At 39.4% G+C, this 72089-nt stretch overlaps 1 protein-coding gene and 1 long non-coding RNA gene across 2 annotated transcripts in view; both read left to right on the top strand.

Annotated features, from left to right (window-relative positions):
* Positions 1–30757, top strand: part of LOC132110296 (ADP-ribose glycohydrolase MACROD2-like) — a 577997-nt gene extending 547240 nt beyond the window's left edge. Inside the window, exons 10-16 of the mRNA XM_059516865.1 lie at positions 11454–11498; positions 14068–14121; positions 20455–20490; positions 21169–21213; positions 25951–26016; positions 28682–28774; positions 30735–30757. Coding sequence (XP_059372848.1) covers positions 11454–11498; positions 14068–14121; positions 20455–20490; positions 21169–21213; positions 25951–26016; positions 28682–28774; positions 30735–30757 — 362 coding nt within the window. The remainder of the gene's footprint in view (positions 1–11453; positions 11499–14067; positions 14122–20454; positions 20491–21168; positions 21214–25950; positions 26017–28681; positions 28775–30734) is intronic.
* Positions 30758–45907: 15150 nt separating this feature from the next.
* LOC132110572 (uncharacterized) lies at positions 45908–57823 on the top strand. Its single transcript, XR_009424661.1, has 4 exons — positions 45908–45978; positions 52853–52909; positions 53669–53743; positions 57208–57823. It is a non-coding gene; the product is annotated as an uncharacterized LOC132110572 (long non-coding RNA).
* Positions 57824–72089: the final 14266 nt, after the last annotated feature.

Below are 72089 nucleotides of genomic sequence, written 5' to 3'. Positions count from 1 at the left end.
GGGGCATCCTCTCATAGCCGTTCTCATGCAAGCCCTCGATATTAGCATAGCTCGTATGCTGAAACCGGTGGATGCGAGAGGAAAACGGCCTCTTCCATTCCTTTTCGACTTCTGCATGTAAGTCAGGCAAGAATGGAAGGCTCACCTGGGCTGGAGGGCTATGGTCAGACAAGTACCGCTCAGCGAGGCGACCTCGTGGCGCCACCTTGCTGGCACCCTTCCATGGCAAATCTAATTTTGCCGTGGCGCGATCCATAACCTCTAACAGCTCCTCATACGCGGGACAGGAGGATCGAGAAGGCTCAGCCTCAGCTTCTTCACCACTCTCAGACATCTCCTGCTCTTCCTGGGTAGAACCCAGCAGAGCACTAACTTCAGTGTCAGAATGGGTTAATGATACCACATCTGCCTCCCGAAGTTCGCTCTCGTTCGCCGCCGGAGAGTGTGAAAAGGAAGGTCCCTCTCTACACTCCTCAGCGAGATCCATTTGTGATCCCCACGAGCTCATTCTCCTCCGTGCCTCGGCAACGGCGGGACCTGAGCCGCGGGATCCAGATGGCTGTCCCTCTTTCCTCGAAAAGAGAGACAAACGAGAGTGGAGCTTTCTCAGAGAGAAACGCTCGCAGTGCACGCAGACCGCCCCCTCAAGGACATCGCGCGCGTGCTCTTCGCCCAAACAAGAGACGCAAAGAGTGTGTGTGTCATCGGGTGTCAGATAACGCTGACACGGATGCACACACTGTCTAAACGCCTTGCTAGTGGAAGCCATGATGAAAACAGTAATAGATCGCTCTTACCGTCTTGGTTTTTCGTTTCTCAGATGCACGCTTCAAACAAAACAGTCAACTGAAGACGAAGAAGATAGTGACGGGTCCTACGGGCGCGTATTTATAGTCGTGCTGGTAGTGACGTCAGAGGCTGTCGCCGGCCAACACGTTGGCATTTTTCAAAGTATGCTTCAGACACGGGTCACGACGAGGTGTTCCCCATAGTGTCCCCTCAGAGGACGCAGTTCGAAGTTCCCTTGAAAGGGAAACAATGTTTTTTGTGTAATTGCTAAAATAATTTCAGAAAGTTTCCCAGAATCAATATTGCAACCTACAAATGGCCTACTTATAGCACATTAAACCAGGTTAGGAGAAAGCATTTTAACATTGAAAAAAAACATAGACACCATGTTTAAAGAATACATAAAATATTGCATATATAAAAGACCCACAATATTTATACTGAGAGGAAAGGGGAGAAATAGGATAAGCTTTGTGCATTGGGATGTGTTTTTGCTGTCTGCATCTCACGGCTCATTGCATTTGTGTCTCATTTTGTAACCATCCGCCTTTGAGTGATTTTTTGTTTATTGTTTGTTTCCACAAACTCAATTCGTAACTAAACTCTTAGGCTTCTATAACATCTCGTTTTCCTTGCTGCCTGAGAATCCCAGGAAATGCTCTAGTGCAGGGGTTGGCAACCTACGGCACGCGTGCCAACAGTGGCACGCAGAGGGATAATCGCTGGCACGCAAGCAATAAGGAAAACTGTATAATGACGTACAGTTTGATGTAATAACTTCTCATAGTCACACAGCCTGTTAGGAGCTACAAATACTATTAAAGTGTGAGAATTAACTTGCATGGATGCACGTGCAAACACTACACATACTAGGTGCTTCAGATCAAAGCCTCGGTCTAACAGCACTCGTCAATGTCAAAATGACTGAGATGGCCAATCAGATCAAAGTAGGCGGGGTTTACTGTTCACAGAAGCAGAGCGCGAAGTGTCAGTTTAACGTTAAAGAGAGTGAGGTAAGATGAAGCTGCAAATCAATTAACATTAGTCAACTTTGAATAATACGTTTTACCATAGAAATGTTAAATGACCTAAAGCTATATCCAGTGATGAAAAATTTTCTGAAATATGGCCATTTTGAGAGAAAGAAAGTGGGGTAAATTGTCTCTCTCTGCAGACAATGAAGCGATTTTGCCCCTTTGTTGTTGAGAAATATAATGTAGCGATTCAGTATCGATTAATAAAAGTAGCGTGACAACACTCATAGGTTTATGAGCTTCTGAATGCTACTTTTTGCACAGCACGATCTCAGATCTCTGTGTGCGAGTGGTGTGTGTTGTGTGTGTGTCTGTGTGTGCACGTTCATCAATTAAAGCAGTGCATTAACGTTGATTAAACGTTAAAAAAACGTTTTTTTTATCGTATAATAAAAAATTCTGTATGTACCGTTTAAATACAGAATTATATCGGGGTGTGGGGGGGGGAAGGCTGTGTTGGCACAGTGGTTAACCATAAAAATAAAAAATGGCACGTCATGCCGAAAAGGTTGCTGATCCCTGCTCTAGCGTATGAGTTTAACAGGTGTGGTGCATTTTGACTTCTAGTATTTCACAGTACAGATTGCTTGTTTCTGAAGCTCAATCGTTGTAGCCCGGAGGTCCATATGTAGAGCATGACTCAAAGGGGCTTTACTTCTGTCAACACCCTCAGTGATCCTGAGCCTCAACGGCAAACCCCAGATGTCGGAGGCACGCAGGACGGCACCTCCTCAGTGACATTCCACCTCACACTTTTGCTTGTCTGTTTCTGGTTGGATCGTGTGGTCTCTGGTGCTGGCATTGGTTTATGTAAAGATGAACTGTTGTGTGATGGAACTTTAGAAGTCGGTTCCTCGGTTTTCACTTTCTTTGTCTTGCACTTTGGCTTTCTGTCAATGTCAATATGACTGTTTTGCTTTCACCCAATCCCTCATTTTGCCTCTCTTTTAGTTTTTTTACTCCCTCGCCCACCTTATGAGACGTGGCACTAGCTAATTCCATGGGAACTTGTCTATTGTGAGCCCATGTAGCAGTTCTCTCTCTTTAAAGGCCAAGACTCTCTCAGGAACCCTGTTTTCAATCTCCCTAAGCACTAAATAAACATACGATGTGAGTGCAGGCCGCACCAGAGCCCTTTTGGACCCTCCCAAGTGTTCTGCTGTCTCGCTCCGCCTGAAGCTCGCTGCACTTCCATGACAAGACCCCCGGAGGTTTCCAAATGAGCCACTGCCTGGAGGTTCATCATTTGTATGGACACGCACACACACACAAACAGTCAGAGGAATGGTGAATGCACAGTACCGAGAGAATAATATAATTCACCATTTCCTCCCCTCAAACACACACTAGGACTCGTGGACCGGGTGGAATAATAAGTGCCAAGACACTCACTTTTCCCCTACTTGCTGAATGTTTTCTTTCTGTCATGTTCCTGTCACACACACACATGCACACTCTTTTCCTCTTCCAGGTATTGCTGAAAGATAGAATTCACCGGAGAATTTGTAATTATATCAGCCAGGTCCTTGTTCCCCAGGCGTGTCTCTTTGTATTAGTATTTAGAAATGAGATGGCGGAGACGCTTTTATCATATCAAGAAAAAATATAAATAAAAAAATAAAAAAATTTATATATATATACACTCACCTAAAGGATTATTAGGAACACCTGTTCAATTTCTCATTAATGCAATTATCTAATCAACCAATCACATGGCAGTTGCTTCAATGCATTTAGGGGTGTGGTCCTGGTCAAAACAATCTCCTGAACTCCAAACTGAATGTCAGAATGGGAAAGACAGGTGATTTAAGCAGTTTTGAGTGTGGCATGGTTGTTGGTGCCAGACAGGCCGGTCTGAGTATTTCACAATCTGCTCAGTTACTGAGATTTTCACACACAACCATTTCTAGGGTTTACAAAGAATTGTGTGAAAAGGGAAAAATATCCAGTATGCAGCAGTCCTGTGGGCGAAAATGCCTTGTTGATGCTAGAGGTCAGAGGAGAATGGGCCGACTGATTCAAGCTGATAGAAGAGCAACTTTGACTGAAATAACCACTCGTTACAACCGAGGTATGCAGCAAAGCATTTGTGAAGCCACAACACGCACAACTTTGAGGCGGATGGGCTACAACAGCAGTAGACCCCACCGTGTATCACTCATCTCCACTACAAAAAGGAAAAAGAGGCTACAATTTGCACGAGCTCAACAAAATTGGACAGTTGAAGACTGGAAAAATGTTGCCTGGTCTGATGAGTCTCGATTTCTGTTGAGACATTCAGATGGTAGAGTCAGAATTTGGCATAAACAGAATGAGAACATGGATCCATCATGCCTTGTTACCACTGTGCAGGCTGGGGGTGGTGGTGTAATGGTGTGGGGGATGTTTTCTTGGCACACTTTAGGCCCCTTAGTGCCAATTGGGCATCGTTTAAATGCCACGGCCTACCTGAGCATTGTTTCTGACCATGTCCATCCCTTTATAACCACCATGTACCCATCCTCTGATGGCTACTTCCAGCAGGATAATGCACCATGTCACAAAGCTCAAATCATTTCAAATTGGTTTCTTGAACATGACAATGAGTTCACTTTACTAAAATGGTCCCCACAGTCACCAGATCTCAACCCAATAGAGCATCTTTGGGATGTCGTGGAACGGAAGCTTCGTGCCCTGGATGTGCATCCCACAAATCTCCATCAACTGCAAGATGCTATCCTATCAAAATGGGCCAACATTTCTAAAGAATGCTTTCAGCACCTTGTTGAATCAATGCCATGTAGAATTAAGGCAGTTCTGAAGGCGAAAGGGGGTCAAACACAGTATTAGTATGGTGTTCCTAATAATCCTTTAGGTGAGTATATATATATAAATAAATATATATATATATATATATATATATATATATATATATATATATATATATATATATATATATATAGTATTTATTTTTTTTGCAGTTAAAGTATATTTTAATATAATATTTATGGCAGTCTTAATTTATTAATTTTCAAAACACTGAACCATTAAGCTTGTATTTTGGTAGTCAAAAACCACAGAGAGCACTAAAAGCTTCTGTTTGGTTAACAACAGCTGATTTATGAGCACTACTGATTACAGGTTTAAAAAGATGATTGCCACATTATTTGTTCCCAAATTAACGTTATAAGCGACCTGAACTCACAACATGTGCAGAGATGAGTTTCATGCCGGTACAGAACACAATGCTGTGCTTCACTTTTGATTAATCATGCAGTTCAACATCCCCAACCAATGTTTCTTATTTTGAACAAATGGTGTGGTTAGAAAACTTTTCCTTTTCCATGCTTTTTTGACTTTCATGTACTGTTTTCTATTATAGGACCTCTTTAAAAGGAATCTCAAAAGTAATGCTACAAAGTAAAGTGAAATTCTGAGCTTTTAAAGAGTTTTAGAGGTCAAGTTAATAGTGCCAAGGTCACGCAAATGGTTTCATTATTAAAATACGGGTCGAGGAGGCAGAGACAAGCACTGATTAATAAACAGAGAGAGTGGTCTGACAGGGTCGGAGGTCAGCGATGCAGAGAAGGGGTCATCTGCGGAAATTGCAAACATTTAGCGTGTTTCATGATCATGTGTCTTGAATTTTATTTCAACGTTGTTCTTTTCAGCATTAAGCTCTCTAATCCACCACAGAAATAGTTTTTTCTCATTTTCAATCAAACTTTAATGTAATTAAAGTAGTTGTTCGTCTCATTCTGTATTTACATAGCTTGTTCCACAATGGTATCTGTTTTTGATGTGAGAATCGTAATGAGTGACATATGGAGTTATTATCTGTAGTGAAGCATGCTCGTCTTTCTCACTGTTCAACAAGCAACATCATTTGTGTTTTCTTAGCTACATCATTAGCATGTTTCTCTGACTGCATATTAGATATTGATTGACGCAGGAGGAGCGTGTACGAATAGAACATTCCAGAAGAGCGAAATTATCACGAGGATGTTATATTGGGGCGAATCATTGTGGAGTGAGGTTTGAAGTGCTTTTTAGATGGAAAGACAAAGACAATAGTGAATTAGCTTTGCTTGTGTCCCTGATAGTGCTGGTTGTAAAATGTGCAAAAATAACAAGAGCCTGACAGCTCGATCCCAACACCTCATCATCTTCATCATCATCACTATGGGAACCAGCGTGCCGAGAGCTGCGGAAGAGACGTGCTCATTTTAACTGAGCTTTAAAGCTGCATTCGTATCTTGCAGTGCGGCTACTCTCTGGCACGCCTAACTGCACTCTGGCACGCCTCTCTCTTAATCTCTTCCTATGCAGCCTTAAAAGTGTCTGACAACTGGCAAATAGAAAGGAATAGTGCCAGGACAAGCAAACAGGACATTTGCATATCGCAAATTGTCTCATCAGTGTATGCCTCCCAACCAGCTGTCAGTCCCCCCCCCAAAAAAAATTAAAATAAAAAGCTGCAGCTGCAGAAATTCTAATTTTTTTTCTAGGTGATAGCAAATAACAGATTTTGGAAACTTTGGAAAATTTGGAACTGGAAAATTTTCTGAATATCCTTGCAGAAACAAAAGGTTGTGTTGTTGCAAATAGCAATTAGAGCAGAAAATGACAATATACTGCTGCCAGCCACTTTGAGTTTTGAGGGGTTTCTGCAAATAGGCCATTGTTTGTCAACTGTTGTGGGCAGTGTCTGTACACATTGACGTCACTTTGTATAGAATCTCTGAACACTATAGACACTATACTATACACTTTGTATAGAATCTCTGAAGCAGCAGCTAAATGCATTGAAGCTATTTAAGGGGTTATTCTTGTAAATGACGCCTTTACGCTTCTGTACTTCTTCCTCAAACACACTCGCATCTCCAATAGCCCCAATAGCCCACTCCTTCCACCGCAGACACCCTTCAAAACATACTTCTGCTTAGAAGAGAAATGTCTTTGAAGTCCTGTCAGTTTCCAAGACAGCGCAGTCGCCCTGTCAACTCTGCTTAGCTGCGATCCTATCCCTAGCATCTAGCTGTTATCCTCCCTCAAGAACTTCAACGCCCAAGAGAGCAGTCTGAGGTCTATTATGTGGGAGTTAGTGGGTTTGGGCCTGCGAGATGATTCTGAAGAATATCCGACACTTATGTAAGCGAGTACAGCGCACATCACAAGATTGGTTATGATTGTGTTTGTCAAGCAGGTTACATCTCCGGAAAAAAATTATTTAATGTCCTCTGTCTGTCTTTCACAGTGTTTCAATGTCCTGTACTGATATGATAAATAATTAGATACAGTATAAAGAATTGTGAGAAATGTATGATGATAGAATGGCTTTAAAAAAGTGAGTTATAAAAGCAGAAGGATTTCATTATAAACATATATACATATATGTGCGTGTGTGTGTTTGTACTGGTATATATGGTTTATGAGGACACACATGTGTAAAATGACATGGGTACTACAACTTGAATATGGTTTATGAGGACACTTCCTGTGTCCCCATAAAACTAAAGGCTTAAAAAACATACAAAACAGTGTTTTCTAAAAATTGCTATTAGTTTTTTGTAAGGGGTAAGTTTGGTGTAGGACGATAGAAAATAAAGTTTGTATAGTATAAAAACCATTATGTCTTTGCAGAGTCCCCATAAACCACAAATGCAAGTGTGTGTGTACATAAAAATGATAATTTTATGAGTGTGTTGTTTATCATTTTATCAATGTTTTGTCAGATCTCATTTGATTTTATACTTTCGGTCAGGAAATGAAGCTCTGTTTCTCTCTATTTGTCTCTCAATCTCATCGTCATGCTCTCACTCACTCACTCTTGGCCCACCAACCACATCCATATTTACATGGTGTTTCTATGCTGTGTTCTCAAGCGACAGCTCCCCCCTGCTATCTTTAATGGAGGCTTTCCTCTCCCAGTGTTAGTGTCAGAAAGCCTATCATTTGTAAAGCCGGGTGTTTGCAGTGAGACGATGGTCGTCTGCTGCAAGTCGACGGGGCCTCCTGGACCCCCGAAAGAGTTGAAAATGAAGGCTGCGCACGCAACATCCTCAGTCTCCAGGGAACAAACGTTGAGTGTGTTACGGTGCATTAATATCATCAAACACACCATGGGAATTTTTGAAGTGCCACCAAGTGTGGGGCTTTACACAGCAAGGAATACAGCCATTATGCTAGTGGTGAGGAGCTAGCAGCGATTTAGCTGTGTGTTACTTTCAAAAGAGAGAATCATTAACGTACGCAGCTTTTCTAACACCATACTGTAAAATAAAGTATTTCCATGCAGCAGTTGAATATTTGCTGTTTCTGAGGAAATTTGATCATAAGAAAAGCTTTGACATGTTTCTTGTGCGTTGTATTTTCCTTTTTTTCATGGCTTTGTAGCATTACATCCTCTCAATAATTATTATTATTATTCTTTAGCTTTTTCTTCAGCCTGGAATTTTTATCTATTTGGAGAAAATGGTGGGTAGTGCACTGGATTTCGTCACACACCAATGCTCTAATTGATTGATTAAAGTAATTGATTGGTTTGGGAGGCCCAGCAACTGATTAAAATGCTTTCGGACATGAGCAGATTGAAATGCAGCATGTTCCAGCACACTCTCTGGCCCTCAGGGGCCCATGTCTGGCTCTCCTCGAGGAGCAGAGACAGTGGATCTATGTCAGTGTCTGTGTGCTTGCCGTCCATCTGGTCAGTGGAATTAGAATAGTCTCTGGTTAGTTGTTCATTATTTAGACATATATTGTTTTAGCTCACATAATCATTGCATATTTGTTTGATTTAAAAATGATTTAAAAAACTGTCTGTCCATCGATTCATCCATCTGTCTGTATGTCAATCTGTCCATCCATCCGTCTCTCCAACTATCTGTCTATTTGTCTCTGTCTGTCTCTGTCCATCCATCCATCCATCTGTCCATCTGTTTATCTGTCTGTCCATCTATGCATCTATCAGTCTGCCCATTTATCTCTGTCTGTCTATTTTTTTAATTAGTAATCATTATTACAGCGATAGAATGATAATTAGTAATCAGCATTACAGTGGAGGAATGATACAGCAAGCACAATGTTTTGCTTTTTGTATTTAGAAGTACAAAAAATAAAAAAATATTCATACAACAGCATAGCAGTTTACAGCACTTTCATTTTTAGTTATGTTGCATAATTAACTGGCACATGCACAGAGGGCACTTGCTCTTTGCTGAAGGTTGTCCGAAGGGTTTTGCTCCCTATGCACTGTGACTCAGCATGTTATGATGTCACTGTTTTTCTCCTCTTTTCCCCAGATAAATGCATTTTTGCTTATATTCTGTGTTAAACAAAAGGAGAAACATGCCCCCACCATCCTAAGGGAGCTTTGACAGTCGTTTCTTCATGAACAGATGACAGGAGTGTTTTATCAAAGCAGGAGCTTGTGCTAGAGGCTGGATGTATGTGTGAACGTGTTTTTCTGTGTGTGACCATGTGCCTGTTTGAGGATGACAGGCTGATGAGGCCTGAAAGAGGCTTAGAAAATGAAATAATAAAGCTTTTTTTTAAGTCACTGTGATTTGCCATTCACAACCCTATTCACATGCACTTCTGAGTGTATGGTGGAAAAACATGTATGGTGGACTTGATTTCATCTATTAGGAGTTTACAAGATTATAAAAGTGGCGGTTATGTACCAAAATTATGCTAAAAGAATCAAAAAATTTCACAAAGGAAGAGCTTTTTTTTTTTTTTTCAGAATAAGATGCACTGATGGAATTGTTACTGCTTGTTCCTTGTCTTATTGAGAACAAATTAAATCATTTTGATTTTATGTTGACTTGATGAAGTTTCTATAGAGTTTCTTTTAAACATTTAGTTTTTAGAAGTCTGGGAGAAAAGATCTAATTATGAGTTAGTGGTGTATGAATTGGAACCTGTTTGGTTTGTGGTAATAGCTAACAGTTGTCAGGGATGGCTAACGAGCTGCAACCAGGCAGGAAACAGCCTTGGCTGCAGACGCCAGGCTTCAGGTCCAGTAGGTTTGGCATCATACGAGAAGAGAAAAGAGACTCAAGCATAAAAAGAGAGAGTCAAAATTCAGGGGACATATTGACTTGTTTGGCAAGAACTCTGACCTGAGAGTGAGAAAAAAAATAGACAAAAAGAAAAAGAAGCCACCAGCGTCCAGTGGACCTGTTCAGGAGGGAATCAGAGCAAAAAAGAAACAGAGAGTAGACAATAAAAGCGAGCTGAGCGCTGGAGGAATGCTGATCCCTGCATATTTAGCTGGCAGATGGCTGAAATACAGGTATTTTTACTCTACAGTCAGGTCAAGATTCTATAGATCAGTGGTTCTCAACAGTTGGGTCGAGACCAAAAAATGAGTTTCAGGACTTTTTGGATTAGAGATATATAAAATTCTGTCTTTGAAATGAGTTAGACAGACTACAACTGATTGCAAAGGTTTGATAGTCTACTATTTAAAAATTTTAGAAAAAAAAAAGAGAGCGATTTATGAGAATATATTTATAGAGTATGTAACATATATACAGTACATAAGAAAAAATCTTTAAAAACTTTAACTGTTTGGAAAAATAGTTCCATGACCATCATGACCCATACCTTAAGATCCAAAAATGGATCTCTGGTCTGTTTTGTGCACTTGCAGGAAAGAAACTGTTAATTTTTTGTTGTCATCAGAGGCTTCTCTGTATATCTTGTATGCAAACTTATTTGTGACTTGGTTGAAGCTAGTCAGATCCTTTAAGATTATTCTAAAACTGAGCAACATAAAGCCACATCCACAACTGTACCATTTAATTTGCACAGGATATGATTTTAGTTTACTGAAATGCCATATTTATCTGGTGTGCGTTTCCCAAAACCATAGTTGCTAACCTGTTAGCAACTTAGTTAGTTGGCAATGGGAAATTGCATTGCAACCAACAAAGTTGCTAACTTAGCTAACTTAGTTAGCAACTATGGTTTTGGGAAATGCACCCCTGTTTGGCCCAGATTTTGGAGAATAAAACTTTTGGTACATTTACAAAATTGTCAGTGTTTTTCTATTAATGTCATGTAAATATGTGTGCATATTATTGGGTGTATGCAGTTCATTGTAGCATTGCAATATTATATTTTGAGGAGTTTTCTAGTATATAAACATTGTGACTACAACATCAGCTGAAACAATTTCGGCACTCCTCCAAATGCTGTACTTAATTGCTGCTTGGATCTTACCAAATAGAACAATTGTCTTTCCACAGATGAGCATTTGATGGCAGCCTTAACTCAAATAATACATCAATCCAGATCAAACAGACTGCGAGCTCTTGGCTTGTCTCAGCTCAGCTTTCATTAGAACTAACTGCCTGGGGGACTCAACAAACCACGTATTTTCAATCCTTAGAGAAACCTTGGATTTAATGTAAAAATCAATGCTTGTTCTGCCTCTTGTTTCCTGTTCAGCCCTGTTCTGAGGTCTTGCAAAAGGGGGTGTCTCCGTAAATAGATGTGTCGTTTTCCTGCTTTGCTAAATTCTTGTTACACTACTAATAGGAATGAGCCCACGGAAATCAGCACTCGCCGGCCCGCTTTTTTGATTTTGTCAGGCTTGCCGTCATAGCTTTTGATCTCTCTGATTTCTTTTCCTGTCCCTTGCAGATAATGATGACCATAAGAATGAAAAAGATGCCAGTATGGACCAAGGTGAGTGACAGGGTTTACATTTGCAAACAAGACAGGGAATTATCACATCCAATATCCTGGAGCCCAACAAAGTTTAATCCACGACATCTGAATAGGTCTCTCCATGATTAATCAAGCCTTTTGCTGTGGATGGCAGCTCTACAATTGCCTATAAACAAGAAAACAAGAATCTGCATTTTCTCTCCGAACGTCTGAAATGGTTTCAATGGTGTTACCAAGTGCAGCTATGATCTTTTGGCAAGTTAATTGAGATGAAGGTTGCCAGGTGTTGTGCTCTTACAGGCCTGAATTGGTTTGGACCATAGTCAGATTTATTGAAAGCTAATCAGACTCGCTCGCCTTCTTGTTGGCAATGACACAATCAAACATTATCAAATGGGAATGCAATTTGCTTGGCATGTCTTCTTTTAATAGTGGTCCATTCAGATGCAAATCACCTTACCTTCTTTATTGACTTTCAGAAAAGCAGTAAAGATTACAAGGCCTTCCTCTGGAAGCTTCTTTAACTGTACAATCACAGTGACAAAAAGACATAGAAAATAAAGGTGTTTCATTGTGACTAATATGCATTTGCTACAGGAGCTAAATAGATGGCGGCAGGTACAGCATTACAAATGATTCAGTGCAAAGCTAATTCCCAGCGCTAGGCCCTTAAATCCGGCTTACATACCCACAATGGTCCCAAACCTGCTTAAGCGACTGTCAAAAAGACAACTGAGCATCTTACAATGGTAATCTAATCTGGGTTTATCTCTAGGTTTAGGCTGGACTACAAAACCAGTACAGGTTAGATGATACCAGTCTCTGAGAAGGCTACACAAGAGTTTCAGGCAGTTCATAATAAAAGTGTTGTTATTGTTAACTAAAGCTATTAAAATTGTTTGTGTTAATTTAAATAAACTTGAATAAGACTTCAAAAACTAAGAAATGTCGCCTTGCCAACCAGATGAAATAAAACAAGTTGAAGTAGAACCTATAACAAAAAAAAGTTATATAGAATCATTTAATTAAATATTAATTAAAATCACAAAAACACAACATAATTGCTAGAGCTATATATATATAATATATAAAAGATAATTTAAAATATGAATGCATACTATAATAGATGAGCTAAACCCAGGTCAAACATGTCTCTGGCAGTCATTTAAACTTCATGGAATTATGAGATGGACGTTTTCTGGCAGGGTAACAAGGCCAGCATTGATAGTTTCCACAAAAGTTAGATGATTGAAAACACAGAGGGTGAAAGAGAAGGAGTGCTAAATGAAGCATCTTAAAGGAGGAGAACATTTACATACCTCAACGACATGAAGCGAAAAAAGTAGCATGCTGTGATTTTTACTAAAAATGTGAGAAGCTATTCACAGGACTATGGCTTTGGATCCAATCCAGAAAAAGTGTTTTTTCAGCACCCAACTTTGACTTTTTTTATGGGCGCACTGTAAACAGAAGCAGTCCAACAAGTGTCTAATAGCCCTCTGAACTACTGTAAGTTCTTGTGTTAGGGCTTTGTCTGGTTGTGTTTACTTCTGCACAAAACCAGAGAGACCAATCACTTATTTTGTGGACACTGTTAAACCGCATTGTAAACACTGCACCGAGATGACCTGACATGGCAACACCTATCAGGATTTCATCTTGTTCACAACATAGCAAGTATCACGTTTGCACACACACACACACACACACACACACACACTGTACTGTAGCTCCCAGCACCCTGCTTTTCCTGCCCCAGCAGTTTCGGCTAGCTTAGCCTTAGCCTCAGTTTCATTCAGTGAATGTCTGACTGGCAGCCAAGCCCTGGCCTTTTGCAGCGCTTCACTTAGCCGGGGCTCTGATTCTCTCTCTCTTTCTCTGGAACCAATTCAAAGGCTTTTTCCCCCTTATCCTGTATCAGCTCTCTCTTGCTCTCTGCCAATCAGTCCTTTTCTTTCCCTCTCTCTGTTTCACCTTCCTGCTGTCTTTTACTGAAATCCCTTACGCTAAACTTTTACAAATCACATTTTTTATCAGCTGGGTTTTGCCGAGGCTCACAAAAGCCTGTTTATGTAGAATCACCCGGTGCATGTATATGCACTCCAGCAGGGCCTACAACACAATAGCAGGATATTCCTCCACTCATTTCACCCTTATCAGAGCTGTTTAGTATGGGCAATCTTTGCCTTGTAACCTTAGATTGTTAGTGTGCTGTCAGTTGCCCTTCTTCGGTTCTGAGATTAATAGAGAGCTTTTTTATTTTATTTTTTATGCATATATATAAAGGAAAACAAATATTTGTAATTATATTTCTTTTTTTATTGAATTTAATGCTGTTGAAAACAAGGTTATGAGGGATAGACATCCACCCATAACTGTTTTTCTTACTTTTTCTTTACTTATTTTAATTTAATTACATTTTAATAATTTAAGTTTTATGATTTGAGTTATTGAGATTACTGTAAAATCATAATTACTTTATTTTTGTTTTATTTAGTTTAAACCATCCAGAACACTTTTTTTCATAAAATGTAAAAATGTGGTTTTCTGATGAAAGTTCTCATGAGTGGTATGATTTTATTGGCAGATGACACGCAGCCCGTGGGAGAAGAGGAAAAAAATGATGCTGCTGATAAAAAAGGTACAAGAAAATTTGTTCTTGTGAGTGCAAGTTCAACTGTCAAAGTCAGTATCACCCATCTTCCAAGCATTGTTGAGGGAATATCAAACTAAGATGGAGTCTCTTTGGGACATTCTGTCAGGGTGAGGAAACCGATTTAAGGAGCCATTAGCTTTTGAATTCTGCCATCTCAACCTCTTCGGTTGTATAGCACTGAGACAATTACTTGCTTCTCAATAAGATGGACTAAAGATAATTAAATTCGTACACTGAAGGGCAGAAGCAGGCTACTAACGCCACAATTTCTCCTTTTGTCTTAAAGCCAGAGGGTTGAATTGGATTTTTTTTCTTTCTTTCTTTAATACTAAAGCAGACAGCACTGATGTCTTTGGGGAAATCTCCCCAGGCTGGTATCTCTCTTCAGTATGCAGCACAAAGTACAAAGTCATTTTTTTTTCTTCAGTAAACTGATACTTTAGCAAACGACAACCTACCAGATTTTGCCTTTCTAAACAACAAACGTATTCCAGGACTACCATTACAAACATTTACCAAATTCTGCCAAATGTTGATACTGCTATAAAATCAATTCAATATTTAACAATATATATATATTTTAATCTACAATTTTTCTGGAAACTATATGGTTAACATTGTGTATTTTTGTTGGGGTACACTGTAAAAAAAAAAAAAAAAATCTATGAAAATTTACAGTAAAAATAACATAATAAACTCCAGCTGTGGTTAGCAGAATTTTCTTTAAAAAAATATGGTAGCAACATTTTATATTATTTTTTACATTTTGTCTAAAGTACGGAATTACTCAAATCTGTTTTGTACCTTTATAATACACCGACAGCCATCACAAAACACAGGTGGTAATGGGAATGTCACATGATGAAAAACAGTTCATTACAAATAGCTTTTCCATAAGCTGAGGTAAATCCTATACATATAAAGAAGGTGCACACACACCAAGCAATTTTCACTCAGAAATTGCTAGTAACATTTACAAAGAAATGGCAAATTACATTGAATTAAACTTGACATTTTGAAGTAGAAAATTTGAAATAGTATTTTCATGTAAAACACTTAAAATGTTTTATTTATTTATTTGTTCAGTTTCATGCACACAAAGACAAAACACCAGCATGGTAATACACATATCGCTAAAATAATATACAGTAAACATTGATTTAACAACATAGTATGTAATATGGAACCCTAATGCATATAACTCATACGTATGAAAAAAAGAAAAACATTTCAATGAAAAGCCATCAAATGAAAATGCCACAGGGAAATTTTATGGTTTTTAACTGTTAATTATAAGATGTATTGTTCTTTTTCACTTTAAAGTCCAAAAACCATACATTTAAGAGTATTTAACTGTAAAATTACATGGAAATTATAAAATAAAAAAATACAGTGTTTCTAAACGAAGTTCACAAATTCAGATTGTATTTTGTGTCACTGAGCTCCATAACTTCTTGCATATCTAAAATCTTAATGGGAACCAATTACCAACCCCGCATTTAACCTTCACAGGACAGTGTAAACATTAAAGATAGCTCTGCAGAAGTTGAGCTCTTCCAAGAAACCACAGTGTTTCTTACGAGGCAGCGAGGAGAAGAACAAAGGGCGTTAAAGCAGTGCAGTGTATGATTTATCCACAGGTGTTAGCCACAGCCGTCTTCCTCTAGTGTTGTCGCCAACATCAAATGCATTTGCTCTAATGCAGTGTCACTCAGAGAACAAGGTACAGTGGCACATTAAATATGTTTTTGAATTCACCTTTTTGATTCATTGGAAATGAGCTTTGCACGCACATTACCCTTGAGCCAGAGCTTGCAACTAAGGCTTGCCTATTGGATTCCTGCCGGCCACAACTTTGTTTTTCATGAACAGAGGAAGTTGATATACAGCCATGGCGGGATATTGCTTTGTATTACACATTCACTACTCTCCCTGAGGGGATGCTCTCTAACTGAGGTTAGAGCAAGAGGGCCTTTTAGACAGCCTGCTAATGACAGAGAAGCATTAGTTCTGTTCTCCCTAAAGCAGCACTTCATACATTCACATGCTCAGGGGACAGCTGGCACCGAAAGCACTGATCTGGAACTCTCTCTGTGTTCCTCAATGGGTTACCTGTGAGGAGCGTAAAGGAAAACAATATCTTATTCCAGATAAGCTCCCACTTGCCTTCCTTCACAGCAAAAGAATGTGTGAATCTCAGAGGCTCCACTTTTCGGTCAGATCATGAGACAAACAGACAGAAAGGGTTTCAGAGGGCATTAGTTGCAGCTAGCGGGTTTAGTCTCAGTTAGCGCAGACATGTTGAAGCCAGGCCGCGGCGATCCGTTCAATCCGACCCATCAGTATCAGGTTGTGTGGCCTTAGAGAGCCGACGAGCTGCTTGGCTGGAGAAACTGGACTTCTTGACAGAGTTCTTGGGGGATAAAGTGATTTGTGATGTAATCCACATGAAATCCATGTGTGTGTGTGTGTGTGTGTGGGGGGGGGGGGGGTCAGTGTGTGGAGAAATGAGAAGGATTGTTCACAGAACTGGACTGAGCATTTTAGCGCCCCCCGGGTAGCTTTTCAAATGGCCTGTTGGGTGAGTGTGTGTTTAGCGTGTGTGACATGCTGCATTTTAGAGATTAGGAGGTGACATGTTAGATGGGTGAATCAGGATGCGGAGCGGCAGGTCGAGCTGTTAACTGTGTACTCAGCAGATGTAGAAGGCAAAGGGGCCATGTTTGGACAGGGAGAGAAAAAGAGAGCAGGTCCGTGTGGGGAGGAAAGAGACAGGAGGCATATCTATATCACTAAACGTATGCTCATAGTGCATTTAGTCTAATTTTCCTTTAGTTTAACCTTCTAAATTATGTATTTAAAGGTGCTATCAGTATTATTCCCTTATAAAAAAAAAGAGATTTACCCCTGAAGAAATAAATAACACTTTTTTATTAAAATGTTTAATATAATATTCTCTCATGTGAGATAAAAAATCCAGCATATCAGTAGCCTAATAAAATCTGTTTAAAATCGGCACAATATTTTTTTTTTACTTTATTCTTTTGTTTACTTAATTTTATATAAAATAATATTATACATTACATATATATAATTTATAATTAATTTAAATTTAATTTTACTCTACTGTAATTTTTATTAAAATTAATTGTTGCTTCCTTCTTTCTTTTTTTATTCATTTTATTTTCTTTTTTGCTTTTTACCCAGTTTGCACTATTATTATCATGTTATCATATTTTAACACATTTCTTATTGCACACACGTTGCAAATGTTTCGGCAATAAATGGTTTTTCATGGCATTTATACTCACAAAATAGAAATATATATATAAGAGGATAGAAAGAAAAACAGAGCAGGAGGGGTCAAGCGACAGGAAGCTTCAGTGACGCATTTATACCGAGGGTGTGCAGTTTTACAGTTGTATATTATACATAGAGGCTCAAGAGTCTCCAAGTCCAGGGTTTTGCACAGCTGGGAACAGGGCTGTTAAGCTCCGACCCTGGCAGAGAGCGAGACACTGAATCAAAAGATTCTACACCGCATGAGCTTCGTGCAAGTGGTAGCCAACACACACACACACACACACACAGAGAGAGAGAGAGGACGATTCAAGGCTGCTGAGCAGCATCTGTTGATTGTGACACTCTCATTCACCTTTCTCTCTCATGTCTCATACATTTTTCATGCTGCCGGTTTTCTTCCCCAAGAACTGTGTTCAGAGATCCTAACTGACAGGAAAGAGAATTCCCCACCGTGTGATGGGAGGAAGTGCTCAGACTCAGACTAGCGTGCTGTTTGATCCTGTCCGATTACAGAGTCATAGTAATGTGACTGTAAATGTATGGAATTAAAAAAAAATTGTAGATAGCTCACAGAAGCGTTTCTGCGTGGATGCAAGTGAGCATCCTCCTCCTGAATGTGTATGTGTATGCAAGTGTTCGGATTGGAAGCATCTATCATCTGAACTCTGTTACACTACTGCCATCAGCTGGTAGAACAACTCACTGCTGGGTCACTGCATTGAGCTTCACATCCTTATTCAAGAATATTGGTTTTATAAAATCATAAAATAATGAAGCAGTACACCAAATGCTTGTTTCCATGGACTCAGATGTCCTTTATCTTTCTTCAGAATCAATACTCTGTCTTTATGTCTTTGCTTGAACTAGCTTTTGTTGTTTTGATGTGTAATAGACAAGAAGTCTTTTTTGATGGATATTATTACTCCATACTGGTTTATTTTAATGTTTCTCTTGCTAATAAAACTGCCGGTGTAATTGTAAAATCAAGAAAATAGCTTACATTTTGAAACTTCAAAAATTTCCAACATTAACTATTTTAACTTTGTGTTGGTTGCTTTTTACTGCTTCCCATGTGAAAGAGGCCATCCCAAAAGCATGCATGACTCATTCCAGCTCTCATCTCTCAGAATAATTAGCTTTTGTCTCCAGGTTTTAAACAACTTCCCTCAGTGGTGTACATGGTGATCATATGACCTTACATTGAAACTGAGGGGATTTATATTCTTAGGATTTACGAATCCAATTTATCTTCAGGTTCCTCACAAGAATCCAATCAAAGACGAGGGCCTTTTTAGCAAAAAGATGCTATGACTGTGCCTCAGTCAGTGCTTTATCACCACACACAGAATCCTGGGTTAAAATGCATCTGAATATGCCTTAACACATTCCTTCTTCCTGTGAATGCAGCATTTTTAAAGTTACATTCTCGAAGTCCACAGAATGACTAGCCTTCTCCTACATAATAATTAATCTAGTGAGCAAAACATTGAGCTTCAGTCACTGGAGAAATGACCTCTGCCCTCTAAATGAATACATTTACATTTACATTTACATTTAATCATTTAGCAGACGCTTTTATCCAAAGCGACTTACAAATGAGAACAATAGAAGCAGTCAGGTCAACAAGAGAACAACAACAGTATACAAGTGCCATGAAAAGTCTCAGTCAGTCTAGTATAGAACGCATAGGTAGGTGTTTTTGTTTTTTGTTTTTTTTATAAATTAAAAAGACAAGAAAAGGAAAAGTGCTAGTGTTAGTTGGTTAAGTGCAGGCGAAAAAGATGAGTCTTTAACTCTTTCTTGAAAATGAGTAAAGACTCAGCTGTACGAATTGAGATTGGGAGGTCATTCCACCAGCTGGGCACAGTCCAGGAAAAGGTCCGTGAGAGTGATTTTGAACTTCTTTGGGATGGTATCCTAAAAGTCACTATATCATAATCTGCTGTTATTGGTTTATCGATATTTTAGGAAGAAGTCTAGAGTCTAGAGTGGGTGTGCAGCAGCATTTGATTGACAGGAATACTAGAGGCAAGGCTAACGATCAAACACAGTGGATGTCATTTGGCATATTGTGTTTGTTTTTATTTTTTTATTTTTATTATTTTAAGAGTATGTAGTGAGAAAATAAATTGCTCAGACACTGGAAAATTGCTTCTCACAGCAGCTTGTTAGAAAAGACAATTATGTCAGCAGCGTAATGGCTATTGTTAAGCACAGTGGATTGTTTGTCTCAGGGTCTTCATTGTCCAATTCATCCCAAACCCCATCTGGGTTAAAGAGAGAGAGTCCGACTGAGCATCATGATATAATTGAGGAGAGGAGAGAGGTAGAAGGAGATGTCGCGTTTAGAGGACTAAAGTGACTGAGAGGGACAAAATTAAACCCACTTGGGATAAACACATTCATGTAAGCCTGTGGGATGCTCGGCTGCAGGCTCATGGGAGTTCTGTGTGGGGTTTACTCATATGTATTTAGCTGTCCGTTGGGACAGCACTCTAGAGATATCGAGAGAGCGCCAAATTAGTGCAGCATTGAAACATCCAGTATGCCAGAGCTATTAAAAATATTTGATGTAAAACATGACCAAAGTAGTAGAGCATTCCTCCTGACAAATGTGTTGGACTACTTTATCAAGGATCTTGAAGGAAGATAAATCTCCCAAACATGTTTTTTAACATAACCATCAATGTGCTGGGGTTGTATGTGTATGTGTGTGTTTTTTTTTTTTTTTAGGGATTTGTTTGTTTTCTGGTTATGGTTTGTCCTGTTTGCTTTTGTTTGTTTTAGTTTTTTTCTTCTTCTGTTTCGTTTATCTTAGATTATTGCTTTTTTTTTTTTTGCCTTTTCATGTTTTGGTTTGGTTAGCTTAGTTTCCCCTTTGCTTTGTTTCCCTCCCTCTCCCTCTCTCTCTCTCTCTCTCTCTCTCTCTCTCTCTCTCAGTGATATAAGTATTTCAGTATATTGTTTACTCTTAATACTCTTAATCTGTTTTTGTTTTGTTTGTTTTTTTTTTAGGTGAAAAGCAGGATGAAGAAATTATGAGCCAGCAAGGTAGGCCTTTTGTGTATGATTGTTCAAAGCTAAAATAATTTTGTTTTTCCTGTTTCACCTTCTCATGCAAAACCCTGAGACAGAGTCATTTCCAAGTAGATATATTTTACAAGCAAGAAGAGCAGGCCTGCAGATTTACTTCAGTGTCTCTTCTGAAAGACACATCATTAAAATGTTCAGATGTCTTGTTATTCTAGTTATTTTAGCTTGTGTTATCATCTTGTCACCACAATTTAGGAACAAAAGCAATTTGTCAGTACTTAATTTATCTACTACGATTTACTGATTGGCTTGTTCTACTCAGAACAAATTCAACTGCAGAACAAGAACCAAACAACATCCTGGGTGTAAATAGTAAAAACTTAGCTAACTTTAATGAAGATGGGATTAAATAATCTGTGTGATGCTGTAATTTCAAATTATAATATCAAAATCACTGATAGTTTCCTCAGTGAGCCATTAAGAAAAAGTCTTGATGGCTAATCAAACATCAGCTGGAGTCTTTCCTGTTTAGGAATTAATACATAACAATCACCATCTCTTCTTTAATATGGGATTAGCCACTACAGACTGATGAAAGTACCCAACCTTTTTTTTTTTTGAGGAGGAGGAGGAGGAGGGGCTTTAAGAAGAAAGACATAAATCTTGTTATTAAGCTTTTCTCTTGTTTAATTTCAGAGGAATCCCATAAGGATGTGACGATGGATAGCCAGGAACCACAAGGTTTGTCATCATTCTGTTTTTCTTTTTAAATTTTAGTCTAGATTACTACAAGCACCAACGGGATGATGCTTACCAACACATACAGTGGCCTCTAAAATTTTATGAAATATAGCATGCTTTTCTTACAAATCGTTTAACAAAAATAAGTTTCTAAGGTTTTAAGTAATAAAACAAGATATATATTATTAAAAAAATTAATATATATTTTTTTATATTTTTAAAAATTAGTATTTGAACACTTTGTGGTTCACTTGACACCTCCAGCACTATTTGTTGGCAGACGTCATTTGGTTCACTAGCTGACATTTATACATATTAAAGTATTACTTTAGTCTTTAAAAGTTTACCAATACTTTTTCAGACTCCTACATACTTCCTGATTTGTCATCATATCCTGTAGCCAAGTCAAGAACAATAGGAATCAGAGGACATTCAAAATGGTTCAGTATGCATAGATCTCACCCAGACACATGGAGTCTACATGCTAGTGAGCAATATAATTCACTGGGTACGGTGTACATTTTAGGACATCGTCAGACCTCAATCATCAAATGAAAAGGCGTCATGCCTCAGACTAAAAGGCTTCAGTCATCGGACAAAACGGCATCGTGCCTCTGACTGAAAAGCTTCAGGTCTCAGGAAAAACGACATCAGGTGTCAGGTCTCATACAATTAACGTTAGGCATCAGACGAAACGGACTTGGACAAAAAGTCATCAGACGAAACAGACTCAGGCAAAAAGTCATCAGACGAAACGGACTCACGCAAAAAGTCATCAGACGAAACGGACTCATGTGGATTATCGCGTTGCCCCGCCCCATGTGACGTCACACGCACGCCGTTCACAGGAAGTAGTATATAATGGTTGATTGATGGCAAAAGGAGGTAAGCAGCGTCTGATATTTTATATTTTAACAGTTTTATTCAAATGTTACACTAATTAAGTTACATGCTTTTAGAGAGTCTTGTGTGCACGTTTAAAAAGTTAACTAGCCATATTGCAACTAGCGAGCTTTTATTTTGGCCAAGTAGTAAAATCACCCTTACGAAAAATAACCATGGTTTTACTATCAAAAACCAAAAACAAATGGTCGATATAGTTAAATCATGGTATCCACAGATTAACCATGGTTTTGCTACTAACCATAGTTTAACCATGGTGTTTGTAGTAAAACTGTGGTTATACAAATTGTACGTTAATCATTACACTAAAGAAAACATGTTACTACACTTTTACTATAATAAAACCTCAATGCATTATATATAGAAAAACTTTATTTCATTTAATAAATAATCATAACAATTATACGTATAAAACTTACTTATTTGTGGATGTAACTTTTATGAGTATGATTATGTATAACACGCAATAAACACCATGCTAAATCCACATGATTTATGATGGTTTATAAGTCTTATATCTTGACATTATTTTTTTTTAAAATATATACAGTATCTTACTATCTTATTGATATTGCAATAAATATAGTTAAAATCAAAAGTGCCATATTACACATTCATCTGATCAGATATTTGATATGATGGCTGTTTAAGGAAAAATAATATTTTTATTTTCATTATTATTGTTGTAGTTATTTATAGTGGTTTTTTCCTGCTTTGAGTAAAGTGACAAAACAACAATGCCAAGATATGAGACTTATATTATATCTAAGGGAAACATTCTATTGATGCATTATATTCATTGTGTATTATAAATCATAATCTTAAATGCTATAACCACAAATAAGTAAACATTATAACACATTAAAACTTGTTATGATTACTCATGAGATGATATGACATATCACAAAGTTTTTTTTCTAATACATTATGCATTCATTATAATGCCATAAAAATACTCTTATAATTTGTTTTATATACGGGCTTCATAGGAAGTGTTACCGTTAAGTTTAATCGATAATGTACTGATGTTATACAATATCCTTATACAAATGAAAAAAAAATGTTTACAGCATCTAATGCTTTTATCTTGCAGTGAAACGCATCTAAGAAGATGAATAAAATCAAGTGAGCCACATCTTGGCATCGTCCAAGAGCACAGGCATGTATTTTTCTTTTCTGCATTGGTAAGAACACTATTAACTCAAAGAAAGTATATGTAAACATTAAAACATCATAGACTAATAATGAACAAGAGTGCAGATTAAGTAACAAATATATAATGAAAACCACCCAAGATCAGTAAACGATCTTTAACTATTACTGTATTCGTTTTATATTAAGGGAGTTCATCCAGAGGCAGTAAGTGAACTTTGTGTCCTGAAACCAGAATCAGTTGGGAAGAATGGAATCAATTCTACCCCATAAAAGGCTTACACAGGTAATTCACAACTCTGTTTGTTTGTGTGTGTGCGCACACCTATAGCTTAATGTCTTCACGACTCATAATTTGTGTTCATTTCTTTAGGTGCCCTTCCAGATGCTGATGTCTTGGCTTCTGATGCAAAACTAAGTCAGATTAATCCTAAGCCTTTGCTGCCACACATACTTGAGGGCATGTCAAAAGTAGAATTGTACCTCTTGGCAGTCCACTTTCATACCAATGTCCCTCTATAGCTGCAGGTGTTCCTGATGTTAATTTCCCCCCAATACCTGTGCTTGGTTTTCAGTTTGGCTGTAATTTTAAAACAGTCCAGACGGACGAGTGCATGATCCATCTGAAACATTCCAGTTTGGACTAGTGGACGTAAAAAGCACCTCTGCTGAAAACATTGCTCAGGTTCCATTTATGAAAATTCGAAGAGGACTGGCCAAACTTGGACTAGTGGAGGTAAAAAGCACCTCTGCTGAAAACATTGCTCAGGTTCCATTTATGAAAATTCAAAGAGGACTGGCCAAACTTGGACTAGTGGAGGTAAAAAGCACCTCTGCTGAAAACATTGCTCAGGTTCCATTTATGAAAATTCAAAGAGGACTAGCCAAACTTAAAGAGACCCCTAAGTACTACTGGCAGGTACAAGGTCAGACTGCAGTCACTGGTCTACACTGGTGTGACTTTGTGACTGACACAAAATCAGATCTCACAATATAGATGATCTGGCGAGATGATGCCTTCATAGCATCAATGAAAGTACTATTATAATGTTTACCTGGATGTGTATCTTTCAGTGGTATGAATGGACCGATTCTGTTCATATTATAGTATGAACCTAAGATTTATTTTTACATTCATAGTAAATATATACTTTATGTAGTTGAGTATAGTATGTAGCATATTTTGTAGTAGATCTTTTGTAACATATTAGATACATCACAAATTATAACCATAAATATATTGTACTTGCTATTAATTAGAAATATGTACATACCAAGGTGAATACTTTGTTTTGTATTAAATCTTCTGTAATGTATATGCATATGTATATGCATCTTTTACTAGTTGTGTATATTTACATTTGATACATTGTATGATATAACGAAGAAGATTTTTTCATGAGTTATTATAAAAATACTTTTCATTGTCAACTATTTCATTGTGTCTGTCAAATTATTTTCAGGGACATTTTATTTAAATAATTTAATTATACAAAATATAAAATTTTACATTACAAAAAGTAAAAACATTTAATGATGGTATGTATTAAAGGTATGCACTGCAACTAACTGAAAAGGTAAAAAATGATGACAACATCTGCATCTGTTTAATGAGACACCTCGCTCCAATCCACACGAACATACACAGACAGACATCAGAAAATGTGCATCGACAGGCACACACCACTGCACACGCTGAAATGATTGCTTGTACACACACACACATACGCTCAGAGGAGCATGGCCAGACTCCCCCTGGGTATTCATGTAGCGCGATTTTGCGTTCAAACCCTGAGGAAAAAAACCAGCCACAGTCTGTACCTGCTCGGCTAGCATTGAGCGTGCACTTAATGTCACTTTGACTGCAGAGCTCTGAATCACATTTGCACACTCATAGGCCGTAGTTTTGTTTTGGGTTTAGATTATCAGCTTGGTACCAAAATACCAGTGCTTTTTGACATCCTTATCGCCAGCTTTTTATTTACTTTTCCTCTACCGGCACTGACGGATGCAGCTATGAGCATTATTAATAGTAGTTTCCCCAGGCAGAGGAGGCAAAGCAAATGTTCTGCTTGGACTGAACCCAAGAGCCATAGATACTTGCAATTATGTTCCCAGGAGAAAAGCAAAACAGAGAGTTTTTTAAGACCAGGTGAGGCAGAGCTGGAGATTGTGCAGAGACAGAGGCTAAATCTGAATTTACCTGAGTGCTGAGCACCTGCGACTCATGAATCACGAGTGCCGACAAGCACATAAAGATGTATCTCCATTGTTTTGTTTATTCATTCGTTTTTCTATGATATTTCTGTGTGTTCTTTTAATTTGCATGTGTGTGTAAACATTGTTTATATATTTTCAAAATATATGGCCATATATCTGTGTGCAAACAGCATAAAATCCTACTGATTAAGAGTTTGCACAAATTTGACCTCCTCCATACACAAGCTGTATAGCTCATAGCCACTGGAGTAAAATTCATACTCTGGCTGAATACTTCTCATTTCAGCAGGAAAAACAAACCAAGCTTGACAAAAATAAGCAATTTATCTTCAAAATGAACGACACCCATATTGTTGTCTCTGCCTTGGTGTCTGTCATTTAAAGGTGCATGTGGGTATTTAGGGTGTCTGGATATTTTTTGAGACGACTATAATAGTTTTTCTGTCTGTTTGTTTTCCAAAGGCAAGAGCCCTGATGCTGAATCCAAGGACGAGGAGATCAAACCTCCTGAAAAGGGAGACCATACAGGTAACATCTCCAGTGTGCCTGCTTCCATATTTTGCTCTAGCTTTTGGTTGTAATTCAAGCAAAGACTGTAAGCACACACTCAAGATATGATAATATTTTTGAATAACACTTTATAATTTATTGTTAAATGTATAATTTAATGTATACACTCTTAAAAATACTGATTCTTTATTGGCATCTTTAACATACAAGGAGTCTTTCCATGCTACAAAATATTCTATAGAGAAAAAAGTTTATTTAGATTATACAAATGGAGAAACCAGAATAGTTTTTCTATGGCATCACTGCAGAAACACCTTTTTGGAACATTTATTTTTAAGTTAAGATATCATAAACTAATAGTGAACAACCATTTTTACAATTGCTAATTTTGATTTGTTCAGTTATTTTAATTTGCACTGTCTCTTATCGTCACCAAGGCTATATTTATGATCAAAAATACAGTAAAAACAATTGGTGTTCAAAGCTGACGAAACTTAGCAGTTTTTCACCCACAACTAGAGCTGCACAATATGATTAACAAATGCAATATATGATGCAATAAAGAAAATGAAGGTGTTTAAGGTGAATATTTTGTGTATTTAAAAACAGAAAATGACATATCCAGCATTCACATTCTACGATATGCATATGTGCAATATTTCACTAAGCATTATATATTATGCAGACCTACCCACAATGTTTGTTACCACCTGTGATTTGAAATGAGGTAAAAAACTGTTTTAATATTCAAATAAAACCTGCACCACTGACAGTAAGTGATAAAACCGTCTAGACATCCTGGATTTAATATTTGAAATCAGCTTTCCCACACCGCAGAAATACATTTACTTAAAAAATTTGCAATAAAGTGAGCAATCTGGGCTCCTCTTGAGATGCAGTGAGATCAAGTGTCCTCTGGCAGCTGCTATGAGTGTGTGTGGGTGATATAAATCGTACTTTCCTGCGGGACACTACATGAGTCTCTGTATCTATACTGTAGGTGAGGGACGGAGGCCTCCAGGGCTTCATATTGCCCAGGTGGTGTGATAGGAGCCTCGCACAAACAGCCAAACTACCCCGCACACTTCCTACTCCTCCATTGATTATGTGAATGCGTGTCTGTGTCCTTCTGAACTGCGACTTCAAACGCTTTCCATGCAGATGGAGTCAGGGTGGACACGTACTGTATGCATTCAAATCCTGTTTTGTGTCTTTCATCTGATGTAGTGTGTATCTATGTGTGGGCGAGGGCAAGGGCAAAATTGATGTCTTCTGCGGCCTTGTATCCCACTCCAGAGCAGACACAGGTGCTAGCTGGAACCACACAGATGGACACTCTGACTCTCCATCCCTTTAAAAGAGAGAGAGGGATGAGATGGGGAGGGACAGAGACCCAAACACAAATTAAAGGCATTAGGCTGAAACAGCTGCTCCATTTCATCCCAAAGAAGCAATGGGTCGCCTATTTTCTCTCCATTAAAACCACCATCTAAAACTCATCAAGTTCATCTGAGTGCTCGTCCACCAATATTTCATCTCACAATATATAGCACACTCCTTTGATTTATACCCGTTTTCAGTGAATATAGTGATTTGCTGTGGGGCCTGGTCACCTTTTTTTTTTCTTGACATGTTGGCTATTTACACAATAAAAATAAAGTATAGTATATAATTATTTGTATTGTCTTAAAAAAGTTTTTATGTGACAGCATTTTTAAAGTTCTACAATAATAATAATAATAATAATAACCATTCATAATAACAAGCACATTTTTCACATTTCACATGTTTCTTAATCACTCTTACTTATTGCAATCCTGGCCACTAAAAGCCAACTACAGCCCACTAAAGTGACAGGTTAAATTCACTGAAGGCTGAGTAATGTAAATTCTGGTGAAGTTTCTCATCATTTTCAAATTAATGGAATCTTCAGCAATTTCAACAAGTTCCACAAATGTCAGCAAGCTAGCCAAACTGGATTAGTTCTCCACAGCATCCAACTGTAAGACATCAGCTAAGGCTTAGTCTTTATTGCTTAAGTAATTCTCACATAGATTGAGGTCATAGACTCACATTCTAATATTTATACCCTGAGTGCACCTGAAAGGACATGATTCATCAGAGGCTTAAACCATGATCAATGCCATACATACAAATCCACAACACACACACACACACAGAAGAACATCTGCTGCATCCAATCGAGTACCAGAGAAAGGTTCTCTGTCTCCCATATGCTGCAAGCTTTACCAGCCGACTCTGATCAATTAAACGCCTACAGCAATTCCTTCAGTGTGTGAGAGAGAGAGAGAGAGAGAGAGAAAGAGAGAGAGTGAAGGACTGAAAATTTTCATTCACTTTCCACATTTACTTGGTTTCTCACTGTAAAGATGTCAATCAAGTCTTAAACTCTGCAGTAAGGAGGCAGTTTGTCATGGTAGAATGCTAATAACAGCAATTCAGCAAATATTGTAGTCTGTTAATAGTTAATAAAACATGATTATTCTACTTCTGTGTTTGTTAGTATTAACCCATGATACATTACCCAATACAGAGAGCTCAATAATCTGTGATATTGTTCTTTTTTTTTGCAGATTATGTAATGTTTTTAATTGATATTGGCATTTTCGCACATATCTCTCAGTTGCGTGTTATTTATGTGTGTTTCTTTGGCTTTTATCAGAGGCGATTTCAAAAGCAGAGAAAAAAGTTGAACAGGAGAGCGCACAAGAGATGGAGAAGAAGGAAGGAAAGGGAGAAGACTCGCAAGCTGCAGGTGAGATTTACACATCATTCACACACACTGGGTGTAGAAGAAACATGTCAATGCTGACAGATCACCGAAAATAAGAACTTAGGTTTATAAGATAAAAAAGACATATAAAACAGTGTTAAAGGTGATTTGTATATTTTATAAATAACAGGAGATTTGTAGATCCTTTTCCTCCAAAAAGTGTAAACACAGGCTTAAAAGTGAATCATCTAAATATCTATATATAATTATTAGCATGACTGGTATAATCTGATAATACTGGCTCCAACATTGTATCTCTAACACTTCTACCGCATTGCGGTTTTTATATTATGGATCTGGTTATTCCTCTCTCTGATAAGGCCAGTAATGATGTATAGATAGTTACAAGTCAAATTGCTCTAAATTCAATAAAAGTTTAATTAGATGCGGAAAGTTGTCTGGCATGTGTGCCTTGATAACTATAACTCCAATCAAAGGAGAGCTGAGAAGCTGGTATAAGAAATTAATTCATAACAAAAGACAAAAGTCTGTCAGTGAATGTTTAATGGATTAAGTGAAATTTGTTCACCTTATGAGGAATTACGTTAAGGAGAATGTCCTAAAAATGCATTTTCACACAAATGAATGGGATTACATACAAATTATTACATTTTGTGTGGCATCTGCAAACAAATGATTAACCTTTTCTCAGAATTTATTTCCTTAGCCCCTTTTTTCATGTTCTTTAACCAGCGGGTTAAAGAGCAGCCCCCCCCCCCATTACTGGAGAGGAAGTCGGCCACAGCCATCTGCGCCCCCGGCCTGTGAATCACCTTGAACTTAAATGGCTGTAAAGTTAGATACCAACGGGTGATTCGCGCGTTGGTATCCTTCATGCGGTGGAGCCACTGGAGGGGCACGTGGTCCGAGCAGATGGTGAACTCCCGTCCCAGGAGGTAATAGCGAAGGGTGAAAACCGCCCACCTGATAGCCAAACACTCCTTCTCTATGGTGCTGTACTTAGTCTCTCTATTCGAGAGCTTTCGACTAATGTACAGCACCGGGCGGTCCTCCCCCTCCACCTCCTGGGACAGGACCACGCCCAGCCCCCTGTCCGACGCGTCCGTCTGCAAGAAAAAGGGGTGAGAAATATTAGGAGAGTGCAGGAGCGGCCCGCCACACAGGGCAGCCTTAACTCGGGTAAAGGCCTGTTGGCACTGCTCCGTCCACTGGACCGTATCCGGTACCTCCTTTTTAGTGAGGTCAGTCAACGGGCTGGTGAGGTCCGAATAACGAGGAATAAACCTCCTGTAATATCCCGCCAGCCCCAAAAACTGCCTTACCTCCTTTTTGGTCTTGGGCCTGGGGCAGGTCGCAATTGCTGCCGTCTTATCGAGTTGGGGACGCACCTGCCCGTGGCCCAAGTGGAATCCCAGATACTTTTCCTCCACCCGCCCAACTGCACACTTCTTCGGGTTGGCCGTCAGCCCCGCCCGTCTCAGCGCCCTGAGGACCGCCCTCACATGCTCCATATGCCGCGGCCAGTCCCCACTATAGATGATAATTTCATCCAGGTAGGCCGCGGCATATGCAGCATGGAGCCGCAGCACTCGATCCATGAGGCACTGAAACGTAGCCGGGGCCCCGAACAAGCCAAAAGGAAGCATAACAAATTGGTGCAATCCGAACGACGTGGTGAAGGCTGTCTTTTCTTTGGACATGGGAGATAAGGGAATCTGCCAATATCCCTTTGTTAAGTCCAATGTCAAGAAAAAGCGAGCCATGCCTAACCGATCGAGCAACTCGTCAATTCGCGGCATTGGATAAGCATCAAATTTAGATACTGCATTCACCCTGCGATAGTCTACACAAAACTGCACCGAGCTGTCCGTTTTAGGTACCAAAACTATCGGGCTCGCCCAATCACTGTGTGACTCCTCGATTACTCCCATCCCCAGCCTGGCCTCTAATTCAGTCTGAACTACTTTTTTCTTGTGTTCAGGCAACCTATATGGCTGGCTGTGAACTACGACACCCGGCTCTGTCTCAATGTGGTGCTGAATCAGGTCAGTACGACCAGGTAGGGGTGAAAACACGTCCGCAAATTCCACCTGCAAACGCGCAATGTCAGTGAGCTGCGAGGGCGAGAGGTGATCTCCCCCTAGGGCCAGTGCGAGGGATTTCTCTTTAGTAACCGCCTCTGGCCCGAGATCCTCATCCTCACTCACCGCCGTCGCTAGCAGCACTGACTCCTCCCCACTCCATTTTTTAAGGAGGTTGAGGTGGTAGATTTGCCGTGAGTCGCCTCTATCTGTTCATACTGCCTCATAATTGAGATCTCCTATCCGCCGTGTGACCTCAAAGGGTCCTAGCCACTTGGCTAGTAATTTGGAGCTAGAGGTTGGGGGTAACACGAGCACTTTATCTCCCGTTGCAAATTCTCGTAGCTTAGTCACCCAGTTATACAGCTGGCTTTGTCTGTCCTGGGCCTGAAGCAAATTCTCCATAGAGAGCCGCCCCAGTGTATGGAGTTTTGCTCGCAGGTCCAGGACATATTGAATTTCATTTTTGCTATCCGAGCGTCCATCCTCCCAAGTTTCTTTCAGGACATCTAACACCCCCCGCGGCTGACGTCCATAAAGAAGCTTGAAGGGGGAAAACCCTGTGGAGGCTTCGGGGACCTCGCGCACAGCAAATAAGAGGGGTTCTAGCCAACGGTCCCAATTTTTCGCGTCTTCCTGTACGAACTTCCGGAACATGGTTTTCAATGTGTGATTAAACCGTTCGACCAGGCCTTCTGTTTGTGGGTGATAGACGCTGGTACGCACCGCTTTAATGCCCAACAATCCGTACAATTCGTTTAACGTGCGTGACATAAACGCGGTGACCTGATCCGTGAGAATCTCCTTCGGGATTCCCACGCAGGAGATTAAACGAAACAGGGCATCCACCACACTCTTTGCCGAGATGTTGCGGAGCGCCACTGCTTCAGGATATCGTGTCGCGTAATCCACTAAGACCAATGCAAAACGATGTCCCGTCCATACCAATTCACTCGAAGGGGACCTGCACTAGGGGAATAGGGCGCAATGGCGCTTTTAGGGTGGCCGGTGGGTTTACCTACTGACATTCCTGACAAGACGCGCACCACCTGCGCACGTTCTCGTGAATGCCCGGCCAAAAGAATCGGGTCGTTAGTCGATTTAGTGTTGCCGTTACTCCTAAGTGTCCCGCCATAGGATTACAGTGCGCCATCTGGAAAAGCATTTCCCGACGGCTCCGAGGTACTAACAATTGGGTTGTATTTTCTTTTGTCTGAGCGTTGCGGGTCACTCGATACAACCGATCCTTGATAATGGCAAAATACGGATGGGCTAGCGGGCGCTCAGGGTGGAGGACCTGCCCATCGATAGATCGGACCTGCTCGAAAGCATGTTTGAGTGTCTTGTCTTGGGATTGTTCCAGGGGAAAGTCATCGCGACTGTAAAGGTTTATCCTCGCCACGCCGCTCGGATCCCCTGAGACCGCCCGCTAGGTCCTGGTACAGATTCTCCCACCTGCGCACTCGCCCCGCCCCCCGGCCGGTTCTTTCCCCCGACGGCATCCACTGTTAAACACCCCAATAATTGCTGAAACGCTGGCCAATTAGTTCCCAAGATTAGCGGATGCCGGAGGCGCGGACTAACGGCCACCTCCACATTATGCTTTTGGCCCCTAAATTTAATGGCTATGGCCTTTATAGGGTATTCCACTATATCCCCGTGCACACAACTCACCTTAACCATGCGGCCCGTATCCAATGCCCCGGATTGTATCAGGCTTTGATGGATGGAGATCTGGTTACAACCTGAATCCACCAAAGCCTGATAGGTACCCCCCTTAATACTCACGGGTATTTGGTACAGCCCGGCTTGATCGGGGGCTGCCTGCGGGTCGTCCGGGATCCGGACCAGTGTCCCCACCTCCATGACCGGGCACCTATCCACAAAGTGGCCCGGATCCCCGCAACGCCAGCAGGCCGGCCCAGGCCTCCCCGCCGCCCTAGTGGCAGGAAGTGGGTCAGGGGATTGGCGTGGGGAAGCAGCAGAGGGCTCCTCAGTCCCCCCTCGTTGGGGTGCGGCCATTCCCCGCGCAGGGCCTCGCGCCCCGGCTGCAGGCTCCATCCTCATCCTCCAGCGGGGGCCGGGCCTCGGTGGCCCCACCCAACGGGACCTAGGGAGAGGGACAGATTTCCATCGGCCACCCACATGCCTCTGCCGTCCTTTCAAAAAGGTCCAGGAACGCCTCTGGGTCATCTGTGGGCCCCATCTTCGCTAGCGGCATGTGGGGGGCGGGGCCGGCGCTGGGGGAGGCCGCACCCATCCGACCCTCCCGGTCCAGCAAGCTCCGGAACAGCTCACGGTCCTCCTGTTGGACCTGCATCATGGCCTGGAACTGGTTTCATGGTCGGCCCGCAGATCCAGCTGGGCCTTGTGGTGTTCCTGGTGCAGGCCCGCGAGCGATGTTATAATGTCTGGAAATGGCGAAGGCGATGGTCCTGACAGAGACTGCATGGCGGAAGTGTTCTCCTTCCTCCCGGGTTTCGGCACCAGTGTAGTTAAGTTCAAACGATCAAAGAGGAAGGAGACCAGGGTCGGCGTTCTGAGGCTCGTGGGTATTTATTGACAAAATAAAATAAAACAGAAAAATAAAGTTGCGCCACATGCGTACACATTCAAACATCTTCGATACAATGCACTGCTCTCGGGTTTACGATCTCTCCGTGCACGTCGGCTGCTCTTTCTCCCCACGATTCCTCAGCTCTCTCTCCTTCTCCGGATGTCGTGCGGCTTAAATACCGGTTCCCCACGCCAATTACTGCAATGAGATCCAGGTGTTAATTGTTTCTCACCTGAACCACTTACCACCGCTCGTCTCTTCATTCACTCTCCCGTTGCAGACGCTAAACCATGCCTCCCCCGCCACAGAAATAAAGGGACGGTAATTCTGAACTGGATGAATTATGAATGGAGCTTTCTGAGAAGTGAGCAAATCGGAAAGGACAATGTTATTGGATTAACACTGTTGTTTTTTTTTATCCATTAATATGTTAATCTGTCTCGTTCTGTCAAGGGAAAGTGAAAGGGGGTAGCCCAGAAAAGCAGATGCAGACAGGCCACCTGATGAAGCGGGAAAACAGATGGAAGACTAGTATGATCACACTTAATTAAAGAAAGAGAAAGATGTACATGACACATTACATTGTATACTTTGGTGTCCAATTTCTTTCTTTAAAAGGATAGTCTGCCCAAAAATGATTTTTATTTAATCATAATTAATGATATAATTAATCCTCATGTCATTCTTCTGTGTGAAGATATTTTTTCGATTCCCGTTTTGTAGACAAAAAAATTAATAATAAATATGAGCCGAAACAGTGTATTACCAACATTCTTCAAAATATCTTCTCTCAAACATATAATTTTATTATATGTATTATTTATAACTTGCATAAAAGTTTATAAAACAAATATATATTGAATGTATATTGTAAGTTTATTAATACCTGTAAACTAATATTTGGGCAAAACCACAACAAGCTAAATTTGCAACTATTTTACCCATTCTACAGTATTTTATTTTTTTTTTTTTTATTAATGTTATAATTTTTATTATAATTTATTTTATTATATGTTATTATGTTTAATTTATTTAGTTTTTATTGTATTCGTTTAGTTTTATTCATTTATTATATTTATTTATGTATTAAACATAATATATAACATTATATATATATATATATATATATATATATATACAGGTGCATCTCAATAAATAAGAATGTTGTGGAAAAGTTTATGTCAGTAATTCAACTCAAATTGTGAAACTCGTGTATTAAATAAATTCAATAAAGTATTTAGTTATTTTAATTGTGATGATTTTGGCTCACATTTAACAAAAACCCACCAATTCACTACCTCAACAAATTAGAATACTTCTTAAACATTTTTAGTGAATTGTTGGCCTTCTGGAAAGAATGTTCATTTACCGTACATGTACTCAATACTTGGTAGGGGCTCCTTTTGCTTTTAATTATTGCCTCAATTCTGCATGGCATGGAGGTGATCAGATTCTCTCTGGGGTTCAGGTCTGGTGAGTTCACTGGCCAGTCAAGCACACCAACACCATGGTCATTTAACCAGCTTTTGGTGCTTTTGGCAGTGTGGGCATGTGCCAAATCCTGCTGGAAAATGAAATTAGCATCTTCAAAAAGCTGGTCAGCAGAAAGAAGCATGAAGTGGTCCAAAATTTCTTGGTAAACGGGTGCAGTGACTTTTGTTTTCAAAAAACACAATGGACCAACACCAGCAGATGACATTGCACCCCAGATCATCACAGACTTTGGAAACTTAACACTGGACTTTAAGCAACTTGGGCTTTGAGCTTCTCCACCCTTCCTCCAGACTCTAGGACCTTGGTTTCCAAATGAAATACAAAACTTGCTCTTATCTGAAAAGAGGACTTTGGACCACTGGGCAGCAGTCCAGTTTTTCTTCTGGTTAGCCCAGGTAAGACACCTCTGATGTTGTCTGTGGTTCAGCAAATTCCTCTACACGTCTGTGTGTGGTGGCTCTTGATGCCTTGACCCCAGCCTCAGTCCATTCCTTGTGAAGTTCACTCACATTTTTTTTATCGATTTTGCTTGACAATCCTTATAAGGCTGCAGTTCTCTCGGTTGGTCGTGCATCTTTTTTCTTCCAAACTTTTTCCTTCCACTCAACTTTCTGTTAACATGCTTGGATACAGCACTCTGTAAACAGCCAGCTTCTTTGGCAATGAATGTTTGTGGCTTACCCTCCTTGTGAAGGGTGTCAATGATTGTCTTCTGGACAACTGTCAGATCAGCAGTCTTCCCCATGATTGTGTAGCCTAGTGAACCAAACTGAAAGACCATTTTGAAGGCTTAGGAAACCTTTTCAGGTGTTTTGAGTTGATTTGCTGATTGGCATGTCACCATATTCTAATTTGTTTAGGTTTTTGTTAAATGTGAGCCAAAATCATCACAATTAAAAGAACCAAAGACTTAAACTACTTCTGTGTACACTGAATTTATTTAATACACAAGTTTCACAGTTTGAGTTGAATTGCTGAAATGAACTTTTCCATGACATTCTAATTTATTGAGAAGCACCTGTGTATAATAAAATATTATTATTATTATTATTATTATTATTAATGTTTACTTTAGGATTTTTATCTACAATTTATTTATTTATTTTAAATTTATTTTTAAATGGTAAACTTTTTGGTATAAAGTTGGCAAAAAAATCTCACATAAAATTAATGGAATATAAAAACCTGTTTTCTAAATGTTAAGCATTTCTTTCACTGGCCATGTGTAAAAGAAAAAAAATCCATCCCTAGTTTATACCCTATTTAAAGTAAATGAAAGTGCCACATTTAGTCTTAATATAAAGCAAGGTTAAACATAACCAGACACACATACAATAGTATAGACACACAGAGGCATGTCTTGAACGTGTTCACACATTCATTCAATTATGCCCATTATTTGTGTACACAAAACTTGATAAAAGTGTCATGTACACAGATAATGGATAACAATCCCCATTTAGACACAAGCGACAGACTAATACACACACACAAATGTGGCAGTACCAGATGTTAAACACAGAGAATGTGAGATCAATACAACAGAGGGATCAAAATGAAGAGGATAAAGCCAAGCTCAGCATCTCACCATACGGTGCTTTTAGCAAAAACACGCTCACATTCACACACAAACAGCCTTCCATAACACCTCAGCCGAGTATTTCTGAATGCTGTTGGCACATGGTCATTAGGGCACTGCTGCCAGTTTTAAGCAGGTGTGTCGGCTTGTGTAACTTATTAAGTCTTATAATGATTGTGCATGTGTTAGCATGGGTTTGGCTTTTGAATAAAAGCATCTACTAAATGACTGACTAGCATGGAAGTGAGTTACACAAATAAGGAGCCCTCTGCTCGAGAAACTAGATTCGAAAGTCTGCATCGATATTAAAAACATAAAATTGTTTGCTCTGTAAAGTGCCTTGACCTGTTTACTTTTTGAAATTGTGTTTGAAGTCAATCTCACATTTGACTTGCTCACATGCTTTTCCCCTCTGCACGGTTGACTCGATAAGTTTGTGAAAGATTGATAAATTAAAAAAAAGTTATCTTAGCCTGAAGGTACCTATGAATAACTCTGGCTTTGCTAATGGAGGGCGTTTGTGTCTGTGGTGTATTGCGGCTCCTGGTTTGGGAGTCGATATCGCCTCTTCGCCTGCATGCAGGTGAGATTTACTGCGACGGCAGCTGAGGCTCAGTGGCTCTGAATCCAATCAGAGTTTCTCTCCTCATCTCTCACTGTCTGACTGATGAAGGTGGGGGGGGGGGGTCACTCTGTCACACCAACTGAGGTTCAGCCTGTTCCTGCATGTCGTTTTTTGATTACATATTACAAATTGCAAGACTTATTTTGCCTGATTAAATCTGATGTTGCAGTGTTCAAGCGAATCAACTACAGACTATTTCAAATGATGGCTGGAGAACAGGTAGATCTTTAGACTGGTGTAAAATATCTTAGGAAAAGTTAAGGATCCCTTGTGCTGTGTCAGTCGCTTCAGTCGGTTTAGAAGTGGTTTAGGAGAATGAGAATTGGTGGGTGTAAAGAAAGCTGTAAGCCCAGAAATATGCTCCGCAAGAACACAAACGAGATGTAATGATGTATCGGTCGATAAAGTGGGTGGAAGTTGTGATATGTTGCATTTTAAACAAAAATGGTATTCAAATTTTTATATAATATTGATTATTTATATAATGGCTTGTTTGTAGGGCTGCATAATTTGACCCAAATTTTGTGATTATATATCAATATGGCTATAAATGTTAAATAACAAAAAAAAAATATTTTTTTAAATAAAAAAAATAACTCAATTTTAAAATTACAATACTAATATTTATGGATTAATTTCTTCATTTTGAAACATTAAACCATTAAATGGGGGGCATGAGCCCCTCCCCATTTAATCGGCAATGCTAAATTTTTCCCCTCCCCGTTCTGAGATCTGAACATGCCACTGTTAATCATGTATCCCTATAATATAAAATATGCACAATAAGTCTCTAATATGTATTATACTATATGTTGCTTTTGTTTCAGTGTTTTCTGTTTGTAATTGGAGATCCTCATTTTGGGGAGTCCATTGATTGTTGGCTGTTATATACGAATAATTTTTCATATCTCAGTCTTATTTCAGTTCTAGATATTTCATATTGAGAAAATTGTTTTGAATTTGTTTTTTAAAAATGCTTGGCAAATGCATTGCAAGTTTTTATATACTTGATATAATTAACCTTTATATGTCTGCTACAGTAAATTAATAGATATGATATTATCTATGGAGCTAATTATAAACATTTGACAGTTTTAAGTAGTTATATGTTTTTGCAGATTTTGCAGATTTTCTATTGTGCTAGAGTAACATGAAATTGAGCTTGTGTAGTTAGAAACATTTGCCTGTGCATATTTGTATTGCATAAAGTTAGCTCAGGTCTTAGAATTATTAAAGCCAAGGTTATGTGAGGATAAACTTGAGAGAAGACAAAACTGAAAGAACACACACTTTCATTCCCATTGTCTTCTGTTCTCAAGCACAGTGGGCAATCAGTGTTTCTCAGCGAGAGGAAGACAGCTCTGAGTTATTTCATTTTGGACTTTTATGTTTTCTTTTACTCACTCCAACCCTTTGTTTTCTGTCTGATGACATGGTGAGGCTAAAATGGAGTAGTTTGCCAGCTTAACTCTTGGACATCAGTCAATATTCATAATTTTCTGTCTTACATCCACTGTAGTGAGATCACACGGCAGCCATCTCATAGCCATACTTTTGTCTCTCCGATAAGAATTTATATTCACTCAGGAAATCATCAGAATAAATCATTGTTTATTTAAGGGCTATGCTCACTTATTTATTTGTTTACTTCTTGAAGTTACACCCTCAGGACTCTCCATGTAAAGTTGCCCGGGTTTGGATCTCCTGGGTTTTTGTTCCTTGTGTATTAACTATTGATTGCGGCCAAGTTTTCGAGGCTGTGATAGTGACGCCATCCCAGTCGCTCGCTGCCTCCTGGAGAATGTGGCACTGAGGCAGATACCCAACAGTATCCGCTTTGGCCATCTGTTGCTTGAGTTGAAGCCCTGCGCATTTCTAGCTTCTCAGTTCTAGCTTCCCCGAACAGCAAAGGAAGTTTTTTGTTTGTTTGTTTATCATTCACATAATTTGATTTGTTGGCCTATTCTCAGTTTTTTCCCCAGTGATGGGGAGTAGCTATATTCATTTTTCAGCAGTGTGACACAGCTGGTTTTATAAAAGTAAAGTTTTTCCAGTAATGACCTGCATTTTCCACTGAGGGGCAGAATATGGACAACCCTTCGCCAACCATTCTTCCCGTTAAACTAGCAAAAGTGGATTTGGTAACACCCTAGATGTGTACTTTAGACTGTGCACTCATTAAAATATGGCCCCTAGTTTCAAAGTCCCAACACTATTTCCCAATTGTCATCTTTCTGTTGCGTGAAATGGAAAACATTGACCACTCAAGGCATTTGTTTTTAGTAGAATCACTTGAGCGAGGTCACACTTCCTCATTCTATTGTGACTTCCTTCTCGATGGATACTTCCTCTTGGGTACTTCCTCTGATCCGCCATCCATAGAGTCTTTACATGGTGGAGAGACAGGTAGTGGCAACAGCCTTTTCAATTGGCTGTTTAAATGTGACTTTCTCTTTTTTGTTTGTGTGCTAGGGTAGATTATGGATATGAAGGCTAAGCTCAGGGAGTTTGTGTCAGCCTGTGGCTAGGGCATATGACAGCACAATTAGCTATTGCCCTGGGCTCAAATATTTCAGTGGGCCTTGAAAGAGCCAGGCATCAGCAAAATGTTCTGCATAATTGCAAATATTCTGTCTTTATGGATCTTGCTTTGCAATGGGGCACAGTCACGCTGGAACAGACCTCCCCCAAACTGTTCCTACAAAGTTTGAAGCATAGCGTTGTCCAGAATGTCTTGGTATTAGGCATTAAGCATGAAGAAGTAAGCTTTCCCTTCACTGGAAGTAAGCGGCCTAGCATCATAATTAAAAAAAAAAAACTGCCCTTTTATAAATTTATAATGAACACACCATTGTTCATGCTAATCTTTTGTTTGAGGACAGGTTTAATGGAAACCAAGCCATATACAGCTTTCATGTAGAGGCGTCACCATTGTATGATGAGAAGAAACAGCCAGCAACAGAGAAGGACAGCAGCTTGTGAGTGTTTTGTCTTGGTTTCTCATTAGACTTCTGTGTGATCGTCATTGCTAGGAAAGTTTTTGGTTTAAATTGTGTGTGTCTTACCCTGGTAAATACGTGCTGAAAATCGCGGGACTGCCCAGTTTCGATCTGCTAAATAGTGTGGCATGGCCAAAGCCAGTGAAAGTACTTAATTGGCTGTTTTGAAAGCACTTGTCAGAAGAAACAGCCAGCAACAGAGAAGGACAGCAGCTTGTAAATACGTGCTGAAAGTGGCGCTTGGTTTTGTGTTTGCCTATCGCGGGACTGCCCAGTTTCGATCTGCTAAATAGTGAGGCATGGCCAGCTGACTTCAATCACAGGTAATCAGGCAAATACAAAAGTGGTAGGTTTCGCGGCAGCGGTCGTGGCAGCCCTCGTGTGAATCCTCCTCGTGTGAAGACCAACAAGGGTAAAGACCATCGACTCTACCTGCGCGACTCCACCGAGCAGGACACCAACAGGGCACTTGAGTATTGCTTTTTGCCCCTTTCTTTACTTTTTGTATAGCTTTTCCTCAAATATTTCTTACACTTGTAGTCACTATGTGCTTTCAGATCTCTACTATCACTACTAACACTCGAAGAGCACGCTACGTACATCAAAAGGAAGGCCTGTCTGCAAACCTACGGCCTATCCCTCTGACCTCTACTACTACTACGCTCTCTATTCCAGTTGGTCTCTGGAACTGCCAGTCTGCAGTTAACAAAGCAGACTTCATTTCTTCTATTGCTATTCATGTCGGTCTCAACCTCATGGCACTGACTGAGACTTGGATCAAACCTGAAGACACTGCCACCCCTGCAGCCCTCTCCACTAATTTCACTTGTTCCCACACTCCTCGTACTACTGGGAGGGGTGGAGGTACTGGTCTCCTTATATCAAAAGAATGGAAATTTGATCTTCAGCCATCACCTAGAGGTAACGGTTCATTTGAATCACATGCTATTACTGTAACCCACCCTGTTAAAATACACTTTGTGGTCATTTATCGTCCCCCAGGACAATTGCGAAACTTATTGGAGGAGTTGGATGTGCTGCTATCAAACTTTCCTGAAGATGGTACTCCTCTGGTACTGCTTGGTGACTTCAACATCCACCTAGATAAACCCCAGGCTGCTGACTTCAAAACTCTGCTCCCCTCATTTGATCTCAAGCAAGTGTCTACTACAGCGACTCACAAATCAGGCAACCAACTGGACCTCATCTACACGCGCTGTTGCTCTGTGGACAACTCTTCAGTTGCTCCACTACACACCTCAGACCACTTTCTCATTACTGCTAACCTAGCACTTACTCCTGAAGCAGCTCACACTCCAAAGCAGGTCACCTTTCGACGGAACCTACGCTCACTCTCTCCATCGTGCCTATCTTCTGTGGTTTCATCCTCGCTTCCTGCACTCTCTCAGTTTTCAGCTCTAGACACGAACAGCGCTACGGACACTCTTTGTTCCACTTTAACATCTTGCTTGGACAACTTTTGCCCACTGTTGTCTAAACCAGCACGCACCGCCCCATCTGCCCCCTGGCTGTGCAAGGTTTTCTGTGAACATCGCTCTAAACTCAGGGCTGCAGAGAGGAAATGGCAGAAATCAAGAAACTCTACCGACCTCAGTGTGTATCAGTCTCTCCTCTCTTCCTTCTCTGCAAATGTCTTCACGGCTAAAACATCCTACTACCACAACAAAATGAACAGCTGTTGTGATGCTCGGACACTCTTCAAGACTTTCTCTTCTCTTCTTAATCCGCCGCCACCACCTCCTCCATCGACTCTTACAGCGGACGACTTTGCAGTTTTCTTCACAAATAAGACAAGAACCATCAGTGACGAATTCTCCACACCGCAGACTGAGGACAACTTCACAATGACCGATGCACACTCTTTGTCCTCCTTCTCCCCACTCTCAGAGATGGACGTTTCCAAACTTCTCCTGTCCAATCATCCTACTACTTGTCCACTTGATCCGATCCCCACTCAGCTCCTTCAAGCAATCTCTTCTTCAGTCATACCTTCGCTTACTCACATTATCAACTCCTCTCTTCACTCTGGAACATTTCCCTCAGCATTCAAGCAGGCTCGGGTAAGTCCACTGCTCAAGAAACCATCTCTAAATCCAGCGCTTCTTGAAAACTACACACCAGTATCCCTTCTTCCATTCATTGCAAAGACACTTGAGCGAGCTGTGTTCAACCAGCTTTCTATGTTCCTTGTACAGAACAACCTCCTGGACAGCAACAAATCTGGCTTCAAAAGTGGCCACTCAACTGAGACTGCTCTACTCTCGGTTACTGAAGCCCTGCGACTAGCAAGAGCAGCTTCAAAATCCTCAGTACTCATCTTACTGGACCTGTCTGCTGCTTTTGACACCGTTAATCACCAGATTCTCCTGTCCACCCTCAGAAAGATGGAATATCTGCATCTCTGGAACCGCACTCCTGTAGGTTAAGTCCTACCTCTCTGATAGATCCTTCAGTGTGTCTTGGAGGGGTGATGTTTCTAAGTCACAACACCTTACTACTGGGGTTCCTCAAGGCTCAGTACTTGGACCACTTCTCTTCTTCATCTACATGACGTCATTGGGATCTGTCATTCAGAAGCATGGCTTTTCTTACCACTGCTACGCTGATGACACCCAACTCTACTTCTCATTCCAACCAGATGACCCGACGGTAGCTGCTCGCATTTCAGCCTGTCTGAGTGACATTTCTAGCTGGATGAATAACCATTACCTTCAGCTTAACCTTACGAAGACAGAACTCCTGGTGATTCCAGCTAACCCATTGCTTCATCACAACTTCTCTATACAGCTGGGTTTGTCAACCATTAGTCCTTCGAGGACAGCCAGAAACCTAGGAGTTGTGATGGATCATCAGTTAAGCTTCACAGACCACATTGCTACAACGACCCGGTCCTACAGGTTTGTCTCATACAACATTAGGAAGATTAGACCCTTCCTGTCAGAGCAAGCCACCCAACTTCTTGTCCAAGCTCTTGTTCTCTCCAGACTGGACTATTGTAATGCTCTCCTGGCGGGCCTTTCTGCATGTACTGTCAAGCCTCTGCAATTGATCCAGAATGCAGCAGCAAGGGTTGTCTTCAATGAGCCAAAAAAAGCTCACGTTACTCTTCTCCTCATCAGGTTACACTGGCTACCAGTAGCCGCTCGCATCAAATTCAAGGTACTGATGCTAGCCTACAAGACGACCACTGGCAATGCACCAACATACTTAAACTCACTGGTTAAATCTTATGTGCCCTCCAGAAGTTTGCCCTCTTCAAGTGAACGACGCCTTGTGGTGCCATCCCAAAGAAGTTCAAAATCACTCTCACGGACCTTTTCCTGGGCTGTGCCGAGCTGGTGGAATGACCTCCCAATCTCAATTCGTACAGCTGAATCTTTACTCATTTTCAAGAAACATCTAAAGACAGAATCAGAATAATCAGAATCAGAAAGAGCTTTATTGCCAAGTATGCTTGCGCATACAAGGAATTTGTTTTAGTGACATAAGCTTCCAGTAAACAGAGACAACAACACACAGACAAAAAAAAAAAATTTAAAGGAGAATTACAAATTGGCAAATAAATAAGTGTATAAACAATTGTGCTATAAATGATAATGGAATAGGTTTGAGTGAGATGCAGGAATGTTCTAGGATGGAGGGGTAACAAATAAATATAAGGATATTGCACATTTTTGCATAAGCATAAGTTTAAGTGGGAAACATTTAACTGTTCATGAGGTAGATTGCCTGGGGGAAAAAACTATTCTTGTGCCTTGCTGTTCTTGTATTTGCGGCTCTGAGGCGCCGGCCAGATGGCAAAAGTTCAAAGATGGGGTGACTTGGATGTGAGGGATCCAGAGTGATTTTCTGAGTCCTTTTCCTCACTCTGGATGTGTACAGTTCTTGGAGGGTGGGCAGGGGAGCACCAATAATCCTTTCAGCAGTCCGAACAGTTCTCTGTAGTCTTCTGATATCTGATTTTGTAGCTGAACCAAACCAGACAGTAATTGAAGTACACAGGACTGACTCAATGACGGCTGAGTAGAACTGTTTCAGCAGCTCCTGTGGCAGGTTAAACTTCCTCAGCTGGCGAAGGAAGTACAACCTTTGTTGGGCTTTTTTCACAATGGAGCCAATGTGATTGTCCCACTTCAGGTCCTGAGAGATGGTGGTTCCCAGGAATCTGAATGACTCCACTGCAGCCACAGTGCTGTTCATGATGGTGAGTGGGGAAAGTGCAGGGGGGTTTCTCCTAAAGACCACAGTCATCTCCACTGTTTTGAGCGTGTTCAGCTCCAGGTTGTTAAGACTGCACCAGACAGCCAGCTGCTCAACCTCCTGTCTGTAAGCAGACTCGTCACCGTCCTGGATGAGGCCGATGACTGTAGTGTCGTCTGCAAACTTCAGGAGCTTGACAGAGGGGTCTTTAGAGGTGCAGTCGTTGGTGTACAGGGAGAAGAGCAGAGGGGAAAGAACACATCCCTGAGGGGCACCAGTGTTGGTGGAGCAGCTGTTTGACATGAATTTCCCCAGTCTCACTAACTGTTGCCTATCTGTCAGAAAGCTGGTGATCCACTGACAGATAGAGCTAGGAACATAGAGCTGGGTCAGTTTGATCTGGAGGGTTGTTGGGATGATGGTGTTGAAAGCCGAACTAAAGTCCACAAACAGGATCCTCACATAAGTCCCTGTTTTGTCCAGATGTTGCAGGATGAAGTGCAATGCCATGTTGATTGCATCATCCACGGACCTGTTTGCTCGGTACGCAAACTGCAGGGGTCCAGTAAGGGTCCAGTGATGTCCTTCAGATAAGCCAGAACGGTTTTTCAAACGACTTCATGACGACAGACATGAAGACATGAAGACTCATCTTTTTCGGCAACACTCAACCAACTAATACTAGCACTTTTCCTTTTCTTGTCTTTTCATTTATTAAAAAAAAAAAAAAAACCCGGCTATGCGTTCTATATTAGACTAACTGAGACTTGTCATGGCACTTGTATATTGTTGTTGTTCTCTTGCTGACCTGACTGCTTCTATTGTTCTCATTTGTAAGTCGCTTTGGATAAAAGCATCTGCTAAATGATTAAATGTAAATGTAATGAATGTAATGTAAAAGTATGAATTCACACATAAATATGACCATCACAAACCCTCTTCAGTCACCAGAAACATCTACTGATGGTTCAAACACACCTGATATGACTGTCATTTGTGCCCCGACAGAGCACCCAGAATGCATTGTGAGTGCTCTCCATTATGTAGTCACCTATGGCCCTCAACCCTGTTAGCATCAAAGCAGGGAGAATGCAGGAAAAGAGGAGTCCTACTCAAATAAGCCGGAAGGAGCACGACTCTCACACTGTGGCTTTGAAGATCTTCTTTTGATCAGCAAGCTCGTCCCTCCAACAGCCCTCCAGACAGGGGATGGGGTGGGGGGTTCTGGGGAGTGTGCGAGGAATATGGAGGAAGGATAAATCACAACGAAAGTGAAGAGTGCTGAGGCACAGGATGCTGAGTTTATATTTGATAATGGTAATTTCGTTTTGCTCATGCCTATTCATTTTGTCCCTCACACATCTCTCTACTTAAAAAGTCAAAAAGAATTAAAGTGCTTTAATGCATATTAAACAAAAGAAAACAGTGAGAGAAGAAAAAAACATGGAGAGTTTGGCAGGAACAGCAAATTATGTGACTTCACTTTGAAAACTAGTACTGGGTATACTGTTGATTCTTTGGAAGCTGTTTAACCTCTTTTCTGTTTTAATGGCCATCATATTCAGAATATTTTCTCTGTTCCTTCTCTCTGTGTCAATAGATTTGAGAAAGAGTGACGACACCGGGGCAGACACCAGTCAGGAACCTGAGGTTCCTATGGAGGTTCAGGGTATGTGATATATAGGTTTTTCTGTGTAATGCTCCTCAATCTCCCATCAGTAAAGCTCAACCCGATATTTTACGTTAATGAGAAGAGCAATACTAGATGCATGCTAGGAGCAAAAACATTTAATTCACAAGAGTTTCCATGAAAATGTTAATCAGCACAAATGTTATCAGCATTGATAGTAGTAAAATATGTTTCTTAAGCACCAAATACGCATATTTCAGATTTCTGAAGGAATGGAGTAATTTTACAAACTCCCAAACGTTTGAATGGTAATGAATGGGGGAAATATGGATTGCGTTGGTGTTTGTGAAAACAAAACACTGTTTGAAGTTTCTTTTGAGAAATTAATCATTTCTTTATATGAATGTTTAAATGTGAAGAATTTAGCTTTTTATATTCTCACATCTCTTTCCAGCAAGGTCTAAAGGTGCACATGAACAATAAGGTTTTGCATCCTGTTTTCTGCTGCTGTAACTTGGCACAAATAATCTCATGCGATATTATTTGTGGTGGGTCAGGTTCAAAAGCAGACCCAACATTATGCTAAGAAACTCATTAGGTTTTCGCAGCAGGCCCTGCTACCTTTGAAAGTTGCATTTTGAGGATCTTAGGGTCATGGCAAAGGGGACACCCCCTTTTTCATTGGGTGCTTTCACACCTGTTTCATTTAGTTCGGTTGAATCGTACCAGAGTTCGTTTCCCCCTTGGTGCGGTTCGTTTGGGCAGGTGTGAAAGCAGCAATCGCACTCGGGTGCGCACCAAAGGCAGACCAAACAAGCGTACTGAGACCTGCTTGAAGAGGTGGTCTCGGTACGCTTTCAAACGAACTCTGGAGCGGTCCGTTTGTGGTGAGAACTTGATCCAACCTCGAACAGACCCAACTGCAAAAAAGTAATGATCATTTTTGGACTAAACCAGCTGCCATAGTCAGCTGCGCTGTGCATTATGGGATGAGGAAGCGTTTGTTGATAGTTTGCACTTTAGCATGGCAGCTCGTGGACAAACTTGGAGTAGTGAGAAAATAGAAATTTGGTCTGATGACCATGAGCATGTCATAGTTAAGAAGAATTATTGCACGCCTCCACTTGAAGTTACGAGCAATGCCCGCTATGTGGATGTTGTCATGTGACTGCATTTTGGTTCGTTTCAACTAGTTCGGACCAAAGCAATCAGTGTGGTGTGAAAAGGAACCAAAAAAGCTGAAAAATGCTACAATGTATAATTGTTTGCCCTTGGTTCGGACCAAATGAACCGAACTAGAGATGTGAAAGCACCCTTACTTCCTTCATATTTAATGTTGTTTATCCCTCTTTTTGTTTTGTGAGCTGAGAAGCAGAGAATGGTAAATTGTAAATGGACTGCATTTATATAGCGCTTTCAACAGACCACATGGCCATCCAAAGCGCTTTACAATTTGCCTCACATTCACCCATTCACACACTCATTTACACACCGAGAAGAAAACGTTTTCTCTACTTTTTTTTTCAAAATACAATTTATTTTTTATTTAGAAAAACAAAATAAGACTTGAAATACAGTGTGTATGGACCACTATTATGAAACTTCAATGGTGCTTTTACAACCTTTTGAAGCTTTTGAAAACTCTTGTACCCATTTGTTTGCATGGAAAATAGCAACTAGTGCATTACACAAAATTTCCGTTGAAGTTTGTAACAACATGAGAGTGAGTAAATGATGACAGAATTTTTCTTTTTGGGTGAACTATTGCTATTAAGCTGTGAAATCACACTTCAGACTTATGTTACATGATGATTTTATCATATGGATTCTCAATCGACAAGTAACACATTAAAAAGGCTACCGTTCGCCTCCCTTCACTGCTAATTTGCTTTACTGATCTGCCACAAACCTCCCTGCTCAATTCTCCACAGCGCTTTCAATGTGATCCTTAAACCAGGTCACCCCATGTTCTCTTTTTACAGTTTTTTTGTTTGTTTTGTTTTGTTTTTCCAAGCATGGCCTTCTTGGCCCATGAGAACTGGAAGCCTTTCAGACCTAAAGAGGACCTCTTCCTTGTACAATGGCAGCTTGTCAAAGCACATCTTGTAACTTTAGGCAAATGCGGCTGGTAATACAATGCCACTTGGCTCTGTGGAAACCCTTCCTTGTATGTCTCACTCTTCTCTTTGAGAGGGCGGAATACAGATGAGAGGAGCCACTTGGCTTTTCACAGAGGAACGTGCATAAGAAGGATCTGTGGTATTTACACTGAACCCCTCCCCACCGGGTTTGTTTCGACTCACTACCTTTTTAATTGGCTCTAATTGTCTGAAGCTCAACCATCACACAGCGACGCAATCAAGAAAAAATCCCCACACACAATCAAGTGCCTCCCAGAATGTTTTTCTCTTTTTTCTCAGTGTTGTTCCAGAGAAAATATGTCTGGCTTCGCCCCCCAACCTTTGAATATTTACATATGAAAATGAAGTTTGCTCTCCACATTTAGCACTTCATTAGCTCTCATGGTCTGGCTCTTTGAAAAGGTCACCCGCCGTTGTTGTGCATGAATAGGCCTGGAATTACATTGATGTATGTTTTAATGATGAGCTGAACTCTACTGTTACCTGGCACAAAACGCTACAAAAGCTGCACTTTGGTCTAAAATGTGGCAATTCACTTGCAAAATACAGCTCTTTACATGTTAGATTATGAAAGCACAGCTTGAAGACCACCCTGAGCTTCTTTACCTACAGTGAGATATCAGGTGCTGCTTACACTGCTCATTTTTTCCTGATCAGAAGAGTTTGATTCATTATATCATCTCCGTAAACCAAACATACCATCTACATACACCTTCAAGTGAAGGACAGAAAGATAATGTCTTTGACTTGTGAGATATTGAGCGGTTTTTACTCTTGTGAATGTGGGGACGACTGAAAGCTTGCCCTCTTGTTCTCCTTTCAGTTGAGTTCTTTTCCATTAACCTCCTGAGCGTCATGTGAAAACCATCAGTCGAGGTGCCTTTGTGAGTCGCTGGTTCGATTACACTGGGTCTGTGCCACAGTTAGGCCGGGGGTTATTGGTTTGGTTGTTTGTGTTCAGCTTTGAGCTTCCTACACACTGTGAGAGTCAAACGGCCTTGAGAACCTAAACAATCCAGGTGAAGGGAAAAAGGTTATAAATTAAATCACCAAAGAAGCGTTGACTGTGAAATTTCTCTCCCAAACTCTGTTGAAGCGGCTCGGATGATTGGCCCTCCTAAAATAATCTAATATAATGTCCAGCTGCATTTGACAGAAATTCACTGGACATTTATGTGCCTGTTGACATTTGCAAATACAACTTCTATAGAATTGTATCCACTGTTCAAAAGATTGGGGTCAGTAACATTTTTCATATTTTTAAAGAAGCGTTTTTTTATTCTTTTATTTTTTTAATTCTTCATATTTTTTTAGTCTTTTATTCTCACCAAGGCTGTATTTGTTTGATCAAAAAATCTGTAAAAACTTGAATGTTGTGAAATATTTTTCGATTTAAAATATGTTCTATTTTAATACATTTTAGGATGTAATCTATTGCAAATCCACAGCCATTACTTAAGTGTTGCATGATCTCTTCATAAATATGCTGATTTGGTGATCAAGAAACATATCTTATTGTAATCAATGTTGAAAACAGTGCAGCTTATGTATGTATGTATTTTGGCAAACCTTCTCTTTTATCCCATTTATATGATTTTTATTTATTTATTTAGTTCATTGTAATTCTACTTCCTTTATTTAAAAATAATTATATCTATTTCCTGTTTTCCACCTAAAATACAATTTAAGAATTTTAATGACATTCTCAGTTCAGTTCTGAATAGCGCATCTGAATAGTCCTGATAGCTACCATGGTCATTTTTTTTAAAGACATTGGCCAAACTTTTCATCCAGCACCACCATTTGAGTCTCAAGTAACCAGGCATATCATATCCTGAGGATTACTTCATAATGACTAAACGTCTGCTTTGGCTTTTGTCTGTAACGACATTGTTGAATTTGGAGTGGACGAGGGATGATGTTGATGCTTGCCGGACACGACCGGTCATTATTTGGGTGGCGTAGATGATTTATGCTGCCTAACAATAGACCCACAAGCCCCTCACAATCTCTAGAGCGAATGCTTGGTGGAGTATCTAATTTTCTGCTTGTCTGAATAAGAATATGACTTACATATTTCCCAAACCCCCAACCCTCCACCCCCCCCATCACACTTCCCTCCCTTTATCTTCCTTCCTCACTTGTTTCGTCTTCCCTGTTTTGTGAGTTGCCCGGCATTGACTGTAAAGATACCACCCACACAACGAGACCATCAAACTTTCATTTTGCCTAAGTGCAGTTAATTTCAACGGAAGCATAAGAATCAAAGAAAATACGAAAATTTATCGAAACTAGAACACTCAGACTATATTGAGCTCGCTCAGCCGCTATGATGAAAAGAATTGAGAGTCCAGTGGACTGCTGTCAGGTAAATCAGGATAAATAACCAAAACACATAGCTTGAGGCCATTTGGAAAGACTTAGTCTGATGTTAAACACCAAATATGTAACTATTGGTGAGGATTTTAAATCATGATGGCATGATGCTATAGCCTTAGCATCAGATTAAATCAGAAGACACAGTTCAGTCGATTGGGTGCTGGGTAAGAAAATAAAATTCAGTTGATTTCTCTCACATTTTTTCGAGAAATAGACTCAAGCACCCAGCTATCCTACATTTTTCAATGTCACATTTTACACTTTTTCCTGCTCGACAGCCTCTGGCTACTTTATTTGCTTCACGGCACGTCAGACTCTCTTCCCAAAAGACAGAACTCATAGTGTGTCAGTTGTAAAGCTAAATTACAGAGCTGGCAAATTTCTGCAGCATTTCCTGACGTACAGGGCAACAGTTGGAAGCAAGCACATGCACAGATTGAAATTCCAGCAACTCGTTTTTTCAGAGGCTAGTTTTTTGTGTTTTGATCAGCGCTGCTTATTAGAAGCCCAAAGTGGCAGGGCTCCCTCTCAGCCCTGACATTATTAGATGGAAGGAGAGACAGACGGAGCATCAGGAGGAAGCCAAGTCTCAACTGAGCTAGCAGGTTCACTCAAGCGACAGCTTGCTTTCTCATTTTGGTGCCTGTCCATGGACTTTAAACGCAGCCCAGAATAACTAAGAGCATTACATGTGTATTAAAGTCAGAGACATTTCCTTCATCTGAATTTTTTTGTCTTGTTTTCCAAATATTTAAACATTGAATTAAGAAACATTTACTTGAGAAGCAAAATTTTGATAGAGAGATGATAAGAGAATACCTGCATTTAAGGAGTGTGTGTGTGTGTGTGTGTGTGTGTGTGTGTGTGTGTGTGTGTGTGTGTGTGTGTCTGTGTGTGTGTGTGTGTGTCTGTGTTAGACATAATTTAATTAATTTTAAAAGGATCTTATTTTACTTTATTAAGATTATATCCTTATCTTGATTATACAGTATGTAATAACAGTATTTTATATATATATATCACTCAGTATTTTTCTATTCATGTTAAACATTTTGTCATGAGGTAAAAAATAAATAAATAAAAAATAAAATGCACTTTTTCTTCTCAAGTAATAGTTTATTGTTTTGAGAATCCTTAGATATTTTTGTTATGATGTACATTCCTGCACTTCCTTTGTACATGTGTGCAATTCTCTGTTTACTTCAGCTCCGCATTTGTGCTGGAATATGGATAAAAAAAAAAATTTTCACGTTCAAAACACAAATCCACTTGCAGCTTTGCCCCATTAAATCAGTAGAATTTGAGGGCTGGCCACCAGGGAGAGTGAAGTGTCTGGGTAGCTCTCGTTCTGAAAGGTTGTTGAAATGTTGCTACCATAACCCGAAAAATTGACTTTCCGGCTGAAAGCAAAGGTTCAGAGCTTGTGAAATAAGCATGAAACCATGTAACATCACAGTGAAAACAGACGCCATGTTATTACACTGCCAGTGATGTGTATTGTACGTTTAAGATGTTCCAGAGGATGTTTGTAAGATTCTCATGAAGGTAAATATTGATATTCTGCAGGCAAACGCAATGGTTTGAGTGCGAAGACAATCTGCAGCACTGAGTTGGGTGCGCTTGCATCATCCATGGATGTGCCGCAGGAAGAAGATTATTTCATGCTGTGGTTTGCTTTGCTATTTAGGCAGAAAGATAGAAGAAGAAAGTTATAGAGGAGTTTGAAAATGAGGTGCACACTGATATAGACTCAAGGCAGTTTCTAATTAATTTTCTATGCTTCCCCTTTCGTCTGCATTTGGCTTTTGGACCATATTTTTCATATTTAAAAAATATGCATTGGTCTTACACCAAAGAACCAATTAGAGAAATCTCTTATTGAAGTTGATGTCTAAATACACTACACTTGGGGTGATGCAATTATTAAAGATACAGGGATTATGCCTAGAATGTGAGTAGCTACTAAGTCACTTTAATATATTCAGTGGAATAACCAAGTTAAGGATGCTTATTTCTGCCACGGAATTAAATAAAAAAAAGTGTGTGTGTGTGTGGGGGGGGGGGGGGGGGACTTTTATGACTTTATGTAAACTCAGAATTAAAAGAAAAAATTAAAGATATAAAATTCTGTGACAAAAATAAATTTTCAATTGTGAGAGATAAGTGTCAATTGCCTTCATCCAAATTCGTGATTTGAAATATGAACTTTAAAAGGATATTTTGTGTCCAAAAATAAATAAATACATTTTGGGGTATCAAAGTATGTAGTTGCTGTTCTTCCTGAAGATCATAATGAGGAATCCAGCATCCACCAATATAATTGTACAAAAATAAAATAAAATCTAAAGAAATGAAAAGCACATTGAACATAACACTTGTGACTTTTTATTTAGATGCTGATCAAAGTGTCACAACAGACAAGGACAGCAACCCCACCAGCAGCACTAAAGGTAAAAACAAAGATGTGTGAATTAAAACTATTTTTGGTCTTTGGATCATTTATTGGTTTAAATTCAAATTAATTGCTTATTTTATATTTTGTACAGATGAAAGCAGAGTGTGTATGTGCATTTCCAAATGTAAATGAGTTTTTAGCTATTTTATTTATTTGAAAGTTGAGAGAGGACAAAATTCTGCAACAGGATCAGATTGAAGCTCATGTCACCCAGTATTTTTGTAAGCATGTGCATAACCACTAGGTCACAACTTCAATTCAAATGCATGTTTTAATATTTATACAAAAGAAATAAGAGCGTGTGTGGATGCATTTTAAATTTTAATTTTCAGGTTATGGACCTTTTAGCCACTTTTAGTTTTTTTAAATAACAGCTGAGACACACAAGAACTTACAGGGAAAACAGGATAAAACAGGATCGTAAATGTTGCATTTGCTCAAGTAAACTCAAATGCATGCTTTATGATTTATACAGAAGAAAAAAGAGTGTGTTTGGATGTATTTTCAGATGCATGCACAGGTGTATCTCGTCATCCTGAGCTCTGCACTCTCATGTTCTTCTCTTGAAGCCTCTGTTGCCTCAGGCATAGCCTTTAGCATCCGCTGCATTTATTTCAGCTAGGAGAAGCCCAGTAGCCAATGAGATGTCACCCAGTAGCATCTAACTTTTAATTCCTCTGCTCAGCTGTGATCTTGAGTCATTCATTCCCTTCACTCTGCCTTCTTCCCTTGTTTTCTCTGGCTCCCTACGTAGATGATGTGAAAGCCCACGATAAGAGCTCACAAGAGCACGACGCAACTCCACCAGACACCAGACCAAATTCCGAAGGTAAAGGCAGGATATCAATAAGAGCTGTGAATGAAACAGAGAAACACACTTAAAGGCCATGTTGCAGGTTAACCACCACTTTCGATTAATGGGTACATAAATCACTCAAGATATGTATTGATTTTTAAAATGTCTCAAAAATGGTCTTAAAGACCTATTTTTTAAGTATTTGGTATTAGCGTTTTTTTTACGCAACTCGGCGATGACGTCACGTTGGGGAGAAGTCGAGGAAAGGTAGCCTCAGTCCAGTGTTGCCAGATTGGGCGGCTTCCCGCCCAATTGGGCGGTTTTGAATTTGATTGTGCGGGTAAAAATTGTCTTGGGCGGGTGGACAAAATTTGGGCTGGTTTGGGGTCAGTTTGGCGGTTTTCAAAAATATAAATTGTATAGGCTAATTGGCTAACAAACAAGCTCAAGTGTGCATATACTGCATCCGAACAGTCATCACGTTATTATAAACTGCAGTGCAGAGGTGCTGATGATGATGTGGACGTCGCGGCCGTACTTTTATCCAATCACTAGTAATCTACAGACACACGTGATGATTCATGAGCAATAACGGATCTAATTTTAAATGTATGAACTGTATGAGTGATCATAATGCCTAAATATATGTTTCATGGTAAAGAGTGGGAGTGTGTTTTAACACTCAAAACGTGAATTACACCTGTTGAGGGAAAGATGACACCAAGACTCTAATATTACTGCAACTCCTAAAATAGAGCACAGTTATATTATTTAATTTATAACAATCTATTATATCTAATCTATATCTAAACGATCTTGTCTTTTATCTTTTAAACAGTACAGATTGGTATATCTTCTTAGTTTTGACTGTGCAAATGTAATGTTCTACAATTTGAACTTCACAAAAGACTAAAGCCCCTATTAGGGCGGTATTGTTTCTCATGTGGACCGCTGTGAAAATAAATTTACATACCACCTCAGTGATAAACTCATGGATTCGGATGGCGATTATTATTGTTGTTTACAATTGATTAATCAATTGTAAATCAATCAAATGTTTTGACGGTGACTGCTTGCATAACCTATTTTAATCATATTCGGTAATTGTCTTTAATGTATTTGCCACCATTTGATCCATGGGAAATTTATCTAACGTTATTATTTAGTTTTAAGGAGTTAAAATGGCTCTTAACACCTTTGACTGACATGTTGTATCACATTATTTTGTTAGTTAAAGTTTTGGGCGGTTTTTTGTTGGAGTGGGCGGGTTTTTGTGAGCTTTTGGGCTGGAAATCGTCCATCCAATCTGGCAACACTGCCTCAGTCTAGTATGATGCCGCGTTCCAGGCAACCCGTAACCCGTGTTTTTCCAACCTTAAACCCGTGAAAGTGCACTGGAACGGCAATCAAACTCGTGACGTCCCACCCGTGAACTCGTGTCTCGTACTAGATCGATGTATTCCGAGTTTCGAGGTCACACAGCACGCGAAATAACAATGACAGCCCCTACGGATAATACTGCCTACGGATGCAGTGTTTATGCAAGTGGTACACGTTGAAAAAACGATTTTAGGTCAATGTAACGTTGCAATAAAATAAATAATCTGGTTACAATTCCTTGTGCTCAGAAAGTTTGGCGTAACTTGCCTGGAACGGTACAAAGTCGTTAGTTGTGGTATGAAATAGTGATTACGAGCTCAAAAACCTGCCTGGAACGCAGCGTCAGAACTAACGTTATAGCGACTGACTGGGATGAGGAAGAGGTGGCAAGAGCCAACATGTATGATGACCTGCAGCTGTGTAATTTCGAACCTGCCTGACGTAAGAGGGCAAATGAGTAATTGCCAAGAACTGATGCGTCCAAGCTAATTAAATGCATGGTCCGAGGAGAATGAGTGGAGAGTTTGTGAAGTGTCCTGGTGAGTTGCTATCATTTAGCATCGCAGCAATGAGCACTGGAGCTAGTCTACGAGCAGCAGTGCACAATAACGACACACACACACACACACACATATATATATAACGTTTTCTTTATATCTAGTGGCAGTGATCATGATGTTAGTTCAGATAAGTACCGGTAACCTTTGTCATAGTGTCGTAGAACTGGTAAACGTTGTCTTTGTCATCTAGAAATAGAAGGAATCATGCTAGCTAGATGGGCATTTCTAAGCGTTTATCTCTTCCTCCGGTGAAAATGTTGTTGCAAACGTAGCCGCGTGTGTGTCGCTGTGTTTGGCAGGTGCTTGTGTGGGTGCTGTCCCATAGAAACTGCGCTGAAAAGCTTGTGCTGTAGGGAAGTGAGTGCGTTTGGGTCGCTGTTGGTTCGATATCTATCTGTCTGTCTGTCTGTCTGTCTGTCTATCTATATATGTAGTCTGTCTATCTATCTATATCTATTTATTTATCTATTTATCTATAATCTGCGCTATCTGAATACTCTCGTCTATACTACTCGTCTCTCTAGTCACTCTCAATGCTCTCAAGGCGTGCTTTGGTAAATTCTCTCCCCAACGTGACGTGATGCAATGCATTGTGGGGGAAAGGACCGCTGTAAGATACCGCTGTAAGATAGTACCTACTTCTTCGTATTATATTCCGTTTTGTGATACCCAACAACATAAAATACAATGGTTAACAGTTTAAATGTTTATTACCAACAAGCAAATTGCACAAATTCGTTAAAAAATTAACCCTGCAACACGGCCTTTAAACAGTTCTCCTCTTCAATAAATATCCCCGTCTCTCTCATCGTCCTTCTCAATCAAGCTCCCAACATTTTCTGTTTCATATGCTTTACCCGCAGTTCCTTCACTTCCTTTCTCTCTCATTCACTTTCTCTCTGCTGATCTGGAATTGCGGAGTGACCCTGATTTTCAGAATAAACGTGTTGGCATGCCTCCTTAAATTGAATTTGATGAATTACCCGCATTCCAACCTCACGGACATTAATAAATCACACACAATGCGTGTGTGATCAGAGCGCAAAGATGACACAGTGCGAGAAAGCTGATAAATCATGTGTGAAAAGAGTTTTGCTGTGCTGTCATTTCGGGAACCCTGGGGTCAGTTTCCTTCTAAGGGCAGCACATACAAACTCCCAGCATGCCATTTATATTCATTCTATTTGCGTTTGATAGGAAATAATTTAGAACAGTATCTTTATGTGTGTATCTGTACAAACACAGGTATACAGGTAGTTTGACTTATTTTTAATTAAAAGATAGTGTATTCTATAAGTGTATTATATATTAAAATAACATGTTTCTTGATCAATTGTTTGATTATTTGATGAATCAATAAATAGTCAACCAATTAGATTATACATTGTAGGTGCAGCTCCATTTCCAATTGATATATAACAATAAAAACTGAACCTAGATAGCTGGAAATGACAAAGAAAAAGTAAATATGTTGATTTCATGTTGACACTGATCCGTCCTGTATACTTGTACAGTACAAGTACACTTCATAGTGCTTACGTGTTTGTTTTCTCAAAGATGACCAAGGTGAGAAGAATACACGGGAATGAGACGACAGTCAGCCTCATGGGAACGAGTGCTGGCAAACTGTGTGAAGGCAAACATCACACCAATTTTGTCCCACGCCAGGGAGTCCCCCACAAACACTGGGAAAAGTGTTGACCCCCACTTCATTCACCGTCTTTACTTCTATTCAACCTGTATTTTCCTTTCTGCTCCCTCATATTGATAATAAATCAGATATATAGTTAAATTAAAAGGATTAAATGGGAGTTTGAACATATCAGAGAGATTGCAGAGATTGTGGCGCTGGAGGAGGGCTGCTATACCTCACTGACATGCTGCTTGATCAATATACATATATATTTTTTGTTGATGTTGTAGTTGTTTTTTTTTTCTCAATATGGCATCCTGGTGTTGGATATGAACTTGTTTAAAATAGGTAGATTGGTCAAAACACATCCTAACATCATCCAGCCACTTTTAGTTACTCACTGATTTGTAATACTTCTGACAAAGTGCAAAGCCAAGGCTTAATTTTCTGTCCCCAGGGCACTCATTCAGACCAAATATGATGGAATTCTACAGCCTTGTCCACCGATTAAGATTTCTTTCAACACTAAGATGGCTGTATATGTCCTTGTGACGAGTGGGGCGGGGCCGAGAGACGTGGGAACAGAGCGAGGCCGGTGGAGTGATTGGAAATGAGCGACACCTGCTCGACCCACCGGTCTCGAGTCCCACGGAGGAGATGGAGGGATATAAAACTGGAGCAACGACCGTGACGGACGAGAGAGGACCAGGCCTGGGTTTTAGTTTGTGTTTTGATTTTTATTTGGGCGCGTCAGTCGTCCGTGAGGGGCTGACGCGCTGTTTTGTGTTTATTTTGATCATTAAAATATCATTTGATTGTCCGCCGGTTCCCGCCTCCTTCTTCCCGATGATTATGAAGGTTTAATTCGTTACAGTCCATTTGTGTGTGAATGAGTGTGCATATATACCGATGATGTCACTTTAAAGAGGTTTTGGCTTTGTGTGTTAGCTTCAGAGCCAAGTCAGGTCAAACGAGGAGGTCCTATCAAGTGGTGACATTCCTCCCTTCTGCACGCTATATGACATAGGCGTTTGTGTGCTCATCTGCTTTGAATGACACGTCACGCTCGTAGAGCACTCCTTTAATCTCTCGAATGAGCATTGATCATGTTTCATCTGCAGAGCTGCTCAGACTACTGCGAATGCCTGCCAAAAACTAACAAACAAACAAAAAAACTGTTGTTTCAGACTGATGTGGCCGTTTTTGACGAGTGCCCTAACAAATTAATTCCCTGAAGTGTATGTCGATGCATGCCAGCATTGTTTCAAATGTTTCATTTAGTCTCTCTCAGTCTCCCTCATTTTCACGTGCATAAACAGATCTCAGTTGCAAGCTCTCAATGTTTTTACCAGATTGTCTCTGCATCTTCAAAAATTTGCCTAATTTGAATAAATAAGTAGTACATAATCACAAACTGGTGATGGCAAAAATAAACGGCAAATAGTAAGCGTGTGGCTTTGAATGAATTAAATACTACTTAAGATGCTGAGTGATGCATTTCTTTCTTTTTTTTTTTTTGGTTGATATTGATTAAAAATGTATTAAACGGTTGATTTACTTCTTTAAGTGGTGTTATACTGTATATCAGATGAACTTCTGCCTTCATCCTTTGATGTTTGCTTTGCTATAAAACAACTATGAATAAAGTTATAAAGTTGTTTCCCTGGGCATGATATCTGTGTGTTTTATGGTTGCACCGTGTCCAGCAGGTAATGTCTGCAGATCCATGGATATCTTTGTATTCGCTGATTCATTATCAGCAAATTTGCACATGCTTGTAAGCTATTCTAATGTTAGAGATTGTTCTATTATTTAATTTGCCTGCAGCATTCACTTCATAACATCTCTAGAGCACTTAATGGATAAAATCATTTTTATGATTGAGAACTTTAGAGATCATAGAATTTCATTTGTTTTCAATTACAAAAAAGACAAAGACTAAAATCATGGGTGAATTCCATTTGAAAGAGTGCATAACTCATTCTGAAGGGTGTAGTGCAAGTCACTTAACGGACACCACTCAATGTCTTAATTCAGTGTCATCTCTGCATTCAGTAGCAAATGTTAATATATGTAACATTATAGTCCAGGAGAAACTCAGGTTTAATTCATTTGCTTTAGGTTTTAAAATGAATGGCAAGGATGTATCAGCTAGGATCCATTGATCATTCACTGCAAAATTACTTCATTAAATTACTATTGCATGTACTGAAGAACTGAAATCCCACGTATGGTTAATTTAATTACTAGGCATTCAGGGCAATGATCATAGATGGCTAAATTATGAATAATTGCACACCTTTAACTAATGTTCTTGTGCAATATCTTTATCAATATCTTTATCAATATTTTTTTATAATACTTTATCAATATCTCTCAGCACACGCAGACTGACCTCCATCACCAGCAGCCGGGAGAAACACATGAAGCCCATTGCACAAGGTTCTCTCCATGGTTTGCAGTAATTACTTTACTGATAACTTGTCCCCAGTGCCGTAACTATAAATTCTTACACACACAATAGATGATTTGTTTTACTTTGCTTTTCTCCTCCACCAGAGGACACTGAATTCCCAGGGATGGGGATGAATCCACAAAGCAATTTGACTTTTTATAGTCGCTTGCTACAGAGAGACTGAGTCAGTGGGAAGGGTGCAAATTCAGAGAATGTAATATGGTGAATTTGAATGAAACAAAACATTGGTGGTGTCCAGAACAAATGAATCCACAAATAACTTATTTGTGAGAAACCGTTCAAAAGATCCAAAAGAGGGCTACTGTGTACCAGCCTCTTCTGCCCCGCACCTCAGCCATGCTGCATGCGATGAGAAACAGAACGGACCATCCTGATATGTTTCAACAATGCAGTGAGAAAAAGAAGAATGGGAAGAAAGCAAATGAGAAAAGCTGCTCAAATAGGTCTCCTTGCCAGGTGGATAATGCTGATTCCATACTACATTTTGGATGTTTTATTGGTTTTGACAGTGGGTTGTTCAGGGTGATGTACTGCATACTGTATAGCCAAAAATTCTCTTTCATCTAGGCACAGTTGACTTTTAACATAAACGGCATATGTTTTCACCAATTTTACTGAACATTTTTCTTTTATGACACATGCTTTTAATATGTCCTGGGAGTAAAAGTGCAATATTTAATGCCAATTTACATGTAGTAATTGTTGTAGACCCGAGATTATTTTGTTGGTGTAACAGAGAACTCATTCTCATCTGCTTGGAAAGGCAGTTTGGATAGGATTCTTGTGAGTACGATTCACAAATCTCACAATTTAAACTCTATGAGTTTAAGTCGCTAAAAAGAAAGAAAGAATAAATCTGCAAAACTGTAGTAAATGGGGTATTTTTGATTCATTTAAAAGGGAGTTCATCTTAATTGTGCTGCATGTATTTGATTTAAGGATGAGTCATTCCAGGTTACATTGGTTTCATTGTATGTTTTTGATTCATTTTAGTGGAATTGGCTCACAAGAGTCATTCATTCAGGAGTCGGATGACAATGGCTGCACTGAATGTTTTTGATTCACGTAAAAGAACCATCATCATGACCAAGTCATTTGTTGGGCAGCTGGACTCTAAATGTCTTTCCTATGAGAGGCCATAATTACTGATAAAACTTGCACAAACACTAGTGAAATGAACACATGGTGAAAGATGTTAATTTAGTGGCTTAAAATGTGTTGATTCTGCCCTGAATGGGGACTGAGCTTAACCAGTATCAGTTTGACCGAACATCAGTTCATACAGTATGAAATAAAACCTGTGGAACTATTGTGGAAAAATCTATGTCTATAAGATTAATAAAAGTGATAGTTCACCCAAAAATGTTAATTCTGTGATTTTTTATCCTTCATGTCGTTCCATTCATGGTTCACTTTATCTCTCATGTGGAACAGACAGAAAGAAATATTTTAAATGAAAGCATAAAAGTGCGCAAATGGGGTGATTTATTCTTTTAAGAGTTTTCTGACCTCTCTCTGTAACACTGTAATTATAACTAGCACACCAACACCTTTTTGACGTTCAGATTTAAACAGGACGGTAGATCTGGAGGTGTGGCTTACAGACAGCGAGTCAGGATGAGAGCTGACAGTGACAGCAATGGAGCAATGAGGCGATTTCTCCAATTTATTTTCTGTTCTGACGATAAAAGCTTGCTGTCATTATGATTAACCAAAGTCTGGTTAAGTCAGTGGCTCTGGCATAAAGCTGAAGAGAATCAAGATCACAATTACGATTTTCTCTCCATTTTATTCCTGTCACCCAGAACAGCAGTGCTTCACCCCTCAAATAGTCTCAAATTACAGGCTGGATGGATCAGTCATTACACAAGGAGACATTTACTTTGTGCGAGGTGCCCTTGATTCGTAAATTACTATCTCCGCAAATAGACCTGAACATTTTCATGTATAAAATGACATTTTCACTGTCTGAACCTGATAAGTGCATTATGCTCACTTGAGACTTGCAATGTTGTTTTTCTTCTTATATTCAACTTGCTTTATCAAACATGTCTTCAAATCGGTAAAACAATTGACCGTATATTCACCACAAGTTTCACAAAAAGAGGGTAAAAACTCCAGCACTCCATTCATCTCACACACCTCGTTTTAGATCCCTTTCTCTCTGATATGAGGCCATCACTTCTCACAAAACCAATATAGATCCTAACCACTTCATTCAAGACTTCCATCAGCCTTTGACAATGCTGCTTTTGACTATCTGTCAGGGCGCTGTCACTTTGCTATAAACTTCATGCTCCATATGTCTATTCCTCCTCTTAAAAAATAGAGAAGGGAGAGAGACTGAGAGAATGTGCCGGAGCAGGGAAGTAAAAGGAAAAATCAATTGCCACCATTCTAAAGAGTCTCAAACACATCCTATCTTCAGGTGTGTGTCAGACAGAGAGACGGTTTCGTCCCTGGGGTCCCTGCCATGGATCCCAGCAGAGGCCATCAGATTGGCTGACACAAAGCATTCACTTGTCACTTTCCTGAAGAGAGACAGGCCGCCTCCTGTCCAGTCAGAACCACAGGCATTATTGATCCTCTAAAGATGGAGAAGAACACAAGAACTGAGAAATTAACCATTGTTAAGTAGTAGCAGATCTGTTCTGGGTGAGTGCTGACCACCTGCCAAAGCGATGGGAGCAGACTTTCTAATCTATTTGATAGTGACCCAAAAAACCACAGATAGATGGTAGTAAACTGCATTTACATTCGGAAAGTAATAGTTTTTTTGCATTCAGATTGTACAAAGCTTATACTGTAGCTAATGGTACTGCTGTTCTTGCACAAGCTTTAGTCACCTATAAAACATATTATTCTAATTAATTTCTCAGTGGGGTTCCACAAAAGTTTCTTCACAGATGTTTTCTATAGTTTGGCGGCCTGGATCATTATGTTTGCATTGAATATTAATATTAATATTGCATTGAATTTAAGTTTTACTTTTTAGTCTCTTCATAACTTAGCACCTTCATATCTCTGGGATCATCCTCCCGTATATTCATCTATATGATCCCTTAGAAACTCTACTTCTATTACTTTTATTACACCATCTGTACGTTTGAGTACCATGAGGTCTAGGGCTTTTAGTTGTACTGCTCTTTGTCTTTAGAATACTTTTTTGGAATTATTTTTTAAGTGTAGTTCACACACACAAATACACTTAAGTGTTTGTCTCATTATCTCCTTCAAAACAAAATAAATTGAGACTTGCATCAAATGAAGAGATTGTGTGATGTCAAGCATGTGATTCAAGAGTTGATGATCGAAACTAAAAGGTGATGGAATTCATGTCTCAATTGACAATGAAACAAGTGCTCAGAGGTCATAGGTTTTTTAATGGGAATTTCAAACAGGGTAATATTAGTGTCTGGCATCTAAAAAAAAAACAACAGACTACATGCAATCCATAAACAAGCAGAAAATAACAGAATACATGCAATCCATACACAAGCAGAAAATAACAGACTACATGCAATCCATACACAAGCAGAAAATAACAGACTACATGCAATCCATACACAAGCAGAACATCAGGGGCCAAGTCAATGGCATTTCTCCACGCACCGCGGGCTGCCCTGCCCCAGGCTTTAAGACCATGCAGCCGTTTCATTATCTAGAGACAGAATTCCCTCTGCTGAACCCTAACCTGCACCATTATATAAAGAAATTGATGATCAGTGGTTACGGTTCAGTCTGAATCCTGTCACGCTCAATGCTGAATGTTTGGGAATGCCTGGAAAACCACTTCCTCTGATTCGCCATCCGTTCCAGTCGGGGGCGCTATCGTTGCAAAGCTGCATGACTGCATTGAAAGAAAATATTTTATTAAAAGAATATTCTGACTAGTCTTTTTATTATTCTAATTATTATTATTTTATTATTCTAATGAATTTAAAAGAGATCTGGGGATATCAAGAAAAAAAAGGTGGTCCATGATTTGTTCAATACATTTTCTGAAGCTGTACAAGCTTTGCATGAGGAACAGGCTGATTTCCAAGCTGTCATTTACTGAAACTAGCTCTCCTTGGTGCATGTTCATCATTAAGCATCTATCTATCCATAATAAATTAAATTAAATATTAACAAGGCATTCTGCAGAGTTCATGTTCATGCTACAAACCTTAAAAAAAAATCCCTGCTAACATATGAGGTCAAACAAACTGGAGGTACTATATTAAAATATATATATATTTAAGGTGCCACATAATGGCAAAATTGTCCTTGAAGTTTTGAGTATTTTTCCACACAGCATCCAAAAGCATTTTGCAAGCTGTGTGGAGCCAGGCTCAGAAAGTGATATTTGGTGTCTTGAGATGGCAGGGAGTATGATGTGTTTTTAGTGGGGTGAGACAGAGACCCCAGACTCAGCTGGCTGTGGGAGTAATTGGGGGGTAAGTCAGGCCCATATGCAGCTCATGGTGGTGGGGGATCCAAGCCAAAGTCTTGTCCCTGCTGGTGGACACGCTCCAGCACATGATGCTGCTGGTGCCCTGCACCTCACGCTGCTGGCCAGCTGTCATTCCTCTGACAGGCCCTAGTCATACCTATTCATGACTGAGCTAGATAGAAAACCAGAGAGAGCCAGGCAATGTGATTAGAAAAAAATCTACAAAGGGCCATATTCTAAACCTTTGTAGTAATTCTGCCCTCTGAAGTTCACTGTCAAGCTCTTTTACACCATAAACAATATCCCTCTCATCCACAAAATTAAGGCAGTTTTTACTACTGTGCCTTTAAGAATTCTTTTTTTTTATTGTATAACTTATACATAATGGCATACTTCAGCTGTCAATCATGAAGGCAGACCAAATGAATATTTAAATTAGGGCTGGGCAAGTTAACACGTTATTATCGTGTTAACGCATTAATTGATTAACATCGACAGTTATTTTATCGCGCATTAATGCAGTTTTATTATTGTTATTATTATTATTATTATTATTATTATTATTATTATTATGAAAGTCTGTTGCTCACTGGCTCTGAATACACATACAGACAAATCATGGGTCACAGGAGGGGATGCTCCCGATCAAATTATTTAGGCTAAGTATCAACATTCACAAACCACTGTCCACTGTTATTTTTAACAAAAAAAAAAAAAATGCAACAAGCTCGTAATCATGACTTTATAAGTTGGAATAGGAAGTTTTCAATAGCAAGTGAAGACAGCAGAGAAGCGCTCTCGCTCAACACAGTGGAGTGAATCATTTTGTTAACTTTGTGGTTTATTATTTTGAGTTGTATGGGCTGTGGTCCACACACACGTCCCTCTCAGAATATGTTGCTTTATAGATCTATCGCTTTTGCTGCTCATAAATATTCACGCAATCTTGCAGCACGTATCAGAAGATCTGCGCTCCGGCACGGTTAGCGTTCACACTCACTGATCTATATTTAACTGAACCCCGCTCTTGCCCACCTCTTCCAACCGAGCCAGGGACTGCTAAACGGAACGATCACACTAGTCAAATGAACCAGACTTTGGGGGTTAAGACTGCCTAGTGTGAGCACACCCTAATTATTCTCCCATATCTTGCACACGAGTCTCTACCCGCACATCAAGTGTTGACCCGCGCCGCATTCTGCTGCGTTGGGTCCCGCTATCGTGCAGGTCTCTCTACTCGGAATAGTTATAATGTAATGATCAAGGCTTTTCCATAACAAACTATAAACTTTTTTCTATAAAAACTTTAATGTCCTGGCAGTGACAAATAGCTTGTTTTATATTTAATTCAATTACATTAATGTTATAAGTTGAGATTTAGGTTATAATAAATATTTTAATTGCTACTATGTTAAATAACATTGCGATTTATTGCGATCGCAGACAATAATACGATTATTCGCGATAAAAAAATGATCGTTGCCCAACAGTAATTTAAATGTATGGCAGTTTAAATGTTTACTGTATGTTCCAGTATAAATATTTGTGTAAATATTTCTGATAGGCTGGTAGAATGTTGCAATGCATTATGGGTATATGCTATTCTGCTCTCACCCTCTTGCTGAAGTGTAGTACCTTTAATGGAGTGCTTTGTGAAGTGGGTAATTTTATAAAGATTAAATGTATTCTTTATTCAGTGTGGTTAAAGCATGTTTTAACATATGTGTTTAGTTAAAATGGAACATATTTCAAGTTAAATAATATTATAAAGTCATATTAAGGTAATGTGTTTATGTACTTGTTTTGATAGAATTTAACCTACATAATAGTTTAAGTTATGGCAAAAAAAGCATTTTCCATGAAGCATCCACCTCAAATACATCAACACAAGCACATTCTAATATATGTTTAATTTAAATGCATTGGATGAGAACTGAAGTGTAGTTTTTTGTTTTGGCCCAGTCGTGATGTGCCATTTACCAGTTGACGTGGCACAATTAGAAGTGTGATGAAAATGGAGGTGAAGCTGTGGGCACAGATGCTCCCACCCCTGCCACTCACAGCCGCCCGTCTGCCCATCCGAGTGTGTGTCAGGAGAGGAACTTCACACTGGGCTCAATATTAATTAATGCTCCTCACTCTCACTGTCGGTCCCTCCTGTCTTCTTCCTGTTTTTCTTGTTCCTGTTCCACTTCTTTGCTTGCTTTCTCTCATCCCCCGACCACTTCCTCTTTTTAAAAGATTGTTAAAGATCACAAGGCTGCCTTCCCTTTATAATAAAACACCCCGGATGAAAATATAGTTTAGTGGATTCATGCTGACAATAACCATAAACAAATGAAAAAAACATATATAGCCTTCCAGCATGTTTATTTTTTATTTATTTTTTATATTTATACTCTTTTTAAGCAACCAGATGTCTGAAGGACAGAATGCGATAGTGATAGTAAAACTGTAGTGTGCTACTGCCCCCATCTGACCATATTAGTGCATATCAGTTTATCACTGTGCAAGGACACGTGCAGACTGTCAAAAGCCTGAACATTAAGGACATATTTAAAGACATGTAAGACATTATACTATACAATATCACCAAACCAAACATTTTATACACACCATGCAACAATATACTTCATTTAAAAGAAAATATAAAGCCAGTGTGAGGAAGATAAGTGAGCAGGAGTGACTGCAGGCCTCTCTGGGGAGCCTGAGAGAGACATGGCTCCACTAAGCAGTAAGGGGAAAATCAGATCACCTTGAATTAGCATAAACTATCTTCAGATGGAGATACACACGTTCTAAATGCAGGCAATCTCAACTGGAATAACTTCTAGTGTTGGATTACTATTGGGTTCAGCCGGGTCATTTAGCACTTAGAGAGAGTCCCCCAAGGCACCGAGAGCATTCACGTTGGACAAATTGAAGCACCGCTGTGGCAGGTCTCCACCAGAGGGAGGGCGCCTGGGGAACTCACTGGCTCAATTTACACAGTTCAGAGACGACGCTTGGCACCTGGAGGGAGAGGTGGAGAGAACTCTGGGTAACTGAAGTGACAATTACACAGTTACGCAAAGATTGTAGATCATCACCGAGTTAGATTAGGTGACCCTGACAGGGTCAAAGAAATGGAGTCTGGCCCTGAGGGATGGGAAATGCTGTATGGTTCTTCTAAACAGTTTCAGCTGGAGCTTTCCGAAAATCGAAAGCATAGATGGCACTTATCATTAACAAAATGTGTATATATATATATTTAGTTTCTGCAGTAGGCTTACTGAAATAAAAGATGCTTTTCAAACTACTACTAAACAGTGGAAGTAATTAAAGAAAATAGCTGTCCAAAATCTGTATAATTGTTGACCCTATAATTACAATATTACCAATAGCCTACTACCTATCAGAAGTCTGGATTTTGAGTGTCACTTTTTGGGTATGCAGATATGCACATGCATACAGTCCCAGGCGGATCGGTGGCCCGCCAACGGGTAACTTCTAACTAAACCTAGGGAATGAATTTTTAATTTGTGGCCACGATATTTGAAAATATCACATTTGGATATGTGAAAATATATATAGCTATATGAATATATATATATATATATATATATATATATATGTGTGTGTGTGTGTGTGTGTGTGTGTGTGTGTGTGTGTGTGTGTGTTTCAAGCAAGAAGATTCAAACACACACATACTAAACATGAATATGAATCCATAGGCCGTTGACACACTGGATGCGTGGCGGCTGCTTCGCGCTTTCTGTGTCTTTACACAACAGAACCGTGCCTGACGCGGCGCTGGCGCGCTGCTGCTGCTGTAGGTGACATAGAGGGAGGCCACCCGACAGACCAGGCTCTTGTCTTCATGACAACAATTTCAACTTTTTTTTACACACCTACACCTTCATGTTAAGCATAAATATAAAGCCTACTGATAAAGGACACCATCAACAGTATTGACAGCAAAACAGACTATGTTTGACAAGTGCAATATTTGAAAATCGATAATTATTATTATTTTTTTATTGCATTTACATCTGAATTTAATTTAACCTATAGACTTTCAAACATCAAAAAGTCATGAATTAATATGTATTTGTGTACAAAATGTCATAAACCCTATTCTATTTTGCCTGGAAACCGCGTTTCCGCACGGCTCGAAAAACATTAAATCCTGAGACGCGTGTCTCGCACAGGCAGTCTGCAAGCTCTAACCTGTTAACATGGGAGCCGAATTAAAAACGGACATGCCACGCAGCTGAGACGCTTACGCCACGCAAATTCAAAAAGCTATTCAATAGTTTTAAAAAAGACATACACAATAAGTGATTAGAAAACATGATAGTCAAATGTGTGGGTTACATATGAATTAATATGGAGTTAAGCAATGGACTGATATTCATTTATAAGTCTTTTTGAAAGACTTTCTGTGCCATTCTTTGACATACGGATGTTCTATGGAGACCAGAGGTTATAAAAGTCCCCTTAGGAAGTTCAGTCTGGTTCTTTTCTTCTGGGTTAGGGGGTCAATCCAATCCAAGTCAATCCAAAGATCTTGTGATCATGATATCATGGATTTAATGTGATGGTCATGCTGGGCATTTCTTTGATCATCAATCTTGATTACTTGCCCCAAATTTGACAATCTCCTTTCCAAATTGGAATTGTCCATAATTGTTATTTTGTTCTAATGTTGAAAGCTGTTCAAGCTGCTAGTTAGTTGACTTGCTTCCGAATTGTGGTGCTAGTATTTTATTTACTACAACCTGTTTTCTTAAGCCTTTCTGTGGAATTTGGCTCCTCATGTTTCAACCATGCTCCTGATCGAATCTTTAATTTGTCTGGTTTGGATCTGATACCCTACAGAAACTTCAATATCAAAATTCTCTCTCTTTTCATTTGACCACTGGCTATTTGTTGCCAATTCCTGTTCATTCTGGAGTTCAACCCATCATCTATAGAGAGGTGTTAGTAAAGCCGGGCTTCCAATTGGAAAAAGAACATTGATTGAAAGCCCAATGTCCAAAACACAACAGGTGGTTTTTCCAATACAGCAGCATTATGCTGCTTTGAAGTTTGAACTCCTCCAGGGATATTCCTATTGCTAGCTGCAAATGGCAGTTCATCATGATATGTGTTATTTTGGTCTGAATAAAAAGGATTCAATGGAGAATTTAATATTTCTCTTATTCTCACTTCTTGATGAAAGACGATACGTTTTCAGCACTAATATGAAAAAAAAGAAGAGAAATTAGTCCTAAGCAAGTTTGTTGTATAACTGATGTGTTATGTGGTCTTTTATCAGCCTTATACTGCCACAGATTTGGTTGCACAAGTCTGTCCAGTCATTGTTTTCTGCCAAGCTTTATTGCTATTCTTCTTAGTAAAATGTGTCCAACCAACTTGTTACAAATTATAATCAATAACATTTGCTTTTACTGTAATAAACATATTCACGTCAATTAAATCAGATCATGTTAACTGACTGAACAAAGTGACTGTGCTTGGTGATGTAGGCCTACACTTTAATTTGCTACAATTATGAAGCAGAGCAAGAGTGATATAAAATAGATTATTTGCTCATGAAAATAATTTCTTCATTTTGATGAAATGTTAGGGGAACATCTTTCCCCATAGTCTTAAAGCAATCAGTATTAATCTAAACAGAGAACTTACTGCAGCTTTGGAACTTTATTCCAAGTTTATAAACTTGGCAATGTTATTCTGCAGTTTGGAGAGCAGTGGCCATTTCTCATCTGTGTTGATACAATGTGTTTCTTGGCTGAAGACGTTCTTCTGTGAGGCTGAATTGTTTTAGTCTCTTGCAGTTTCATAGTGTTTTGAAACTCCTGGTAGATAAACAGAATAGTGCACAAGTTTCATTTTCAGTATCAGACACAGGTGTCATTCATAGTTTATGTGAAATCATGGTTTTGACAAATCCATAAGGAGAAGTCATATTGCATCACGTATCCTCTCGTATTACTGTTACAGCTGACAAACCCATCTTAACACATAGCAGTTTTCCAATAACTGTATATATGATCCGCCATATAAATCTCTGAATATAGACTTACTTATGTGAACTTCACCCGTCTTTATTATTGTCTCCTCTTCTGTTGATCTTATAGAGAAAATAACGCTCTTAACTGCATAAGGTGACTTAACTTATAAGGTGAAAAGATAATTTGCGGAAGATCTGGTGTGCAAAGAAAATCCCAAGTCTACAAAATAAGATATTTTTCAGTAGTAAAAGGTCCTGTGCTAACTTTGTGTTATGAAAATAGTTTGCTGGTTAATTTTGGTGAATGACTCAAGATGCATGAAGCAATGTTTTGTTTTGCTGGGCAATACAGCTATGGTCTGTCACACATGCTTTCATATGTAAGCAATAGACTTTAGTCAGTGTAATGCTATAGGCTATTTAATTTTTGACAGGAATAAAAACTAGTCTTTAAGTGATTTTGTTCAATTGATTCTGCTGTTGTTTAACAACATACCAATTGTTCAGCTGATGAAATGTCTTTATATAAAAAAAAAAATCAGTAGATATAAAACATTAAACAAAAGACTTTTCAAAAGAATGTTCAAAGTTGTTAGTTATGAAATGTATGTGGTCTACGATCATCTAATTATCCACCTTATTTTGCAATGTAGAAGTAAGGTGTTTTCTGTGAATATTTGAATTACTTCCGATTCTTTAGCCGTTATAGGTAAATAACTATGAATAATAAAGTGCAGTGAACAGTAAAACCATTTGCACTACAAACCAGTGATTATAATTACGACAATATATTTAAATAAAATGATACAAAATACTAGTTTGCAATATTAAGCAGAGTAATAGTACCGCTAAAAATAGCTAACTGTAAGCAAATGAAACCTGAAGCCTCTCAAATGGCTGCACCCGCTCTTACATAAAAAAAGAAGTGTAGCCTATATAGTAGCCTAGTATGTGGAAAAAAACTATCCAAGTCAATCTATCTCACATTCTCATTTTTATCTGTGTTAAATTCAGTATGGCATAGGGCTGTCAAAATGGCTGAAAAATTAATTCGATTTTTTTACTTGTATATTATTAAAATTCGAATTATATTCTGCATAATTTCAGTTAGGGTGAAGAGAAGCTTTTTGCTTCTCTCCTGATGCCACAAGAGGGCGCACCGAGCAAAATTACTAATGCACGTTTAATAAAAGCATTAGAATACATGACTGTTAAGTGAATAATATTTTTTTTTAAAGTTTACCAATTATAATTAAGTTGCTTAAACAACTATAAATAAAACCGTGTAATGTATGCATACATAGTTTAATACAGAGTGCGGAAAGCCAATCACCAGTGGTGATTTTTTTTTTTGAGTATATTTTTAAAGCTGTACTTTTAATTGTACTTAAGTACAAATAAGCAAAATAATCCACTTCGTTACTTTTAAATCATAGTTCGTTACTGAGTACGCACACAATTTGAATTGATATTCAAATTTTTGAAGGCACTTCAGTAGCCAATAAAAATATCCGATCGTGAAGGGACTAATCAAAGCGCTGATATCTGAACCGGGAACAGCGCCGCTGCAGCAGGTAAAGAGCTAAAAAAAAAATAATAACATAAAACCAGGTGAAGAGCTGATCAGACAGAGATAGAGCTCAGTGTCATTTAAGGACTCGGAGCTTGGAGAAACAAACTAAATGGTAATGTTATCATAAATATCTATATTTTGATACCGATACGGAAATATCTGACACGTTCCATTTCTCATTTTCCACAGTATCTGAATATACACAGATACAATCTGCGTCTCTCTCTCCTCTCCGACAGTGTTTTTGACAATCATCCGTCTCCTGTCAATAACAGTCTGAATGTCTGCGCGGGATTGCAGGTATTCCGCTTTATTATAATAATT

Source organism: Carassius carassius, chromosome 30, assembly GCF_963082965.1.
Source record: "Carassius carassius chromosome 30, fCarCar2.1, whole genome shotgun sequence".
NCBI lineage: Eukaryota > Metazoa > Chordata > Actinopteri > Cypriniformes > Cyprinidae > Carassius > Carassius carassius.
The sequence above is the reverse complement of the archived record's forward strand: the minus strand, read 5'-3'. Positions and strand labels throughout refer to the sequence as shown.